Source organism: Hakea prostrata, chromosome 3 (genome assembly GCF_041222555.1).
Source record: "Hakea prostrata isolate BN-2017 chromosome 3, UWA_Hpros_2, whole genome shotgun sequence".
NCBI classification, from domain to species: domain Eukaryota; kingdom Viridiplantae; phylum Streptophyta; class Magnoliopsida; order Proteales; family Proteaceae; genus Hakea; species Hakea prostrata.
Window position 1 is genome coordinate 56136203 of NC_142602.1, and position 72089 is coordinate 56208291.

The 72089-nt window shown below is 40.6% G+C and overlaps 2 protein-coding genes across 3 annotated transcripts; both read right to left on the reverse strand.

The window, feature by feature from the left end:
* Positions 1–1916: 1916 nt before the first annotated feature.
* On the reverse strand, positions 1917–18832 carry LOC149022567 (uncharacterized). Its single transcript, XM_089150614.1, has 11 exons — positions 18655–18832; positions 18124–18431; positions 16967–17044; positions 16302–16867; positions 14811–15449; positions 14533–14687; positions 6658–6869; positions 6435–6568; positions 6004–6350; positions 5540–5643; positions 1917–2457 (listed from the first exon to the last, which is right to left on the reverse strand). The coding sequence occupies exons 2-11, from the start codon at positions 18410–18412 to the stop codon at positions 2381–2383; spliced, it is 2601 nt and encodes an 866-aa protein (XP_089006740.1). The 5' UTR covers positions 18413–18431; positions 18655–18832; the 3' UTR covers positions 1917–2380.
* A 16847-nt stretch (positions 18833–35679) lies between these two features.
* Positions 35680–56681, reverse strand: LOC149022568 (uncharacterized). Of its 2 annotated transcripts, none has more exons than XM_089150615.1 (10): positions 56491–56681; positions 54147–55784; positions 53911–54048; positions 40973–41044; positions 39622–39663; positions 39419–39508; positions 37891–37998; positions 37643–37744; positions 37465–37544; positions 35680–37375 (listed from the first exon to the last, which is right to left on the reverse strand). In XM_089150615.1, the coding sequence occupies exons 2-10, from the start codon at positions 55563–55565 to the stop codon at positions 36616–36618; spliced, it is 2811 nt and encodes a 936-aa protein (XP_089006741.1). In that variant the 5' UTR covers positions 55566–55784; positions 56491–56681; the 3' UTR covers positions 35680–36615. The 2 variants fall into 2 exon arrangements, with proteins under 2 accessions (XP_089006741.1, XP_089006743.1); XM_089150617.1 differs by lacking the exon at positions 56491–56681 and adding an exon at positions 56059–56390.
* Positions 56682–72089: the final 15408 nt, after the last annotated feature.

A 72089-nucleotide genomic window follows, 5' to 3' on the forward strand; every position in this document is an offset into this window, starting at 1 on the left:
TTGATTTTGGAGATACCTTTAGCCCACTTGTTAAACATTACTATAAGAGTGGTCTTGTCTATTGCTCTTGCTAACAATTGGCCTATTCGACAATTGGATGTTTCTAATGCTTTTCTACATGGGGATCTAGTTGAAGATGTTTATATGGAACAACCTTTGGGTTTTGTGGATTCATCAAAACTAAGTTAAGTGTGTCATCTTTGAAAATCTCTTTATGGGTTGAAACAAGCTCCTCGAGCTTGGTATCATAAGCTCTCTTCATTTTTTATCTCTCAAGGATTTGTTGGTTCCAAAATAGATAGTTCACTATTCTTGTATCATTCATCATCAGTTACATTTTACTTCCTTATATATGTTGATGATATTCTTGTCACTGGGAACAATTTTGGGGCTATTAGTTCCCTCTTGAAGGCCTTGTCAACTGCATTTGCCATTAAAAATTTGGGTAATTTGCATTATTTTCTTGGGATGGAAGCCAAGCGAACTTCTGATTAGGGGTGTAACCGGACCGGATTCGGATCGGATAGTGGTATATCCATATTCGCATCCTATTATATTCGGACGGATTCGGATAATATCCTATCGGTTTTCGGACGAATTCTGACGGATTCGAATGATAATCAGATAGTTATTATCTTAAGTAAATTCTTCTAAATGGGCATTAATATTTATTGAATATAAGTTTTTGACTTCCTATTTACATCTTTACCTTTTTATTTGTGAGGAATAGGTTTGAAATTTAAGAATTTAACAACTTTGGTAGCTATTTTAATAAAAAATTTAGAAAAATAATCACATATCATAAGTAAAATTTTAAAAATAAGAATAATAAATCAAAATAAGTAACTTAATCGGATAATTTTATCGGACGGATAATAATCGGTAAGAAAGGGGTATACCATATCCGCATCCTATTAATAATCGGACGGATTCGGATACCCCTAAACGGATGCGGATGCGAATTCGGAAGCGGATTTCGGTTATCCATTTACACCCCTACTTCTGATGGATTGTTTCTCACTCAACAAAAATATATCACTAATTTGTTATCTCAAACAAAAATGACTGAGGCTAAGGCAGTTTCCACTCCAATGGCTTCGGGTACTTCATTATCTCTTGAGCTTGGGACAGCTCTTTCTGATGGGATAGAATAGCAAAAGATTGTTGGTGCTTTACAATATCATTCTAATACCCGTCTTGATATAGGATTTGATGTTAATTGTGTTGCACAATTTATGCATCCACCCACTAATGTTCACTGGAGTATAGTTAAGAGAATTTTGCGTTATCTTCGTGGAACTTTTACTATGGAAATTTTTTATTCTAGCAAATCTTCTATGATGATCAGTGCTTATTCTATGCAGACTGGGCAGGTTGTTCTAATGATAGGCGTTCTACCACTGGCTATTGTGTATTTCTTGGTAATCACTTAGTCTCATGGAGTTCCCGAAAACAACATACAGTTTCTCGATCTTCTACAAAGGCTGAATATAGAGCAATAGCTACAATTTCCATTGAATTGGTTTGGCTTTGCTCTTTGCCTTTGCTTGGTGAGTTGCATGTTTTTCTTCCTTCAGCACCTCAGATTTGGTGTGACAATATAGGTGCCACTTACCTGACAGCCAATCCAATCTTCCATGTTCGTACTAAACATGTGGAGATTGATTTTCATTTTGTTCATGATTTCGTTGCCTCTCATCAGTTAATTGTGTGTTACTTATCTCCTACAGATCAGCTAGCTGATCTTCTTACTAAGACTCTTCCACTAGCACGTTTTCTGCTACTTCGTGACAAGCTTTCGGTTGAGGATCCGTTACGCTTGAGGGGGCGTGTTAGGGACTCTTAGTCATTACTTTTCATCATAAGAGTACTTTAGGTAATACATTGTATTTTCTCTTTATATAGTACCTGTATTTCCTCATTAATCAATACGAGTAAGAATTATAACAGATCCCTTGAAGACCAAAGTAGCTATAGAAACATGCAGGTTATATTTGAAAGATGAATACCAAAAGAATAAACATAAAGGACGACAACAAAATCTATGTTCACTCTACATGGTGTTGTACATCCTAAGCCTCACTTCTCTAGGAAGGGTAATATGTTAGAAAACTGCCACAAAGACTAACTAAAAATAAATGAAAAATGCACCAGCCAACTCGCTGTGAACACTTCAACTATTTCCCGAAGCTCAAATCGTACTTCATGAGGAATTCAAAATTCCAATTCGCACCATATTCCTGGTGACAAAACAGTAGTCACATACCTCAATGCTGCCCAATGTCATGACAGAAGCAATGCACCACCGTGTCACCCTGATCAGTAGGCACTGTGAGTTCCTTGTCACATATAAGTCATGAATAACCTGGAAAAATAACAATCAATTCTGCAGGAACCCGGTTGCTATGCTGGAAGTTGCATTTATCATCAGGGAATGCTCTGGTATGTAAGACAAACCTGTTATGCCAGCATGTTTTCTAATTAGATACTCTCTCTTCATCAGTAGCCACTAGAAAAACGTAAATACAAATGTTTTGAAGAGCTACTTCCTTTTCTGTATAACATACTAGAATTAAACCTCATCAGCATCAGACAACATAAAATTCCAGTTTCCACCCAGAAGTTAACATCAATCATAATACATATATTAGTGGCAACTATAATCAATATCTTTTTTCTCCCACTGTATTAGATAAGTAGTGGTGATCAACCTTTGTTGAACTCTTTTTATATTAACCAGAACAAATGCAATGAAGAGGAAATGAAAGTATAATTTGCAGAATCCCTAAAACAATTTCATCTATAATTTTCTTAAATAACATTTTTGATGTAACAAGATAAACATCACCCAGTAGAATGAGATGGTTCCCAAAGATGCCAAAACATAGGCTTTTTTCATGAACAAGAACCTCCAATAACAATATACTCCATTAACCAGGCAACCACCAACCTCTAAAATACAACACAATGATTAAGTCGACTTGCCCACATAATCATGATTGTGATCTCTAAAAACCCAAACTATCCAAGAAGCTGGATTTCCATACTATTCATGCCTGGTGAAGTTCAATTGTATTGTTGTAACGTCAAAAGGGAGCTCCAAGATGATCAAATTCAAAATCAAAGTTCACTCTAGAAGCCCAAAAAATGGAACTTGAAAAATGAAAAACCAACAGCTATTAGGGCATTAGGAAATATAAGTTGAGGTTTTAAGCTCCACCCCCAGAACCAGGATAAAAAATCAACAAATCCCAAAAACAACCACCATCACCTGGTAAAAACAACCTAAATTTTTTTTTTTTTTTGGTCTTTGGGGGGGGGGGGGGCATTTCCTCTACTAGTTTTCACGTTCATTTTATAAATGTGACAAGAGCTCAGCATCTTCTCTTTCACAAACACTGACTCCCAAAAAACTTAATCAAGCTTTGACAAATCCTGGACATAGCCAATTACATGGTGAGAATGATCCGAACCAAAGAGCTAGCCACTCTATCTAGTTAAGATATGTGTACAGTACCGCACAGGTATAACAGTCAAACCCTACAACATTTTGTTTGGTTTTGATGTGTTTAGTTTTCAACATGTAATTTGGTTTAAGTCTTTTATTACTGCAAGGACTGAAGAATCTTCTGGTCATCGGAGAAATGTGATTAGCCTATAAAAAAAAAAATAAAATAAAAATAAAAAGAAGATGACTTCTCTTTGAGATATCAAGTGGAATTAGATTGGTGTCACATGAAGGGGTCAAGGTGGTACTCCTTCAATTGTGAGTCCGTGACCTTGGTGCGACTCTGATGCTTGGGCAACTAGTGGGACTCCAGGCTGCCACTGTCTTCATATACATCTAATATAATTCTATCTTCATTATTTTTACACTTATTCTCCTCCAGAAATGATCTTGGCTTGCTTACTCTCAGTTTTCTGACATCTTTCCTAAAAACTTCTTCTCCTATAGTTATTGTTAAGACGTGCATCACAAGTTGGGGTTTGCCCCTACTGTGATTACTTCTTTGCAATGTTTCCTACCGTAGGATGGATTCTCTTGTTTCCTAGTTATCAACTTTCTACTTTCTTTCCTTGGCTGACGAGGAATTAGTTTCCTTTTCTAACATAATTTTCTATTGACTTCATTACAAATAAGCCAAGGGGAGAAGACACCACTCTCATGGCTCCTGTTATTCAGAGGCAGCTGTCCCCTCTTTCTGAAGAAAGTGTTAACAGTGGAAAGATCATAAACTATAGAGAAATCTAAAACTGATATGCTCTCTTCTTTCTTTTTTCCAAATCCACAGCTCCATGTACACCTGCAAATCATTCAGAACCTTTCCCCATATGCCCATTCAAGTACGATGATATTTTCTCCTTGACCAAAGCTGTGCACCATCCACATGTCGCATAAACTGGCTTTACTACTTTCATGATTTCATCCAATCCTAGTTAGGGTATGTAGGCACTAATTATATTACTCACTTTCTCCAACAAGTTTGATGGCTATAATCCCATCTCCAATTCTTTTAACATGCACAAAATCACCTTTCAGCTCCTCGTCTACCGCTATACCTACTCCACCTTTCTCCTTAATGCCAAAGGCTTGAAGTCAGCCAACAGCCTACCCTTCCATCTATTAAATATAGGGAATATTAATAATTGTTATCCTCATACCATCTATCAACTCCTTAATCTCCCATTAAATATCCAATGTTCCAAGTAGTAAATCTAACCAAGCTTTTAGACTAGGTTCATGGCATCTACATTGCCACTGTGCATGTACTCTTGTCTACAGGACACCATATTCAGGACACAAAGCTGCACATCAAAAACAGGGAGTGCCCTAGAACAAGATTGATAAGCCATGAAAGAGTAGTCAGATCTCAAGAAAAAATAAAGACGAAAGAGTCTATGCAATGGATGATTGGCTGAGAACAGTAAGTTGGTGCCAGCTGCCTACCCAAAGAACAGGAAATAGATATAGAAGATTTGATAGTATAGAAACAAGAGTACACTTAAAGCATTGAATAGAAAATCAAACTTAGATAAGAAAATCATGTGCAAAGATGTCAGTGATTCAGAATAAGGTTCAACTGAAAACCATGGGAACAACGTCCAATTACATGGTCCAACAAAAATATAGAGAAGCCAAGACTACGAAAAAAACAGGCTAAAATAAGCAGCAAAGTATGCAGAAAGTAAATTAATATGAAGAATTCTACAAAAGAAGTCAAATTCAGAAAATGAGTCAAGCTAGCTACAATTAAAATTCTCCAAGAGAAGCTAATGGAACTTTATTATTGCAAAACTATAAAAACAGGTAAATCCAATCACTCGAAGAGATCTTAAATATAAATTTTGATACCATGGTAAACAGAAAGGCTCATAGGGCAATGATATGTTTGCTAACATTATTGCAGAGAGAGTAAGCATAGATTACGATGAATAGTTAAATATTTTACATAAAGAGCATGTATTTTCAGAATAGCCCAGACTGGTTGAAGGCATATACAAAATCAAATAAAAAATCCCGGAAAAAAGATGTAGATACCTTTCTCTTTGACATCAATCTGCAGAGTATCAAGTGTAACTAGTCCATCTGTCAATGGAAGCAGCTCCAGCTTGACAGTTGCAGTTGACTGAGAAGGGACACATCTGCTGGGGACAGGAAGGAATTAGAGTTCTAAAATGTCTTCATCAAAAAAAGCACAACAAAAACAAAAAAACAAAAAAACAAAAAAAACAAAAAAAAAAAAAAAAAAAAAAAAAAAAAAAAAAAGAAAAGAAAGAAAGAAAGAAGAAGAAGAAGACGAAGGAACAAAATGATAAAGAAACATGGCCTGATCCCAACTAAATGGGGTCAGCTACATGGGTCCGAATAAAGCAGCATCAGAATACTACACTCTAAACAGGAAAAGAAAAGAAAAAAGTGAATTAAGAGATGGGAAGAGAGGGCTGTGGAACACGATGAGGAAAAGAAGAAAAGAAAAAAAATAGTAACAGCAGAAAAATTACCCTAAGGGAACCCTGCTCTGCAACCATAAATGCGTACAACCCAACCCACTGCTTGGAATGACATCAGATATGCTCTGCTCGTCAAAAGAAACAGATCTTCCACCAGTACCACTACTATCTTTTTTATTCTCAGATAAAACAGAAGTTGGGCTCAGCCTCTGCACCACAGCACCCTGTCTATCACCCGCTAGCCTTCTTCCCTCAGAAGAACACACAAAAGGACTCATTGGGCTTGATGGTGCAGAATTTAAGGAGACCAAAGTAGGGGGTGAATTAAATGATGCTGGGGCAAGAACTGTCAATGTTAGATCCTCTGAAGTCAAATTTGAAGCCTGAAGAGTCAACACCTGAAATTTTGCAAGTATTGTGCTTCTTAAATAATGCCACACTTACTCTAAGCTAGAGAAGGAACAAAGAAACAATGTTGTAACCTGAAACGGCAACTGATTAACCCTTCTATTAAGTCCACATCTTTTTTCTGATATTTTAGAAACAACAGAGACAATGATATCCCTTGTTAAACGAGGTCGCCAACTGGTGGGCTTCTTGAAAAATAGCCTTGATTCTATGACAACCGGAAACAGCACAATGTAAAAGCCAAATCAATGAAAATTCATTCATGTAATCATGTCAGTGATGGAGCGCCAAAAATACCAGTGTAGTTGCATCGACAAGACACCAAAACTTCATATTGATCAGCACTTGAGTAAATTCTTCTTCCCTCAACAACCGTGGAGGGTAAATGCATATTTGACATTACACTTCCAGCCTGCATGGGTGATGGCCGGAAAAAATTTTCACCTTCTACTTTCCTGTTCTTCCACATAGGTACTGGTTTGAGAATAAATGAATGTTCTTCTCCTCTCCTGAATGGTTAAAAATTAGAGTATGTTGGTGTGAATAGAAAAAACGTCTCTTATTATCAATAAAAACAAAATCTTGAAAGCATCCTCCTGAATGCATATCCATTGTGGACTCAAGAAAAGCATTTAAATTTTTCCATATGCACATTGGATGGAACTGAAATTTTTTGAACCGATATACCCATGCTACCTGGCTCACAGTCAAGTTAACTCCCAAAAGCAGTGAAACAAGCGACAAAACAAAGTTTTGAATATCCACTGGGAAAAGGATCCTTCCTAGACCCTGCAGTGGCAGGATCATCATACACTGGTATGCCCTTTTGTAAATCCAGTGGAAAAGTGGAAAAGTTGAAAAACATAAACCACAGAAAATATATATAGCAAAAGTCCACACAAGATATCATTAGTTATTTGGGTATTAAACTAAAAGACTTTTTCTATATCCTATAGAGCACACCATTAATCACATATTTTCAAAAATTATTCACAAATAACATGCAAACTTGCAACTGTGCTGAGGATCGCACAGCTTCCTCAGATTGAACAAGAAGCATCACACCTCAGAGTTGCAGAAGACAAAGATGCATGCTTTTCAAGTAAACCAAACTATTCAGCCTTCTCTGATATGTTTCTAAAAGCACACTGAAGGAATGCCCCTCCATTGCAAAAGCTAAACCAAATACACTAAATGGAATCCTTGCCATACGACCAATGCTACATGAAAGCTTGATTATTGAGCCTTAGGAGGATTGAGGGCCAATACCAATATCTCAAATAAGAAACAGCCAATTAGCCTGCTTTAAGGTTAGGTTTCAATTTAACGAAAATTAGAAAACTTGAGTTTAGGGCTAGCTTTTGTGGACAAAGCTGGGTCAACTGGTGGGGAAGCTGTGGGGTGCTGGGCATCAAGCCAAAGAGCCCTGATTTGTTGCTGGACTTGCATCATTAAGAATTTTAGAATGTCTTTATGTATGTAATACACCACGAATTAATTGGGGTCATTATAGTTATAAATACAAGTTCTTCTAAGAGACCAAGAGTTCCAGTATTGTTGAGCAATGCGTACAGAATTGGTTCCAAGACCTGATTTTTTTCTCTTGTTCTTCCCATGAAGATCAATCTCATCTCCCCCCCCCTCTTTTCCATCTATCTAATTTATTCCTGAAACAATACAAATGATTCTCCTTCCCCTCCCATTCAATTGATCTGATTTCTTCATCAATTTTATTAAATAGAGAAATTTATGTGTGGGTCCACCTTAGTGGGAAACCTTACAATTAGGTATAGGGGTCTCTAACACAATGAGTAACCACTAGTTGAATTCAAATGTTAAAAGTCAAAGGACCAAAATGCCTCCTTAAGAGTTAATAAATGTAATTTACAAAAATACCCCATACCTTATTCTTCAAAACCACATAAATGGGTGAAGGGATTCCCCCTTCCGCCATCTTCTTCCTTCACCTTGCCGGAAATCACCTACCATCGCCCCCACACCTGCACCCCACCAAAAACCACCCACCACCAATACAATAATAAAATAAATACATAAATAAAATGAACGCCATTGCGCCACCATCCCGGTACACTTTCACCTCCCAACCTTCCACAATACCTCTGAATGAATCAAAGGGGGAAGGTTTGGGGAGGCGGTAGAGGTCTCCGGAGACCGGCCTTAGATTTGGGCAGAGCCCATCGTCAAACCCAGTATTCCAGAAGACATGCTCGGATTCATTATATTAGTGTCCATTAGTGACCAAAATTTAACCCAAACCACCATAAATAAAAAGTTGGTGTGGTGTTTGTTTTCTGATATTCATACCTGCAATTGTCTTTTAATTTCTTAACAGGAAAACCAAGACCACGATTAGCGCATCTTTTTACATTCATAAACACAAACCCAATTTCTGCGAGGTTCTTTTTCGCCTTTATTTTTCTGGTTTTGTTTGGTTTTAGGAACTGTGATGCTACCATCTACTACAAGAGAGAATAGAAGGTCAACTGACCAGGTTTAACAAGAAGCAGAAAAGAAAATTTGCAGGTTTTGATTTGATTAGGTTTTAGATGAGTGATTAGGGGACCTCTGTTTACTTCTGCACTATTCTTTCTAGTGATTGTCCTTCTAACGCACATGTATCTTCAAGTAATGTGTAAGAGCCAACGGATTTGAGAACCCAAAAAAAACCTGATAAGCCCCTTGTTATTCAGGTATACAGATGCAAGGTTAAATAGGGGAAAGCAGTATCACTTACAGCAGGGACAAGAGAGAACATAGCACCACTTGCATCTAAGGCAGGGGATGGGACAGGTGGCAATTCCCTATTGGATAGCAACCACGGGCCTGCTGTGGCCAAGAGCTGCAGAGCAGACATTCCAGCTGGCAGAAGGAGATTGGATAGGAGAGTGGGAGTTGGTTAGAGTTTGTTACGTTGGTGAGGGAAGTATGAAAAGGGAGGGGGAGGAGCAAGGGAAGGGGGGAGGAGAAAATAGGAGAAGCAAGCAGAGCTTGCGGGGGAGAGGGAAACCTCTCAAGTGGAGTAGTGAGTCTGTGATGTTATTATTTGCAGATTTAGTTGTTTAGTTTCTTATTCCAAGAACTGAATATCAGTGAATAGAGATAGAGTTATATCTATTCTTATTGATGATCAGAACTTTGCAATGAAATGAATATTATTTCGTTGTTATCTTCTTGTTTTGGAGTTTGTGGATATCAGTAGATGTTGTATTGATTGTTGAGTTGGGAAAGTTAAGACTGAGAATCAGGGGGTCTTATCATCTTGGTATCAAAGCATTAACGGTCCCAGGGAGTTGAGATGACATTGTCGCTGTTTCCAGGAAAAGCACAAGCGCATGTATGGTTGATGGAAGTTGAGCTCTTCTGTTGGCAACATCAGATTGAGCAAGAACATTGGCTCGCAATAGCTCTTGATCATTTGGAAGATGATGCACTAGATTGGGTCTACCGGAGAGGCTGGTCGAAACTAGATTGGGCGAGCTTCACGGAGGCCTTAAGAATGGATTTCGGAGATGGGAATGATAAGAAATCCATCTCAGCTTCGGACAACCATAGTGTGGTGGTTGAGACAAGCGTAGCCAAAGTCGATTCAAAAGTGCACGTTGAACAAGGGCATGGATTAGCTGTAAACAAGGCCGAAAGAAAGCAAATATCGGAGGGCGGAGTGCTGCCGGCGACGGAAGTTGCACTTCACTGAACGTGGAAAGAAAGAGAAAGAGAGGATCAAGTGAGGGTACTTACCAGACTAGAGTGGTAGTGTGGTATCCTGCTGTTAAATCTCGAGAAGCGGTGAAGTGAAGAAGCAGAGGGATCAAAAGACGCCAAAGGCCATCGCTGGAAACTAGCAGGCAGCGGCAAGAGGTGTTGTTCACAGGAAAGGAAGAAGAAGATGGAGATTTAAGGTTTTTGGGTTCAGTTCGGTTCAACCCAAACCGGTTTATGGGTTTGGTTCACACAGAAAGAGCCAAAATCCTTATCCATTCGGCCCAACCCAGGTATGCAAAGGAACAAACTTAGGCCCAAAGAAAACGCTGTTCAAAGATTGGGCTGTCAGTTTCCCCAAGAAACCCCTTGGGCCCAACCCATTCCATTAGTCCCCAGCCCATTTTATTTCATTAACCCAATACCCAACCCATATTCCTTCATCCACACTTTTAAGTGCTGGGCCTAACCCATTTAAATGACCCACCTTGGGCCCATCCTATCTTATTAACCCCAAGCCCATCTCATTTCATTAACACATATTTCTTAACCCACTCAACAGAATTATTTTAGGCCCATTCCATTCTTATTTCCCAAATCCCAATCCATTCCATCCAACCCACGCCCAACCCAATTCTCTTCACCCATGGATTTAAGTATTTGGACCTTACCCCTTTTAACCATCTCTCATGGGCCTGGCTCATTTTATTTACCCAAAACCCATTCATTTTCAGTATCACTATGGACCTAAATAATCTCAACCAACCAACGAACCAAAACCAAACCAGTCCGAACCAAACACCTACCAAACCAGGGTCTGACCGAACCATAAGAGGGAAAGTCATCATCTTCAACCTCACAACATCGAGGCAGAGAGTAGGCGGTGAGACTGAAGTTGCAGTGTTTGAGGGGGTGCTTGGTTTCGTTGCCAGCACCAAAAGCAAAGTGATCACGTTTGGGCAACAGCAACACCAGAGACCGACGGCAGTGGCGGAGAAGGCCTTTCTCAGCCCGACGATGCTGGCCTTGTTCCTCAGAGTCAACGATGACGCCAATCGTGCGAGTGCCATCACCAGAGACGAGGGTTACTGTGATGATGGCCACGAGTATAAAGGTTGGGTGTAGGATAGGCACACCAAACTTATTCAATCACCCTGTCAAAACACAAAGGAGCTCAGTGTCCCGAGAAGTTTTGGAGATCTTGAAAAGCTACAACAGCCAAAGTGGGATTTGGTTCTGGTTACAATATCAAAACCTCAATCAGACAAGCTATCTTTGAGTGCCCTTTTCTCGGTGATGATATCAAGAATTGTGATGGTGTAGTTCTCTGCACGTTGGCTAGTGCTAGTATCATAGACATCAATGCTCTTCGCACTTCCTTGCATACCTTCGGTCAGTCTACAGGATGTAGTGGGGAAATCATTATTTCTGGGACTTGCGAAGCTACTTTGGAGCCAAATCTTATATCAACAACAATTGTAGTTTTAGGCTGTGATGGACCAGAGGTTTCTCCAGAAAATAGTTTTCTGTCCAGATTAGCTCTGCATTTCCCATTCATTTTTTCTCTATGGGATAGAGACCACCCAAAAGCAAGTAAGTCCTCACAATTATTTTCACCATATGCTAAGAATATGTCCAATTCAGAAATTGCTGAACATTCAAGTGAAGAAATTCATGCTTAGTCTGAAGAACTTGACACTGTATCAAGCGACAAATATGATGAAATTTCTACTTCCAGAGGAGCTGCTCTGGAAATGGAGCATATTATTAGCTGGAATGTTGGACCAGGATTCTACATTGCAGAAGAATGGGCCAAAGAAAGGGCTGCTATCTCCACAACTCCCACATTTCATGGCTTAAGTGTATACAACCTTCTAGTTGGGGTGAGACCCTCAGAACAATCTATATACATTCCCCAGTTTGTTAACACTACAAAACCCTCAGAGCTGACGACATTGGATGTTGTTAATGGTGAGACACTGGGCTTTTTAGAGTTGCCTTTTTGGGGTGCTTTGAAAGACGTAGGTTTCCAAGCAGTAGCAGTTATTCGCAATGCTGCCTCTACATATCTAAAGGGAAAAAAATGCTGCATCTACATAACTCCTGGATTTGACGTTATTTCCCATAAACATTCCGTCGAATCCTCTCCATCTCAAGTGCGAAAGAACGCATGCAAGTTGTGTGCAGAAATAGCAAAGGCAATGCCCACGGTCGAGGCAACGAAGGATTCGATGCCTCTCACTCAATCGATTCTTTTTCCCGCAGACCAACATGTTGTGATAGCTATGCTGACAGGACCGATTATCGGTGATCCTCAGGCAGTTGCTGTGAGGCTAACGGAGCTGACAGAAGGGCCTGCATTTCATTGCTTCCTCAGGTCTGCAGAACATGGCTGCTATTGGGTGAAAGTCCTTCATACATATATGGATGCTCAACTCCTTACAGCAGGTGTTGTGATTGCTCTTCTCTATATGGACTGTTTCAAACTCTTTACATTTGGGATCGGTAAGCTGCCAAAGAGGGCTTGCCAAGCTGCTGAACTAGCGTGGTTATGTGGCAAGTATGTGAAGATCAAGTTTCAAATTTTCCCCCACCTTGAGGACAAGCTAAAACTTAAGGGGGGAAGTGTTGATAAGCCCCTTGTTATTCAGGTATACAGACGCAAGGTTAAACTGGGAAAACAGTATCACTTATAGCAGGGACAAGAGAGAACATAACACCATTCGCATCTGAGGCAGGGGATGGAACAGGATGGCAATTCCCTATTGGACAGCAACCACGAGCCTGCTGTGGCCAAGAGCTGCAGAGCAGACCTTCCAGCTGGTGGAGGAGATTGGATAGGAAGTGGGAATCGGTATTGGACAGCAAGGGGAGAGGGGAACCTCTCAGGTGGAGTAGTGAGTCTGTGATGTTATTATTTGCAGATTTAGTTGTTTAGTTTCTTATTCCAAGAACTGAATATCAGTGAATAGAAGATAGAGTTATATCTATTCTTATTGATGATCAGAACTTTGCAATGAAATGAATATTATTCTGTTGCTATCTTCTTGTTTTGGAGTTTGTGGATATCAGTAGATGCTGTATTGATTGTTGAGTTGGGAAAGTTAAGACTGAGAATCAGGGGGTCTTATCAAAACCCAATTGGAACTGCTGGAAAATTTTCATATACCAGCTAAGTGGAGGTTCATGGCTACATGTCTCTCCACCACCACTGCCCCTGCCATAAGTTTCCAGCAATCAGGTGATGGTGGGTGATTTCCAGCAGGACGAAGGAAGAAGATGGTCAAAGGGGGAGTCCCTTCACCCACCTATATGGTTTTTAAGAATAGGATATGGGGGTATTTTTGTAAATTACTTTTTTTTTTGGTCAACGCAAATTATATTTATTAACTGTTAAGGGAGCAATTTGGTCACTTTAACTTTTAAAATTTGAATTCAACTAATAGTTACTCATGATGTTAGAGACCCCCATGGTTTTCCACTAAGAGGACCCAACATGTAATTTAGGCTTGACTAAGAGGAGCCACACATAAATTTCTCTATTAAATATTCAACTCCCCCACCCCGAATCCAAAAAAAAAATGATCGTCAAGCCTGCTTGCATCTTAAATCCATATCAGAATTTTCAGATTGCATTACATGCAACCCAAGGTAACTAAATGGCGACTTTATAGAATAGCAGCAACTACTGAATGTACCTTACATGCGCAAGAAAATTAGATAAGAGGAGATGAGGATGTTGAGATGCACGAGTGCAAATAACAAAGAGAAAAACTAAAAGAATGCCCAAGAGTAGCACCAGTAAGTGATACTCAGAGGAAAGGTCAAAGTGGATGATGCATGTGCATAGGAAGTGAAAGATTCTTCAACAAGGAATGACATGGTGCAAACCTGAGGCATTTAATATTTTTTCAGAAGAGGGATAAAAAAAAAGACCTTAGCATGCATGCCAAAATAGGGTTAAACTTAATGGAGTTTCAAGGTGGCGAGAATTCACAAGTAAAGCTTAGTGAGTTGAAAGTTTTTGAATATAGACATAAAAAGGAGTAAAAAGGGAAACATCCCAGTCTCAGCAAGAGAGATCTTGACTAAGACTTCAGGTCTAGTTTTGTTTCTTTTCTGTTTTATGCTAATTCTTTAATTCAAACTCCTACATTTATGTTAAGATTTGGAGAGGTACTTATTAATTGAGGCCTCCCTTTAGCTGAAACGCTTGTCTTGGTTTTCTTTTCTTCTCCTTCCTCTATGTCTCTGGTTTTATTCATTATTTACCAGCCATATGCCTCAGAAATACAAATAAGGTAAACCACAATTTCATGGTTTATGATCAACATCAACCTCCGGTATTAACTAACAACAAAGTTATACTCAGAACTCCATCACAAAAAGTAGTTTTAGTATTGTGATGTGTGTCTGTACATGTGAAGCGTGGTACTTGGAACAGAAACAAACCTGAGGGCAACATTTGGCAAACTATGGTCACTTCCAGCCTCAATGCAAGAAATTGGTAAGGAAACAGGGGTTCCGCCCTTAGGAGCCTCCTGAAAAACAATCGATATAGCATCTAGAAATATCACAATATCTGGGGTATGCACCGGAGAAACATTCTGCAAAACAAAATGGTTCATCATTGTTAGCAGTAAAGATAGTAAGTTAGGGGGGAAAAAAGGCAGTAAAAAAGACAAGATAACAACAGCATTGTCTAGTTACTATTGGAATCTGATGCAAACCTTTATCTGGATACAGATGAGGTCCTCTGTATTGCAGTCAGCAGAAAAAGAATGGATTTCTAGTGGCTGAATAATTTCAATTTTTCTTCTCCACCTTCTGCCTGGTATGTAGATGCCCTCTAAGCCACAATGAACAGAAAACCTTTCTGGTTCCAGTGATACACCACGAAAAGATAATAGCCCTTCAGTTCCAGCTTCTTGAGTCTTCCTATGCTTCTGTGGTGAAAAACGGTCCAAGTCTTCTAATTCATAGGTTTGTTTAGGACTGGAAGAAGCAACTGGAGGGAGTGGTGCAGCACTACTTCGAGGAATCGATGACATAGAATAACTTCGGAAGTTACCAAAAGAAAATAGTTGGGAGCCAGATGAAGCAGACAGGGTGGTGGATCTATAAGATGTGCTACCAATGCCAGAAGTATTACTCAAAGGAGGGGATAGTGGACGAACTTGAGGAGGAAGACTACGGTCAAGAGGAAGCAACCACTTAAGAAGCTCCCCCCAGGGATCCTCCTGACTTGTGTAAACCAAGCTGTCCCCATTATCAGAAGCTAGATTTTGTTCATGATGTTTCTCAAATTGAAGAATCTCAAGTGTGGGGTTTTTCAAAAAATCAACTCCAACATGAACTCCTAGAAGCACCTGCATCCTTACAAACACGAAATGGGATAAGTCTCAGTAGTGATCCTATTCACTAGTTCCTCTCAACTGTGGCACTTTCAGGTCAGAAAAAACATAAAACGAAGTGTGACCAACAGCATAAAAGCTGCATAACAATTTCACCAAGCTCTATTTTATAAAAGAAGAAAAAAACCATCAGAGGATAGATCTTAGGTGTTCAAACCCCTCTTTATCATTATTGTTTCACAGCCTCAACAGTAAATTGCTTATCAATGGCTTCTCCATTTACCATAATATCAAGTAAAGTGGTAAAGTCTTCTAAATTTATCCCTTATAATTTTTTCTTTTCACTTCAAAATGCATAAATATATGCAAATCGAAACCAACATAAATAAGACAATGATCATTCAGATTAAAATCAGACAACCAGTAAGTATGATATAGCAAAATAATGAGAGAGAAAAACAAGAGGCAGTATAATCAAGTTCAAGCAATGAAGACCTAAAACCTTTCAGAAGCATCCTGTTCTACAAACAATGTCAACACAGTGCACAATACTGATATACAACATAAATATGCATAATGAATATCATGTCTGGGTAACATATTTCAAAATGTCGTAACAACTGAGAAATTTTACTTAGTCAAAATCATATACAACTTTTTGGTCCATGATGGCACTTTCAAGGCCACATCATTATCATTATATTTAAAGTCCGACCTAAAAATGATGACCTCGCAAAGTTCTTTAGATCAATTACAATGGAAGGAAGAATGTCAAATCTGATGCCAAAGTTTTGCACACACTTGCCACGCATAGAAAGAAAGATCAAATCTACATACAAACACAACTAGACAAGCCTCAGAAAATACCGCTATGTCTCCATTAGAAAGAGAGCAGCAGCTAATGGTATCTCTAGCCAAGCCACCAGCCGTACTAGCATCAAAGGTTCCTCTATCAATAACTGCATTTAAATGAGTATCCTTTTCTAAAGTCTTTCCCATTGCAGCATCAGTTGTACTCAACTTCCCTCCTGCTGTTTCAGAAGATTGTGACACACTTCTTTTAGACCAAAGTGGTTCATCTGTCTCTGCAATCCTAACAAAAAAGTGGGAGTTTTTAAACTTTTCCAATAATTTTTCAGTTTGTCTTTTGTGGTTTTCCTTTCTAAGAAGACATTCACTTGCAGAAATGTCCCCTTGCAGATTACTCTTCTCTGTAGTTAATACAGTCTCAGAATTCTGCTCTGAATTTTGAGTAGAACTGACTTCAACACGGCTTCCACCGACAGAGTCAAACTCAGTTCCTCTATTTTCCTCCGGCCACTTAGCATGGTTAGTATCATTTTTATACATTGCTGCAGCCATCGTGAATGGCGTCATAAGTTCTGTGTCCACCTTATCAGTTGATAAGCATGCTAATATATGAACATGTTCACCTATACATGAAAATAGAATTCAGGCCCCAAGTAAAAACATCGTAGGTACCATCAAATCCTATAACAGTCCAGAAAAATACTCAACAAAGATAAAGCTACCAGGAAAAACAAAGGAGCGGTCAAAAGAGCAAAGTGAATGGATATCTGATGCATCAGTCCAATTACCAGGAAGTTCCTCTGCAAGCAAATTCGAAGCATTAGAATACTAAAGCAATCAAATATATACAGGAAAATTTTTGTTGTAATTAAGCTTGGTGAAAATAAATGTTATAGCTATGCTTTTTGGCCTTTTAGTATAACACAAGTTTTTCCAATGACAATAAAATGCGGTCATTCCACATGTTAACTGGTTTAACCATGCAAAACAATGGCATATCTGGACAGTGAATATAATATTACAAATTGATAACAGTTCAATGAATTCAGGTTCTCTGGATAGAGGGGTAAGACTACATACATTTGACCCTCCCCACGCCATGCAAAAAGGAGGAGCCTTGTGCCTTGGCTATGGCCATTTTTAAATAAAGAATAGAAAAGAAAGAAATGATCATATTACATATCTAGAATAGTCAACATATTCAGTCTGGTCCAAGGAATTTCAATAAAACAGCATTCAGATCTGATGGTCAAGCACATTTTATCACATCAATATCATGATAATGAGAAAACATACTCTGTCCAGGGGCAAAATGACCCACATGTGCTCCCATTGTTCCCCATGCCACTCCCAGACAGAGTACATGTTCCCCATGATTATAGCAATATTATACCCCCTAGTTCTTGAGCACACCTTCTCAAAAGGGGGAGAGGGAATACCAATCACCCAAAAGGAATCAAACACGAAAAGAATTAGAGCTTATTCATTGTACTGATGGGGGGAAATATGCTTCTGGGTTACTAGAGCGTCTTCAATAAAATCACTCAGTTGTTGCCTCTTTTTGACCAACCATAAAGCAAATTGCAAGTCCATTAATTGACTGTGACTGAAATTACATCATGTCCAAATTTTGCGTGCTAATTATGCATGCGCTGTGACCAATTTGAAAAAGGAAAGCATTTTCAAGTTCTTGCTTTGAATTGTACAAAGCTCTTATGTTCAGAGTAAATGGGCAAGTTTTACTCGATTAAGTAAGAATGATAACCCAAAAATGCTAATTAAAGTCAAGACTTCTAGAAGAGTCTGAGTTTGATGCACACATAAAAACAGGTTACACAAATAAATTGGTTAAGACAAGTGAAATGATAAAGGGAAATACCGTATGGAATGGAAATCCATCCTTCCTCTTTGGTTACATCCCAGTAATTTTCAACGATAGGAAGCCGATACATGGTCTTCCGACTCGAAATGCTACAGCTTTCACCAGAAATTCGATCCCTCTCTGCATCACCATCTTCACTTGAGGAGGGAGTTGAATACGGATCTTCAGAAGTAAGGCCCTCCAAAGATGTTAAGGTCTTTGATGCAGAATATGATAACGTGGGGGGATGTTGAACAGCCGGTTGGTCAGGAACTGAAGCCTGAGTTGTTCGATAGAGAAAATTCATCGTCCCACGAAAGTTTTATCTGCGAAGATATATAGGAGAATCTTTATCATTTCATATCGATCTAGCAGAGTAGAAAGCATTGGAGAACCTTTGAGCCTCACAAAGCATATTGGATAGATGTTTTGATCTACATAAAACGGGAAACCCTACAAAAGCTTCTGGAGCATGTAAGGTACTATGAATTATACTGGTTGAACATTACAATCGGAAGAGCAGGAAGATTAGCAGATCAGTTAAGATACCTTTGGAACTAGAGTGAGGATTTCAGGTCAATTTCGCCATCTGAAGCATGAAAAGTTTTGAAAAGAAGATAGATTTAAGATGGTTAGAAATTCAGCATTGATCGATCTAGTGATTCGTTTGCCGTTATTTTCCTTTCGGTATGGAGGGAACGAGTCAGTTGAGGGTGTGTTTCCGTTTCCGTTGTCTCACTGTGTTTGTTCCATTTTGTGTTTTTCAATTTAGGAAAAAGAACGCGCCACTCGCACTTGCAGTCCCTACACTAGCGTCCAAATACCACATGAAATGACCGGTGCACCCCTGCTCGTTTCGATTTTTCTACGAGGGCTTATCGCTTACTTTTACCCGCCTTTTAACTAGGGGTGTAAATGGATAACTGAAATTCGCATCTGCATCTATTTAGGGCCATTCGAATCCGTCCGATTATTAATAGGATGCGGATATGGTATATCCCTTTTTTACCGATTATTATCCGTCAGATAAAATTATTTAGATTATTATCCGATTAAGTTACTTATTTAGATTTATTATTCTTATTTTATAAATTTTACCTATGATATGTGACCATTTTTCTAGATTTCCTACTAAAATAGCTACCAAAGTTATTAAATTCTTAAATTTCAAACCTAGCTTTCACAAATAAAAAGGTAAAGATGTAAACAGGTAGTCGAAAATTTGTATTCAATCTATATTCATGTCCATTTAGAAGAATCTACTTAAGAAAATAACTATCCGTTATCATTTGAATCCGACAAAATCCGTCCAAATATAATAGGATGCGGATATGGATATACCACTATCCAATCCGAATCCGGTCCGTTTACACCCCTGCTTTTAACCGATGGAGATGTTTTCAAGCAATACCAATGTCAATATCGTTGAGTCCAGTCCACATCTATGGAGAGAATATATTTCAACCTACTTGATTAGATTTATAACATGTGCATAATTTTAAAACAAAATACTGATTTTTCAAAAAATTTAAAAAATATAGAGATTCAAATCTTCTCTCCCTCACTCAAAAGAGAATTTTGTTAGTAGATTGAATACGTATCATGAATCCAACCATGTTGACCGCTAAAATTTCCTCTTCATGTTGGTGGAGCCAAAAAAAAAAAAAAAAAAAAAAAAAAAAAAAAAAAAAAAAGTTAATGCAGGATTGGTAGAGTGGTAAGATCCAAACTTCTCGTGGAGAGTCATGGGTTCGACCCATGCAGACGACAAAGCTCCCCTTGAGAATGTAATTGAGGTGCGTGCAAGCTGGCCCGAATGAACCTCAGATACCCAAAAAAAAAAAAGAGAGAAAAAAAAAAAAATCTTCTACAGTTCTACCCAAAAAAATGCTGGATATTTCCCGGACCTTAATACTCAATTCTAGCCCGAAGAAATTGTGGCAACAAGGCCTAAATGCATAGATTTAGGAACAAAGATTATAACACCACAACATTATATTTGTAATACTATTTTTTTTAATGTATTTAATGTTTTCTTTTCAACAAAAAGAAAAAATTATGCTGGATATTTCAGTCTACTGCTCTATTAGGTATGAGAGGGGTATGAGAATGGAGTGCTTGACTTGTTTCCAGGGGTTCTATGGCTAGCTATTCAACCACTGATGGGTGCCGCCAGTAGCTCATTCTCGTGGGACTGATAGAATGGAAATGCTACAAGAAGCTGGTGGGGAGGGGAGCTAACTTTTTCCACTTGGATGAGGGAGCGTTACTTTTTTTTTTTTTGAAGAAGTAGCTGATAATATTAATAAAAGAAGAGACTATACATGAGATTACAGACATTAATAAGTTTTGCCATAGGGCGTCACTATAAACAAGCTCAACCAACCTAGGCGGAAGAAGGTTACAATCAAAGACCACCTCCCCCGGCATGGAAAGAAATCCAGCCAAAAAATCAGCACAAGTATTGACCTCCCGAAAATTATGCTTGAATAAACACCCTTGAAATTGCATCGCCATCCCTCTGATGTCTTCCACAATGTCTATCGCCTTCCACGAAACTGAGGACTTCCTCAACACCATCGCCACTGCTGTGGCAGAGTCTGAACAGATAATCACACGGGAAATGTGAAGCTGAATAGCTTGAAGAAGCCCCTTTCTGATAGCCAGTAGCTCCATCAGAAGAATATTGCCCTCCACCAAGCAATCGGAAATAGCAAAAATACATCGACCTTGCGAATCTCTGCCTATAGTACCATAGCCGCCCATCTCATTCTTCACGGAACCATCACAACAAATTGATGTCCACCCAAGAGGCCGCTTCTTCCAAAACAATGCAAGAGTCTTTTTAAAAGTAAAACTAACCTTGATTTTCCATCGATGGAAGACGCTTCTAGAGATGGCATCGTCAAGAATCGACCGTTGTGAAAAAGAGACTTTTTTTTCTGGTATCGGCAACCACTTGATGCAGCACTTTCTTAGGACATACAGTGGTTCCATTGAATATCCTCAAGTTTTTCTCTTCCCAAACCCGATAAATCAAAGCACTCAAGCTGAACTTCCGAACCTGCTGTATGAGAGAACTCCCTTTGAATTTGGAAATTATCCAATTGCGCTCCTCCTGCCAGGAAATCCGTCCATGAAATCTGAGACCATTTAGAGTAAGGAAATCACGCCACAGGTGCATCGTATGTGGGCATTTAAAGAATAAATGGTCATGGCTTTCTTCATGAATACCACAAAAAGAGCACGAAGAATCAATGACACCACCCCATGCAACCATGCGGTTTTTGGTGGTTAATCTCTCAAGGAAGGCCAGCCAGGTGATACAAGCAAACCTAGGTTGAGTTGAGGAAAACCAAACTGTGAAACCCAGCCCTAACCTTGACCCGGAAACCCTGTTGTTTGTAGGTCCGACAACCCGAAGTAAAGCAAGGAGTCAGCTTTGGGCCATTTCAGTAGAAGACTTGGTGGCTGGCTTGGAATCCATGAGTGTTGATGTCAGTGTTCCATTTATGGAAACTGCACCCTGATGAAGATGGAATTAGTGGATGGACTTGGAGTCTCTCTGTCATGGTTCGAAAGCATTTCTACCTACTAGGTAAGTCCTCTTGGTGTGTGTGCAAAACCCCTTTATGTTTGGATTTGATCTGAGCCTTCAATTCCCTATTTTGGATTTGTTGTTCTGATTGGTTGACTCATTGGTCGACTGGACCAGTCGACCAATGGGATCTGATTTTGCTAATTAGGTCTTTGCTTGCTCTATTTAAGTCCAATCTCAAGTTTACTTCGTATTTTCTGCCTCCAAACTCTTTAGAACGTACTAGAGCCCTCTGCAAGTCATCTCCCTTGCATCATTGATGATCATCTTGACAGATCTTCGTCAAAACTCGTGCTTTTACACAAAAAGGTATGTGATCATCCTCTTCTGTGTTTCATCTTTGATTCTTCGTTATTTTTTTTTCCTTTTCTGATTGAGGACAGTAGTAGTGATGTTGTATCTCTGTTGCAACTATCATTATACTCATTCCCTCTCTTTCCTAAGGATCTAAAGCTTGGTGGATGATCTTCATCAAGATCATCACTTGCTTTTGAAGGAAAGCTTGTATTCATTCACTTTCCTTATTTAGATTCATGTTCTTCAGTCTTAGATCTAATTTTCTTGAAGATCTATGCATGCTTTTCATGATTTCTTTATCACAATCAGTTATCCATCATCCTATTGTTCTTGTCCATGATTTTTACTATGAATTCTTCAAGAACCATGATTGATCTAATTATGGTAACTTTTTGTTTCCTAATTTGTAACTTGGAAGACTTGATTTGATTAGTGTTTTGGAGTCCTCTATATACTATTATACTGCCATTGTAGTTTACCCCTTGTTTAGTACCCTTTTGAACCACCAAATTCGGTTTCATATTCTAGAAACTCTGATTTTTGAAGGCCACTATCTCTGTTGGTCGACTCATTGGTCGACTGAGATAGTAGACCAAGTCAATCGACCAATGAGTACAGCAACCTCATATTTGGTTTGTTTTGGATGTTTTGGTATCTTTCCTTCTAGGTATCTTTCCTAATATACTGTATATACTTGTTTAGGACTTTCTTCTCAAGTTTAGTCAAGGTCTTACTTGATTCCCTAAGATTCCTTTGCGAGTTATATAAGGTAAGGATGGTTATTTCCTTAACTACATAGATTGCATTAGCTAGTTTCTATATTTGAATCTTGTTAGTTTATTCCCTTAATTAGATGCTTACACTGGTATATATTACTGATGCAATTACTTGATTACAGTAGCATTACTTGTTATTACTAAATTGATTCATGTATGATTTACTTACCAATTATATGCAAGTTGTATGTTATTATTGATTTCTTTCCATATAAGAAGTTACCATATATGTGATGTTATGGATTTATATTTGTGAATGATTAAGTATGGTTTGGAAAGGGGAGGTGTCCTTTTGACACTTCTGTCCTTGGACAACTACGGGAATATTATGGGATGTTTCCGGAGATGCCCTTTGGACACCTTCCTAAACTATTGGATGACATATTTAGGATTGTCTAGTAGTGTTTGGCTAGGATGTCCCGTTATGTTAGACCCTAATCGGAGGGGTATTGAGACCGAACGACCCGTGGTAGCAATGGGGATTCATGGGCGCTCAAGACCGGTAACCAACCCGTGAGAGGATATTGTGGGGACCATTTATCAGGAGGGTTGCATATGGATAGACTTGGGCTCATGGGCGCTCAAGACCGGTAACCAACCCGTGAGGGGACGTGAGAGCTTCTCGTTTACCATATGTGGATGACCTATAGGATTGATGAGTCCGTAATCAGGGACTATGAGGACTCTAGTGTGAAGGATACCGGAAAAGATCGCCATGGGCGAGGAATGGACGTATCTGGATCTGACTTGATGTAACTAAGTAGGAGACTTGCATTTGGCTAGGCTTTGACCCTAACATGCGCCAATACTTAGACCAATGGTGATGTGAGAGAGTGGTGACTTAACCCCCAGCCATGGAATGTCCCGAGGGATGCCGGACCCACTACCAAAAGGCGTTGTGTGATGAGACCTTCCTAAAGAAGTATGGTGCTAAGACTTAAAGCATGTTTGCCAATAGAGACCAGCATACATAGAGTTAGAATCATATTGCATCATGTGTTTCATATCATATAGCATTTTACTTTGCTTTGAAATCCTGCCATTTATGTTGTTATGGATTAACTATCTTACTGAGTTTCTTTGAAACTCATTCCTTTTGTACAATGTATTGTTAGATTTCTCTACAGGTTCTGAGTATCATGACTGCTCATATGAAGAAGCGCAAGGAGAAGAGGAATATCTCCAAGAAGGTGATTGCGGTTACGACAATTACACTGAAGATTCCGCGGGTGGTTATGCTGCATACGATGCTTAGTCCGACCATAGAGTGGAAGCGCCCTTGCGCCATTTTTGAGATTTATACTTATAGAGATGTCGGCTATAAGATTGAGAACAATTTAGTTACTTATTGTACCTGCTATTGGGATTAGTTTTCATTCCTTTTCCTTTTCTTTTAGTACTACTTTTCGCTGGTTGTAGAGGGGGATTCCGCCTCACTTTACTTATTGATTTAGACAGTTTGATTGTCTTTCGTACTCTAATTATATATGATTTATTATTTCCTTATTTGGATCTTTTGTTTATCTTTTGCACGTTGATTATTTATGTTCATGATTATGTTATTGTCTATGTGGGAGGTTGATTACCTCGATACTTGATCTTCGGGGCTGTGGATCACACACTCGGGTATGTCAGGTAGGGTATCGGCTGGGTGGATGTGACAGAGACAATGTTGTTCCAAGTAACTTTCTCACCATGTCGCCGAATGGCTTCATACGCACTGCTAAGGGAGAACACACCATCAGAGGAAGGCAGCCAAATAGGAGTGTCAATAGCGAGGCGAGGGTAAACCTTGCAAGACACATCTCCGGCCATCTGTTGGCAATGTCTAAGTCATTTCTATTATTACTCCAAGATGCATCCCCACCCCTCAACAAAGCCACCCGATCAAGCTTGTTCCTCCCAAGGGCTGTAACCAAGAGGATACCATTGGTGGCAATGGGGCCACCGTGCAACCATGGATCCACCCAAAGAAGAGTGTCATTCCCATCTTTAATCATATACAAAATACAAGAACTAGTAACAGATCGGGCTTTAAGAATGATTTTGAAAGTCACCGAGCAGTGGGGAGGTTCCTTCAAAGACCAAATAGAATCTTCTTTGAGCCATCTCTTATAAATATATCGAACCCAACAAGTCTCCCTTTTAGTTGATAAGGACCAAATATGCCTAGCCATAGCAGCAAGATTCCGGTCATCCAACTTCCTAACACCGAGGCCGCCCTCCTCAACAGGTTTACATATCGCAAGCCAAGAGACTTTGTAAGAACCTGAGTCAGACCCCCCTCTCCAAAGGAACTTCACCATCATACTCTCAAGATGATTGAGGACCAAGGCTAGGATTTTTATGGCATTAATCTAGTAACCTACAACCCCCATGAGGACAGACTTTATAAGGGTGAGTTTTCCAGCATAGGATAAACATTGATTCTTCCAAGCTGAGAGGCGACGATCAACTTTATTTAAAAGAGGAGAGAAATCATCGACAGTCAAGGCTTTAGAAGAAATCGGGATCCCAAGATATGTGACCGGGAGAGCTCCAAGAGAGAAACCACCTTTTGCTCATAAACATTCACCATCTCTGGAGAGACATTGGCAAAGAATATGTTAGATTTTGCATTGTTTATAGTCATATCAAATTGAGAAGAGAACTCCCTAAAAAGCTTGCCCAAAGTATCTGCATTCTTGATAGAGGCTTCACCAGAAACAAACAAGTCATCTGTGAAACAAATCGAGGTGATCTCTGGCTCTTCACAAAGAAGGTGATAGTCAAGAAGTCTATTCTTCGCCGCCACACCAAGAGAATCTGTGAAGATTTGAAGAACCATATTGAACAACATAGGTGACATTAGGCAGCCCTGTCTAAGCCCTCTGTTAGCATAGAAGCGATTAGACTGAGTGCCATTTAGGAAGATCACATAGCTTGGGTTTGCCACACACTTGACCACCCAATGGATGAAGGTGGCCGGGAAATTCAGTTTGCTAAGTCAGGAAAAAAGAAAACTCCATTGCACGAAGTCAAAAGCTTTCCTTAAGTCAATCTTTGCAGAAAAACGAGGCTATCCCCTTGGAATATGGTAGTCCCGAAGAATCTCTTGGCACAGGAGGATATTATCAATGGTTTGTCTGCCCTCCATGAAGGCCACTTGATTTTATCCCCACCACCTTAGGAAGGACCTGATTCAAGCGATTAGCTAGTAACTTAGCAATGAAACGGTAAATAAAGTTACTAACCGCAATTGGGCGAAAATCACTAAGTAGATTGAGCATCGCCTTTAGGAATCAGAGTGAGCTTAGACAACTTGAGTTCATCAGGCATCCTAAAGGTGGCAAAGAAATCCATGATAGCATGACAAACAGACTCTCCTGTCACCTCCCAGGATCTCTTGAAAAAGGTTGCATTGAAACCATCCGTGCCTGGAGAAGAATCTTTATCGGCACTAAAAATCACCCCCTTGATCTCTTCGATAGTGAAGGCACGAGTGAGGAAGGCACCTTCCACGGAGGAGATAGATCTGTCAATGGGGAGATCCAAATTTGTACAAACCACTTATGACGAGCCATTGTAGGCTTGTTCGAAGTGAGTAACAGCTTCATGACGAATTTGCTCTTCATCAGTAATCCAATCACCAGAAGAAGACTGAATGGTGGAGACCAATTCCTAGATCTTCTAGCCTTAACTGATCGATGGAAGAATTTAGTGTTACCGTCACCATCTTGGAGCCAGTGAGCGCGAGCTTTTTGTCAAGCTTCAGACTCATTAGCATGGAGAAGGAATTTGAGGTGGTCCGCCTCTCTCTGCTCTCTTTGGTGAAGATCTGAATTATCCTGGATCATCTTGGATGAGAGACTATATAGCATTTAAGGAGAATTTGATGCAAGAGATTTGGGAGTCTATGTAAGAAAACTTGGCTTTGCTCCAATGTTTAAGCTCAATCTTAAGAAGCCGAAGCCTCGCCAAGAGTGCAAAAAGAGGAGAGCCATCCACCTGAAGAGACCACACTCTGCGGACCAAAGGGAGGAAATCTTCATGGTCAGCCCAAAAAGAGCATAAATAAAATTGTTTACCTCGAATGGCAGGGCGGGAACCCAAATGGATAAGCATGGGGCAATGATCAGAAGCTCCTCGATTTTGAAACACTGCATGAGAATTAGCAAAAGAGTCTAACCACTGATGGTTAACAAGAACATGGTCAATTTTGGACATATGTCTACCCTCTCCGCTGCCATAATTACTCCAAGTGAATTGATGGCCACTCCATCGAAGCTCCATGAAATCACAATTAGTGATACACCTCCGCATGGGATTGTATCTTCTTCTATTAATTGCAACATCAGATTGTCGCTCCCTTGGATCCTTGATGGCATTGAAATCACCAAGAAGAGTCCATAGGAGGTTGACAAAGGTACGAAGGTGGCGAAGGTCATTCCAAAGCATCTCCCTGTGATGCTCAGAATTGGAATCATAGATAAAAGTAGCAGCTACTTTATCATTCGAACAACAAATATGTATTTTCGTATGCATGAGTTGATCTGTCACATGAAGGAGATGGGTATCCACCAAGTCCGGGTCCCAAACGATCCAGAGTCTTCCAAAATCACAAGCAAAGTAATTACCAATACAACGCCACTTATTGGAGAACTGGCGCGAAGCAAAAGAAAAATTCTTGGCCTTGACGTGAGTCTCCATCAACCTAAACACCGCAATTTTATTAGAAGTAGCCCAGTCAAGAACTGCTCTCTTCTTCCCGGGGTCATTGAGACCTCAGACATTCCACCCTGCAATTATTATCATTTATTAAGGACGGGATTGGGATGAGGCTTGGCAGCTTTAGCAGGACTCCTATCTCTTTCTCTATTATTCCCATCATTAAATTCCCCATGTGAAGAATTATCTTCTGAAGGATCCAAGTTCTGCAAGACTGAAAAACGGTTAACCACACCGGATGCTCGACTAGAGTTGGTTAGCCCTCCCCTCCCAAACATACGCTGACCGCGTTTCCAAAAGAGCTAAGTTTCCTTAAAGGCAAGGATTCACTAGTTGAGGAACCTTTAATAGATTTTGAATCCAAAGCTGTCAATCTTTGACTTACCTTGCTTGGATTTCCATTATTAGAATACTCCACATTTGATTCTCCAACATAAAAGGGGTTTTGTCCAAAATTTCCCCCCCCCCCCCCCGCGCTGCCACATAAGAGAGGTTTTTCTTTTTAAAAGGGGGGGGGGAACCCCCCCCCCCCCCCCCCCCGGAGGTGGGGTGGTGCTGTCTTCTTTATATGTTAGTGATGAACCGAACGGTTTTGGTTCGTATGGTCAGGCCTTATTATATTAGGGCTGGGGTTTGGCTGACGAGTTATGCAACTCATTTCGATTCGGTTTGCTCTCGCACGGGTTCTGAAGCTTCTTGAGGTTTTGTTCATGGCGCGCTCGGTCACCCGATCTATGGTTCTAGTTGATTGTTGGTGATGGAAAGAGAGGGCTTCTGATCGCAAGAGCAAGGCGATCCTTCGATGATCTTTTGAGGACTAGAGATTGTGTATATCAGGTTATATGTTCCTTGCTGTTCTTCTTCTTTAAACTGTAATCTCCCATACTATAGTGGATTGGATTCATACTCGAGTCCCGGAGAGTAGGCTATGCCGAACCCGTATCATGTGCTTGTCTTCTCGTTATTCCAATTACCCTTGTATGATCGGTCCGAAGCAATTAGGGCATGAGGAATTTTGATTTCACGATCACGATTGGCATTGAGCCATCTCGGCCATGGTCCCCGCTCGTTTAGGTATTGTGAAAACAATTAAATCCTAAATTTGAAGATTGTCTATACGGTTAAGGTTGTCTCAGGTTATTCCTTAATTTCTTTATTTTCTTTCGCTGCTAATATCTCTGTTATATGAATGATGATTTTGTTTTTATAGTTTCCATTCAATTTCTGTCATAAGTATTAATCGTATGAAATTGATTTTCATCTCATATGATATGTATGTGTTATGACTATGATTCGGGTCCTATAAATCTCTCGTTAGATTTTGTCATATAACCGTGGTATGCTCGTTAGCGATTATAACCTCGTTGGGTGACAACGAGTATAGGTAGATGATTCGATATGATTATGGTTTTAATTAATCTCATTTAATCTTGAATTTCTCATTATACTATATGTCGTCTAACTTTCTCGTGTTAGTATTGATCTAATACTTGGTATGTATTGATCTGTGGTGTTAACATCTGATTATTAGGCTGTTTTTTTTATAACTTGTATAAACTGAGATTATGTTTTTTTTGTGATTAATTAATATTGATTATTTAACACTTTGTTAGAATAATCTTCATTTTTCAGAATTGATTAATCAGTATTGTGAATTGGATTCTTATATACTGATTAGTGTTTTGTACCGGGTTCAAAGTGGAGCCAAGAAAGGGTTTAAGTCTACCAGGGAGGATACACCTCCCAGTGTGGTTAGTGTTATAACCACAGGCTCTAGTAGAGCTGTAGGACTAGGGAGGGACCCTAGTTACCTAAGTTTGGATACTCCTATGGGGGGTTCCATGGTAGATATTGAGAAGTTCGATGGCACTGGGGACTTTGGGATTTGGAAGAGGAAGGTTCGAGCCTTAATGGCTCAACGAAGCTCCTAAGATCAATTGATGACCCGGATGCTTTCTTTGAAAGTATTGATCCAGCCTTGAGGACTGAAGTGATGGAGAATGCAATTGGTTGCATGCTCTGGAACATCACAGATGGGGTCATCAGGTGTCTTGATGATGAAGACAACAATCCTATAAAAGTTTGGAACAAGCTTGAGCAGATATACCAGAAAAAGAATCTAGGTAACAAAATTTATTTGAAGGAGAGGTTGTATGGGTTTAAGATGGACCCTACAACTACCCTTGACAAGAACCTAGATATATTTAAGAAGCTTATTCAAGACTTAGCCAATACAGGGGAAAAGACTAAATTGGAAAATCAGGACTTGTCTATTATCCTATTGAATTCATTACATAATGATTACCTTGTTGTGAAGAACTCAATCAAATATGCATGTCAAAACATTTCCCTAGAACATTTGATTGATGCCTTAAAGAATAGGGAGTCTGAACTATTGGCTTCTGGTAAGACTAAGGGCAAGTGGGGAAAACCTGTTTGTAAAGGGCAAGGGCTCTTACAAACAAGGGAGACCAAAAGGAAAGGGAAAAGTAATTGAAAGCCATGAGTCTAACAATAAGAATAATAATGGGAACAACAAGTCTGATACAAACCTCAAGAGATGCTTCTTTTGCAAGAAAGTAGGACATTTTAAGAAAAACTGTTTTGCTTATAAGAGAAAAATGAAGGAATTGGAGAATACCCATTCTGATATGCCTGGACCCAAGAATGGTCAAGCCAATGTCTATGAAGACATCAGTGAGGTGCTTACCATTTCTGAGGTTAGTAGGCAAGAAGGATGGATTTTAGATTCAGGTTGTACATATCACATGTGTCCACACTTACACTGGTTTACACACTTGTCTGAGTTGAATAATGCCAAAGTTATGATGGGTAATGATGATTTATGTGATGTAGTTGGTATTGGTTCCGTTGAATTGTTAAATCACAATAAATCTGTTTTTACCTTACATGATGTTAGATACATACCCGACTTAAAGAGAAACTTGATTTCAATTAGTAGCCTTGACAAGCGGGTTTGTAACTTGTATCTCTCGGGGGTAGTCTTTCGTATCTAAGGGATCTCATGTATGTTTAAAGGGCATTTCTCACTGGTTTGTATGTTTTTGATGGTAGTACATTCCTTAATAATATCTCCAATACTTGTTGTCTGTCAAGTGAGTCAAATATCACTAGTGTGTGGCATGCTAGGCTAGGACACATAAGCAATAAAGGAATGCAAGCTCTAAGTAAACAAGGCCTGTTTGGCAAGGATGTCATTGATAACTTAGAGTTTTGTGAGTCATGTGTCTTAGGTAAGCAAGACCGGTTAAGCTTTGAGCCGGGTCTCACTTATCTGGGATATATTAGAATATGTACATGCTGATTTGTGGGGACCGCTAGTCTTGTCTTATGGTAGAAACTCTTATTTCTTATCCCTTGTTGATGACTACTCTAGGAAAGTGTGGATCTTCTTATTGAAGACCAAGGATGAAACTCTTGAAAAGTTCAAATATTGGGTTGCTTTGGTAGAAAACTTGAGTGAAAGGAAAGTCAAAACATTAAGGACTGACAACGGATTAGAATTTGTTAATGAAATGTTTAATGGATTTTGTAATGATAAAGGGATTCAAAGGCATAGGATGATAAATACACCCCTCAAAAAATGGTATTGCTGAAAGAATGAATAGGACAATTTTAAACAAGACTAGATGTATGCTCACGGTCAGGGGGTACCTAAGGGTTTCGGGTGAAGTATACAACAACTGCTCACCTAATCAATAGGAGTCCCTCGTACCTTAGGGTTTAAAACCCCGAGGAAATGTGGTGGGGTAAACCTCCCAGCCTTAGTTACCTCGGTATTTGGGTGTGAATCCTTTGCTCATCGAGTATTGGAAAATTAGAACCCAGGAGTAAAAAGAGCATCTTTCTAGGTTATCCCGAGGGGGTGAAAGGATACAAGCATGGGATAGGACCGTGCCCGGTGTTAAGACCTTTATTAGTAGGGATGTTCTCTTTAGGGAGAGTGTGTTCCCTTGTCTTTCCATTGACAATACCAACTTGAATCCACTTGATCAAAGAATGACAGACTTACTCAATTTGATTTAGGGCAGGCTGATGTTTTCTTAAGTCCCGCTCGACTCTTGATTCTAGTATACCAAAAGTACCCTTGACTTCCCCCAACCTAGCTCGTAACAAAGAGTCCGAGGTTGTAGTTCCGAGATTGAGAGTGGGCCATTGCCCTCTCCCGAGTCTTCCACCGGTGAGGTGGAAGAAGTTCCCGATCCAAGTAGTTACCAATTGGCCAGGGATAGAGTTAGGAGAATGATTAGGCCACCTAAAAGGTTTGTAGCCAACTTTGCACATGAGACCGATATTCGCCTCGATATTGGGTTAGAAGAACCTAGTTCCTATGAAGAAGCTTTGGGTTCCAAAGATAAAGATTTATGGGTTCAAGCCATTAATGATGAATTAGATTCATTAAATAAGAACCAGGTTTGGGAATTAGTTCAAGCCCAAGGATCAAAGGTTATTACCTTGTAAGTGGATATTTAAAATCAAAGATGATGGAATTGATAATTCCAAAAGATATAAGGCCGACTTGTTGCAAAAGGTTTTGTTCAAAGAGAAGGGGTGGATTATGATGAAATTTCTCTCCGGTTGCCAAGTATAAGACTATAAGGTTGTTGTTGTCCCTTGTTGCTCGAACAAAATGACAATAGAGCAATTGGACGTGAAAACCGCCTTTCTTCATGGCAATTTAGAAGAAAGGATATATATGCAACTACCTTTAGGCATCTCGGCAGCTGGAGATGAATCACAAGCTTGCTTGTTGAAGAAATCTCTCTATGGACTTAAACAGCTCCTAGGCAATGGAATAAACGTTTGATTCATTTGTGTTGAGTGTAGGGTTTAAGAAAAGTGTTTATAACAGTTGCCTATATTTCTCATTTCAGATCTGTTGTGTTATATCTTATACTTTATGTTGATGATATATTGATTGCTTGTGTTGATTCTAGTCTTATTCAAGATGTTAAGAACAAGCTGAAATCTGAATTTGAGATGAAGGAACTTGGGACAGCCAAGAAAATTTTAGGGATTGAGATTCATAGGGATAAGGGGGAGGATACTATGTTCATTGGTCGAGGTTATATTTATTGAAAGTGCTTGAGAAGTTTAACATGCTTGATTGTAAACATGTAAATGTTCCTTTAGCTTCACATTTTAAACTCTCAAATGATCATTGTCCTAAGAATAATTTTGAAAAAGATGAAATGTCAAAGATCCCTTATTCTAGTCTTTAGGTTCTCTTATGTATCTTATGATATGTACTAGACCCGATATTGCTCATGTCGTTAGTGTATTGAGTAGGTTTATGTCTAACCCCGGTAAAGAACATTGGCTTGCTCTTAAGTGGCTTTAAGGTATTTGAAAGGTACTGCTCATAAAGGTTTAGTGTTCAAGTCCACACCGGTGATCTTATTCTTGAAGGATATACTCGACTCAGATTATGCTAGTAATGTAGATAACAGGAAATCATTATCTCTATTCTTCGTATCCGAATTGCATCAGCTGGAAGGTGCAACAACAGCCTATAGTTGCTCGTCCACTACGAGGCCGAGCTTGTTGCCGCATCCGAATGTGTTAAAGAAAGTATATGGTTGAATGGTTTGTTATGTGAACTTGGTATTTTGAAGATTAAACCGTTGTCTTTGTTGATAACCGAGTGCTATCTTCTATGTAAGAATCCGTTTATCATGATAGAACCAAACATATAGACATTAAATACTTCTTTCTCGGGATAAAATAACCGATGGTTCACTTTTAGTTGAAAAGGTAAGTCATCGAGCATAATCCCGCAGACCGTGGTACTAAGTCATTGCCTCTTTCTAAATTTTTACATTGTCTTGATTTGTTGGGAATTGGTGATGTTGCTTTTAGTACATATGTTCGTAAGTTTTGAGTTGTATATTACTTGTTTAGATTGTGGTGTGTGCTTGTGGTTATTTGTTTGTTTATCGGTTTTGCATTTGTTGCGAGGGAGATGCCCAAATTTTATAACTCTACGTATCTCGGCGGGATATATGCCGTGTGTGCATGTGTGCTCTCATTGTTGTATGAGTAATGAGTTATGAGTTATGAGTTATGTTTAGGGTTTTCCTACCGTGCGATTGCATGGTATATCCGCATGGAGTCATTAGTGTTGCATGGTTAGTGTGTTAGGTATTTTGCATATTTATTTGTTTGTACTATGTTCTTTGTCTGTGTGTGCAGGTATACGTGGATGATGACGGTCGATCCAATTCACTATAGTTAGTCTTTGGGGGACAGATTAAGGGGAGAATGTTGGGGTAATCCGGTAACTTGTATATGTTAGTGATGAACCAACGGTTTTGGTTCGTATGGTTCGAGCCTATTATATTAGGGCTGGGGTTTGGCTCGCACGAGTTATGCAACTCATTTTCGACCGGTTTGCCCCACGGGTTCGAAGCCTGAGGTTTTGTTCATGGCCGCCTTCGGTCACCCGATCTATGGTTCTAGTTGATTGTTGGTGATGGAAAGAGAGGGCTTCGATCGCAAGAGCAAGGCGATCCTCGATGATCTTTGAGGACCGAGATTGTGATATCAGGTTATATGTTCCTGCCGTCTCTTCTTAAACGAATCCCCATATCTATAGTGGATTGATTCATACTCGAGTCCCGAGAGTAGGCTATGCCGAACTCCTTATCATGTGCTTGTCTTCTCTGTTATTCCAATTTACCCTTGTATGATCGGTCCGAAGCAATTAGGGCATGAGGAATTTTGATTTCACGATCACACCAAAGGATCTGCAAGATTTATCTCATTTTCCTTTCTAGTATTACCATTGTAATCCCCCTCACCATGCATGGTAATAATGCCTCTTGCATCATGAGTTGTCATTTCCAAAAGGGAATCATTGACAATATTTAAATTTGAATCAGCATTCAAATTGGAATATTCCATTACCAAACCAGTGTCTTGTAAGTTTGGATTTGCAATATCAATATCCCCTTGAATAAATGCAATTTCCATATCCGTGAGAGTGACTTGAGCACTTTCCTTATGGGCAGCAATGATGGTGTCTCGGCTTCCTAATGCAAGAGAACTGGTGAGTCGAGCGCGACTTGACTCGGTCCTTGTTGAGTCTAGCACATTCGATGCCGGCCGCTTTCCTCGAAACCCAGCACTTGCCTTTGGTCTCACCGATGCCGAAGCTGCCACCTAAGGTTGCCTCACTGTTGACATCCCAACAGAATTGGTGTTAGCAAGGCACCTATCTGTTGAGTGACCAAATACTTGACATGTTGAGCAAGTATGGGGAGCCCAATCATATGTAATATTTTGTCTAAAACATATACCATCCTCTAGTTCTCACCTTTATGGACAATGGCAACCCTCTTTTAGCATTCACTAAAATGCAAACTCGAGTGAATGCAACACGTTCTTTGGTTGAATTTTTCCGATCAACACAAATAGGTGTGCCAATTATGCTGGCTATTCTCCCTAATGCATGTGACTCCCAGAGATGAAAGGGTAACCCATAAAACCTGACCCACAGAGGCAATTCGAACTCTGCCTTCTTGTTGATATCAATTTCAGGCGACCAAGGACACAGGATGAAGGGTTTAGATCCCAACGTCCAAGGCCCTTCATCCATGATAAGTTGGCTTGAAGGTTTATCAGGGAAGACAAAAACGAAGTTGCCATTCCCAGTTGCATAAACTTCTACAAGTCCTACGTGCCGCCATTTCTCTTCCACATATTTTTGCATCACAGTGTAGGGTATCTTTGCACCAAAAACATACCCCACCAATGCGGATTCCCATCTTCTTATACCCCTTGCATAGTCCTCTTCACAACAAAGAGCAACCAGTTCTCCGTCTTCAACAGTAGGTTCAAAGAAAGGAAAAGTTGTAGCCCCTTCAGCATGAACAAGGCTAGCCCAGGAGTGAGCCTGGTTTTCATCCCTTCACCCATTGGTGTTGCCCCGAGTCGGAGGCTGTCGAGATTGTCTTGGGGCCACTGGAGATCCACCACGTTCTAGGCCCTACAAGTGCTCTCAGCTTACTGATCCACCACGTTCTTTAAGTTTTTGTGTAAGATCTCTTTTGAACATGTTAAACTCTGAGGAAGCGTTACTTGAAAACTGACCTCTCTTGCATTGAACCAGAGTTTGTGGATGTTGTTGAAGTTGCAAATCGTATGCACGGATTTGTATACTCAGCCAACAATTCCGAAACAGGATTTGTACTTGAGCAAACAGAACTTTTCCGAGAGCAAGAATTAAGGCTATCAATGAGCATGCCTTCCCATCTATACTCTGTTAAATTGTAAACATAATGGAGAATACAACTGCACTTGCGCGCACAAGTCCAGTAAACAAAAATGAACTCCAATGGTGCTCTGCAGGTGGGTATTCACCTAAATGAAGGCTTACTCTATCAATTATGGATATTAACCTTGATATCCAACTCGTTACCTCAGAAAAGCGAGTTGGGATGAAAAAGATATTCAAGATATTTTCATGATCTCACACAGAAATCTGAGATATTACTGAAATTTCATGAAGATCTAAATAAGCTATACCTAAGAATTAGCCAAACTAATTATGATATTCTCAATACATTCGAGATAAGAAAACCGGGTCAAGTAGGGATAAACCAGAGTTTCAAATCCCAACTCACCTCACCTTCATAGGTGAAATTTCTCATTAGTTCTGTGTCTCCAATCACCAAAAGCATTCATAACCAACAAGAATGCAAAATTAAGGCCGAGATAACATCGCCCATGTAACCAGAATGTTTAACTTACCCTGGTATTGAAGTTAATAATGAAACAGGGAAAATATACGATTCTAAGCTGGTGATACCATACAAGAAATAAGATCTGGTGATGCATCAAACCTCCAGACCATTGATCATCTCACAGTATCAATTATCAAAAAAGACACTGAGCCCAACCATTTCCATTCTGGCTTCCACTACCAACTCTAGAATTTCAATTAGCCTCCATCCTGAATCGAACTATATTCAAAACCCACAAGCATCTTTATCAATTTCTCTGTTAAAACCTCCAAAAAGAATCACTGGAACATGATTTCTCAATTTCTTGCATGGTGAATGGGTGAATTTACCATACATCTTATAATCCCCCAGTGTAACTTACCCAGAATCAATTCAAGAACCTCATTATATATAGATCATGAGAAATATAACCCACCGCCACAACCTGATCACCGTAAATTCGTCCATGAAGACAATGAGCTGCCATGCAGGAGGCTTCGGTTCTTAGATACTCAACAAGAACACAGCCCTCTTCAAAGACATCACTGAAATCACTTTCCTTCTGTTGACCATCACTTTTTTCCACAGTTCCATACTCCACGGCAACAGCATCATTCAATAAGATAGCTGATTCTTGCAACTTGTCATCAGTGTGTCCCCCAGGTCTCAGTTCTTCTTCAGCCATCAGATTGTTTACTGGACCAGATCCATCAGCCTGACTGCTAGCATTCTTGTCATTGTACTCAGACTCACTATTTACAGTATCCAGCTGGTCAAGAGCTTCTTGGGGATCCACACCAGTACTTAGCTGACAGGTTAGGTCAACAATACCCATATTACCATTAGTTTGAACTAGTTCACTTGATTCTTCCTTTATGGTATCAGACACAGGTTTATCTTCACTAGTGCAGTTATTTTCTGTGTTTTCAACATCTTCTTGGAGTTCTTGATCATTATTCTGAGGGTTCACTGTGCTATCAACTCCAGAACTAACCGCAAAATCTCCCTCCATGAATTCAGTACTGTAGACACCATCATCACGCACTGGGCATTGAGAGGCCCCCTTCATATCATCAGCTTCAACAGTGACTTCAACCTCTTTGGATGTGCTGCTCCTGACAATATTAACAGACTTGACAGTACCAAACCTGCATGATTGTGTTGTGGTTATAACATATATTCCAATAAAACTAGGAACATTAAGTGACTCGAAATCAAACAGAGTTTCTTAGTGGACCTGGCACACTCCAACCGAATATCTTCCAAGATCTCTTCCAGCTCAAGTCCAGATAGAGAAGAAAGGTCCTCAGGCTTGAAATGTACCCCAATTTTACAATATTATTTAAAGCTACATGAGGGTGAAAAAGAGAAGGGAAGGGGGGGGGGTAAGATGAAGGTGCAATTGAATGCCATACCACATTGTTAAGCTTAAGCACCTTTGTAGGCTTCTCAAGAAGTGCTTTTCCATGCTCAGGAATCCCGTAAAATGGTGGCCTCTCAGTATATTCATCATTTTCCTGGCATAAGTTCCATTGCTAATGATTTCAGAAGATAAATGACCAATTAAACAGGATATACCCAAGTAGACACCATCATAGTTCATAGAGCATAGATGCTTTATCTGAGACTTCTTTGCAGGAGACAGATCGGGAGGGTTTCATACCTCTTTGGGTGCACAAGGAAAAGCTTGAACAGCAGTTAGAACTTGTCCTCCCAATTTCATCCCATTGAGTCCAGCACATGCCTCAAGGGTGACTGAGTGATCAGCATACTGAAAAAATATATATTTTTTAAATTGTAAATAGTTCACAAGCTCATAATGGGAAAATGTGATTGACTTTTAAGGTAGCCAAAATAAAAGGCTAACACTATTTATAGCCAAATTATATACATATGACTAACACAAGCAATGCATGTCTTCTCTTTCCCACAATCTGAACGACTTTCAATAATTAATGCTAATTAATGAGGCATAAGTCCTAAAACCAGGCTTAGGTCAAAATGACAAACACGCAAGGATGCAGTAGCCTCAATCAATTACAGATTCTTGGGAGAACCAGAACTCGTCCATTTGGTGGTTCTAGAAACTCTCAATAAAATTACTGTGTTATGTGAACCAGGATTTAGTGTTTACTTGTTTGAATGTTGCCCTAGAACCAAGCTCACTCCCAGATTCTCTTCTTTGAGAATCAGCAGTCTTCTAGGGCTGTAATTACCTTCGATATAGGGTTCTTGAAACAATAGATAGAAGCTAGGGTCATATTAGGGTTAGAATAGGTTTTGGCCAGGCTGATAATCACCTTTTCAACCATGCACTGCATCTATCCCCTTCTCAACACACAGTGCATCTATTCCCTTTTCAATGATGCACTACATCTATATCCATTTCCCCTTTTTCATTATGGATACTATAACTGTAGTCCATAAATTATATTCCTGCCACTGCTCAACAAGGTTTTGAAAATTGGTTTTAGATTGTTCAGCTTATTAATCCATCTGAATTGTCAGATAAACTGTAGCACTTCTCACCCTAGCTCTGGACCTTTAAAACCTTAATCGGACACATAATCCACAGCCATTCAGGATAAAAAGGAGCCTGTAAACTAATGCGTGCATTTTAGCTAATATATCAACTAAAAATAGAGAAAAAAGGAAGCATACACTTTAATAATGAAATATTAAGAAAAAATGTAGAGATGTTGATTTGATGTCAGATACCAGCAGCTGATTATGTTAGTGAAAGAAAGGGATGGTGTTTCAACAAATTCTTATAAGATTGCTATCAAAATCCTACTTTCAGTGGAAGTAAAGGTGTCAGCTAGTTCAGCTTGGTCACCGCAACCTGGGATTGAAATCCATCTTCACTTAAGGAGCTGGGGGTTAGGTAAGGAGAGTGCTAGGTGGGAGCTTATCTGCCAAAAAAAACCCACTACCACATGAAATAGTATCAGATTATCAATCAAAAGATTAAATATAGAGACCAAAAACTTCAGTGATTATGTTTACAACACATGCAATGACTCAAAGAAGAACAAGAGGGATGTCAAGTAGTCAAGCCCAATAAAATAAACCTATTCCAATTAGAAAGAAGCTTTTCTAACTAATCAAGAATATAATTGTAAGTTGACAGCAACCAAATATAACGAACATGAGATGAGAACAAATCAGAACAAGAAGTTCAGTGGTCATACCTCCAGGAAAGCAACTGCTTCATTCAGATCCTTATCAACCTGAAAGCGATATGCCTTCAAATGTCCGAAAGCACTTGCAATCTCCATGAACTGGAAAACAGAACATAGAGGTATCAGACTTACAGAGTGTAAAGGTTGAGTATCGGTGGTGTTGAAGGTAATTTTATTTTTTCAGAAATGACTAAACTTCCAGACCAACTCACCATATCAGATGAAAGTGCCCTTGAAATCCCACCAACAAAGATCTAACAAAGAAAAGAACATGTTAGCAAAGCAACATAGCCAAAAACACAGAAGAAATGACACATGCACAACAAACTGATTTTACATGATTCACCCAAAGTCTACTTCACAGCTCAGCTATGAGGTGGTTTCATCATGAAGATGATGAACGGTACAAAATATATCCCTAAATTTGTTCTACCATCTGAGACAGATAAGTGATCTATTTATAACAAAACAGAAGAAGAGAAAAAAAACACCTAAAACCTAAACCATGAAAACAAAGAAAATGCCCCTGACAAAATCTTGATAGTAGGGGTCCCACAATATGTCATTTCAAAGATCTCAGGAAGACCTACACAACTCATTGCTCACCTCTGGTCTTCACTTTAGTTTTTTCATACAGATGCTTAAGGCCCCGAAATGGCCACGAACATTCTAGTTTAGTAGAAATTTGGGCTTCACCAATTATAAACAGACCAAACATCAAGTATTACTTAGAATGACAAAACATGAAGTCAATATCAGAATAAGCTGAAAATAGGAAAGAAAATGGAACAAACTAACAAATCCCAACTAGCTAATAAGGTTTTTGAGTTCATCCATTTAGCGATGGTTGATACAGCATAAAATTAAAATGCTTCACCATAGATGCCAAGGAGTAGTTTTGGTACAGTAGGTTACGTATACAAGGAGTCCAGTTCACAAGATCCAGTGCTCTTTTTTTTCAGGAACTACATATATTAATATTAAGGGATTAAAAGCGGAATCATCATGAGCTCAATATCCCCACAGATGTACCTAAAGTGAACCAATGTACGAGGCTCTAAACCCTAGCAGGTTATGGGAGGGTCAAATGTACACGGTCCTTGTTCCGAAAGAGGCTGCTTGTCTGGGAAAAGAACAGCATCAAAAGGTCTCCAGCAAGAAAACACACATGTTCTTCACAACTAACGTTAGTAAACACAGCCTGGAATTAAGTTCCTAACTCAAATAAATATCCCTAACAATTAAGGATATCAGATTTACTTTAAAACAATCGCCATGGGCACACAAAGCAACTTTTTGACTCAAGAGAATAAAAATTGCAGTCAACTATAAACAAAAGTACAATAAGGATTGTCATACAACAAAAATTCCTACAAATTATATTTCTGATAATAACTGAGGAAGTTATTATGGAGTAACAAGTAGGTCCACATAAAACTTAAGAAATGTTTGACATAACACGAAAACTGAATAAAAAACCTAATGGACAAGGTGTGGATGATCGAAACAAGATGCCAAGAACATGGAACTCAAAAAAGGGCATCCATAAAGATTAGTTTATACCTTATGCGCTGAGTCACTAACAGTGTCAGATATTGCATCAGCTAAGGCCACTGGTTTCTCTGCAGCAGCAGTCTGCATGAAAATAGCAACTGTCTGAATACCTGCTACATGAATGTTAACCACAATGTACCTCAGAAAGGACTAGAAGAAAGTACTAGTTGAACCAAAATAGCCTCTCTGACCAAATGAAAGACAGAAGTTGGTAAAAGAAGAAGATGAACCTCATTTGATGGAAAATAAAACAAAAGTTGACAAGAAGTGTTGATTGTTGAAACACAAGAAGCAAACCAAAGTTTATGCGAAATAATTTTGAAGATGAACCAAGGGTATCATTAGGTGGGTCTGTGTACCCTCCCATTAAGTAATATACAAAAACAATCACAAACAAACCTGACGGTTGCAATGCAGAAAACGTATTGATCTTTTCTAATAAGAATATAATGGCAGAAATATTTAAGAGAGAAAATATGCAACAAACATTCCAATAAGACCACCAAAAATGAAATATACCGCATAGGGGGGTAGAGCCAGCCCAATACATACGGAGAGAAGACCCAAAAGAACTTAGCAGCCTTTCAACCACACTGGAGGAACTCCTCCGAAAAAAATACTAGTATTTGTCTCAGTCCAAAGGTCAAAAGACCACTCAGACAAGAGCAACAAAGGATACAAAGGATATAGCCTTGGGAAACATGGCTGCCCCATTTGCAGTCATCATCAATAAACTTCCTCAGGGAACCACAACCATTAAGATTAAAAGCAATAAACTCAACATGATAACGTACACACATTTCTTAAAGTAATGCTAGACACAGGATTTTCATAGTTTACTCAACAGCCTGCTGCCCTCTCTGAATTCAGAATCGAGTCATCAGCTCATTTAAAAACCCAAGAGTTGCACTAGCATTTCCATACAAAAGCAAGTAATGCAAGAGTCGACCTTAAACTGGGAAACCAACAGGAGATCAGTTGCAAGTTTGCAACCACAATCAATATAAATAATGAAGAAAAAAATATAATATCCAGACTTCTTTTTCCTCTTTTTTCTTTAGATATGAAAGAAAAAAGGATAAGAAGAAGGAAGAGGGTAGGAATATGTGCTATCTCAGCCCTAGTTCTCTCACCCATAGCTGTCTCAGCTGTTGAACATGGATTTTACTCCATGAATGAGGCTACGTGGCCACAAATTCAGTGTCTCCACAACTAATCTTCTATTACAATGAAATTGCCAATTTATAGTTTGGTTAAAGTTTTACAATAAATAGAAACTTCCTAAACTGAAAATAGAAACTGTTAACCTAGTACCTAGTGACAATAGAATCTTAAAAAAAATAGAAACTATAGAAGCCAAAATATGCTTCTAAAATCCCCCAATAATAAAATTGCCATGCAACCTGATTTTAGGCCCCACAAATCTTCTAAGAATAATTCCACTTAAATATGTGGCTGTGACACTGTTCATGTGAACATTAACATGCACAGTGTTTGGCCTTTCTAGAAGACTAGCTGGCTGAATGGGCTAGCTTGAGCTGGCCTGGCCTAATACTGGTCCATTTGGTCCTAGATTCAAGGTCGCCTGTCCAGCTTTTAATTCAACATCAACAAGACAATAGGCAATCAAGAGATGAGTACCTTCTTTCTTATTTTTAAAACTCATGTGTAACCTTGGAGATATCGCTCTCAAGGGCAATCTCACCCTCCCCCCCCCCCCCCCCAAAAAAAAAAAAAAAACTGAGACATTGTAAATCTGGAGGGCTCAACTCGAGGGTCCATCTCAAGGGGTTTTAAAGGTCAAGTTGGGCTGAAACTTAGTATTTAACCTATTTTATTTTAAGCCTTCCAAATACATGGGTGGCCTTAGATTTGTGAAAAACATAACCCCGGTGTATGAGTTTCAAGTCGACCCTAAGTTTGAATCTAAGATGTTGCAGGAATGAACATTTAATGTTATAAAACATAAAATATAGAACCATTAATTGATATAAATGAAAACCAAATGATAAGATACATCAAATAATTTAAATTGTCTAGAACTTCCAACCATACGAGTACAATACAACATCATCATTCTTGACTCTCGAGAATACAATTGTACAACCATCATAAGTTCATAAAGCATAACTTCATAACAGAAGAAGGTAAGATAAAATCAATTAAGCCTTAGCTCCACCAGCACCAAGACTACGACATGCAAGTCCTCTACCGGCAGTTCTACGTCATTCAGCTAACTCAATGAGGTGGTCAAGAACATCATCACTAAGAAAATTAGGGACAGCAGAACACCCAGGTGTATCCCTATAGTTTCCAACCAACTGTTGCTTGAACATAGTATTTGGAAAATCAAATTTGGGGGAAAATTTAACCTTGCTTGATTGATGTTGTTTTGTTAATGTAGATGTGCTAAAGAGCCCGTAGGAGTGTTGCAGATGAAGATCTGGCGAGACTCAAGTGGAAAATCCAGCCAAAGCCACCCTTAAAGTGTGTTGTCGAGATAGGAGGCAAGTGGAGTGAGAGAGTTGAGACAAGATTCTTGACTTGAGTGAGAGAGAGTAAAAAGAAGCCTTGGTTTCGACCGAGATCTCCTACCACAGGTGTAGCCAAATCCTTAAGAGGCTGACCCTCACAATCATTTCTTTGTAGTACAAGGTAATTTTTTGTGTAACACATTCAATCAATAAATTCATTTTAGAGTCTCACATACAAGAAGAAGATATGCTCCATTGTGCACAGCCTCAGGACTAAACTTGATGCATTCATTATCTAGTGAAAGCAAGATTGCATATTCTATTAAGTAGATTAATTGATCCCCCAAAATACATTACCATTGTTTTCCAAGCAAGATAAATTCTCATTTGGACCAAACCATTGATTTTATTTTAACTTCTATCCCTCACAAATTCACCCTTCACCATCTCTTCTAACCTCGATATTTCCAACAAAATTATGAAATGTGAATTTATACAAGGCCTAGCATCATGGTTCAAGATCTTGTTCTCAAGGTACATCTTGCCAACTAAAAAAGGGAGTTGGCTAAGAACCTTGGCAAAATCTCACTGAATTGGTGGGATTTCTCCCCCAACTTGGGATTGAAACTTGCTGCCAGCCTATCTCAGCTCTTCTGAACACAATAGTGACCTCCGCGAGTGAGTGAAAGGTGCGGCAAGAGAGCGAGTTTGACTCGCGAACGATCAGCAAGTGAAGGACCAATCCTTTTGCACCAATTCTGCTGTGAGACTGGTACTTGGCGGTTCACGAGCAACATATAGACTAAGGTTGCCCATTACTCCCTCGCCCCTTTTTGAAGGCCCACCGCTCTCCTTCCTCTCCCGGTGCCACTTATTAGTAAATGGTGGAGGAATATATAGCCCTCCAAAAACGGAACACCCAGCTTCGCAGAGCAGCTCTCTCCCCAACCCTATGCAGCTTGTCCAAAGAAGTGCAATCAGGCTGGTTCTTTGCTGTATAAGGACATCACTGAGGGGGAGTCAACTGAGGTCGGGCAAAGGAGGAAAGGTAAAGAAGTCTTTCCGAGGCCATGGAGCTAGACCAGTGAGGGGTCATCTCAGCTGCTTGATGGGATTAATTCTGCCAAACCCAGGTCCCAGATGAGCCTCCACCCCCGTACACCTTCCGGTGCAGCTTAAAAGTAAATGGTTAAATTTCTTTTTCCCCTTCAAGTTTACCTACTACACAGAGTGAATATCATGGTGGGAGATCTCGATGGAGGTCGAGAGCAGAGAGTTGGGATATCTCGCTCGAGGTCTCACCATATCTCGCCCTAGATCTTGCTAGAACTATCAATTTTCATCTTTTTTTTTTGTGAATTTCGGCTGGATTTTCACTTGCAACTACTCTTAGCACATCTACAACATCAAAGGAAGATCAATCATTCTCTATTTGTCTTATGAACTTATGATTTAATGACTTATATAGAACTTCTAATGGTTGTATAATTTTATTATTCTATTCTTGAAATTTGAGATTGTGATACTCATATGGATGGAATTTTGATAAGATTTAGGTTATTTGATGCATTTGATACACTTGTTTTTCATTTATATGCCTTAAAAATTCTATATTAATGTTGTATAACCTTGCATTCTTTAATCCTACAACATTTCGGTTTCACACTATGGGTAGACTTAGAAATCATACTTAGGGTTGTTTTCTGACAAATCCATGGTCACCAATGTGTTCAAAAGGCCTTAAATACGCTAAATACCAAGTTTCAACCCAAAGGGACCCTAAAACCCACCGAGATGGACCACCAAGTTGACGCAAAAAAATTTGTATATCTCAACCGAGATCTCACTCGAGATCTCACTCGAGAGCGAGATCTTCTACCATGGTGAATATAATCTCCACCAGACATACATAAGGCAAAGATAAACGATAGAACGTGAAATACTATTACTACATATATATATATATATATATATATATATATATATATATATATATGTAAATGTAGTTCCACTTTAAGTGGGAAACAACTACAATGAAGTGAAACCTTAAGATGACCTATTGTACACATCATACTCATACATTCATGCTCAAAGTTCAAAATTCAACAAGTCTAATACATTACACATATTCATGGTTCAAATGATAATCCAATATTAAGTTACAGCTTGAGAGTTGAAACTTGAGACTTGAGAACCTATCTACTAGGCACATCGTCTCACCTCGTCTTGCTAAATGCCAAAGGTGATATATCTCACTAAATCTCAGCGAGATCTCCAGAATTCTCTTACCATGCCTAACATTTGATTTTCATTTTATGATTGCAAATATGAACATCAAAAGCAACAGTAGAAATATTTTTCTTTTATTTACCACTACAAATACTTTAGTCAAGTCTTAACTCTACATGAACAGCACATCTTGATCCTACTAACACTCAAAACAGACCGTAAACTGAAATTGCCATGGCCTGGATCCTATGGAAGATTAATTAAAGAGTTTTTACACACCCTTCAAAAAGAGGCCCTGCACATTTTCATGGTCTGTCAATAAACCTTCTATGCCCTTCTTATACCCTTATTCCTTCTATCTCCTTCTAATGACCAGATTAGAAGCCGTCCACAGTAATGCCCAACAGTGATGATCCTTCCATCGCCTCCTTGATTTTTCTCATTTTATCTTCTCGATTCCTATTTCTTCTCGGATCGATAATTAGTTGTTTCGTCTCTGCATCCATAGAACCCATAGCTACACATACCACACGCTTACTTTTCTTCATCTTCTTGCACACTCAGAAACCTTACCGAATCACCAACCCGAGATCACAAGCCTACCATGTAAACAGCAAGGTGGATCAACCACAACTAACACTCAAAACAGACCGTAAATCGCAGCAAATCACAGCTGTTCTGTTTCACTTTTACCAAGTGATACCAACACCTAGCAATCATGTACTCATATGTAGCAGAGAAGAGACAAAAAGACACTTACCTCATAGATTATGGGATTCAACAAACTGCTTGATTATTTATTGTCATAATCCAGAGTCCAGCTCCGTATGGGAAAGTTGAATTGGCCAAAATTTATAAAGTTGATTCGCATCTGCTTCCTACCTGGGGTTTGGAATTAGACTCTCAAAGGAAGGTATGGTCATTTTAAACTTTTAACTTGAATATTGACAGCCTTCACTTAATACTCTTTAACCGTGTCAGTTTTAGAGGACCTAATGTAAAAAGAGCTTTTCTGAAAGGGTGCACGTGCTGGGCCTGTTCTCTGCCTTCTTTTTCTTTTTGGGGTTGTTTTTTTTTTTTTTTTTTTTGGGGGGGGGGGGGGGGGGGGTTGTATTAAGAAGCTCTAATTGCAATGGCCAACTCAAGTTAGCAACAGAAACATATAATAACTGAAAAGGAAACTAACAACGGTCTATGGATGTCAGAAAATTGATAGAATTCTCTGAGCAAACTATAGACACTCAACCATGGCAGGAATTGATTCGGTCAATAGATAATACAGACTATATAATAAAGGAAGCCAACAATAAGAAGGGAAACAGCACAATGTTTCTTCTATGGAGGAAAAAGAGTAACATTAAAAGAATGCCATGTGTGAATGCAGCCAGATGAAAAGATTCAAAATTCCACTCATTAAAGAGGGGGGGGGGGAAGTAGATCAAAAATGAAAATCTAGTACATGATACAGGTAATGGCAACAATTCCAATAGGAATGCATTTCATACCATCTCACAAAGCTCCATAACATTTCAAATCAAAATGTAAACAATTTAGGAAAGAAAAAAAACGACTCTCTAAGTACTCAGATTGGTGAATTTCAATGATTCAAAGAAAGTAGCAATCACATCAAAATTGCCACTACACCTGGAAGTGGTTCCTCTAGAAGTCCTCAGCTTGAACACCATCCTGAAGGTGAATTATGACACACCCAACATAAATACCCTATGTAAGAGAGATTTTAACATGATGGTCAGACAACATCTCATCTAAGGAGACAGATATATCATGTCTTAAACAAACACATCAAACTAAATTAACAGTTATGATTGGAGATTGGACATGAATCTGCATTTCCAGGGGCAAGGATTATCTAGCAACAAATGACATTTTTCGAGGACAATTATGCCCATCAAATGGAACCCAAAAGAAACAAGTTTCCTGTTTTATCCTTAACCACATGTAACAATTACAGTTTCAAGGCAGCTCAAAATTAACTAGATATGAAGGCTCAAGGTTGGGGAGCATTGAGTGTTGGAAATATAACAGTAGCTCCGCCTCTTTAATGTTGTTGCCTCTTCTGGAATTAACATTTTGAAGAATCTATATAAAGCTACAATACTAAAAATCACTTCATGGCACTTCTCTTTTTTTCCCTGAAGCAGCTATTGTTTCATATATATCCAATTTCAAATGATGAGAAAAGTGAATAAGACATTAACAGCAGAAGGAGAAGGCTCCAGCCAACCCCAAAAGTTTATTCATGGGAACCAGTGGATTTTCCTAACCACCATGGTTGTCAAAGCTTCCACCTAGGTGCGCCTTGGCAGCCGCCTAGGCCCATCTTTGGGTCAAAGCGACTGGCTGTTGCCCTGTCGCCTTGGTTTTCATTGCCCTCTATTTCCTTGACTTGCCTTGTCTCCTTGAAAACCATGCTAACCACACTGGTTTTTTACCCAGTTTGAGAGAAAATCATTAACTAGGTTTCACTGAAATTCCAGAACTATCATCAAATCAATTCAAAATACAATAACATAAAACAGGAAAGAAACTAGTTACTTGGTCCTCCCAGAACCTCTTCCAATTACTTCTCAACCTTTTCCTCCAGCGCCTTTTTCTTCAAGGTTTTCCCAATAAAACGAAATTATTACCAAAATTTTATATTAAAAAAATGAGGTTCTAAAGCTCCAACAAAAAATTCACTTTGATGATATCATTCTCTCCTCTTTGGACCGAGGCTAAGAAAGTAAGTCATCATGATTCCCAGCTCATACAGGGAAGAGAATTCATGTTCATTTTAATAGGCCTTGCCCAATGCCTCTGTACAAGGTTAACTATTTTGCTTTGCCATGGACTCTGTTAAGTGGGTCCACTGCACAAACAGCTGCATATTGTATGTGAGTATTACAACATGTGTGCACCCATATAGATATAGCAGGTCAAAGAAGGGTAGAAATGATGCATAAGCTACCAAGTTGATTCTATACCTGGATTACTTAAAACTATACCCGGATTACTTAAAACTACCCAGAAAAAAAATTGAAGAACACCATTTCCTTCAATTAAGTGACCATTAAATAGATGGATAGTATAAGTTCTCTTAATGTAGCCTTAGCGGGCCAGTTCTTCCAAGCTCTCAAAATAGAACCAGCACAAGGTGTAGGTTGACAAAAAAAGAGGGGATCTGGATTAGGGTTTAAGGATGGGAGGAGGACTGTCACTTGGACTGAATCTAGTATCCTCTATAGGGCAAACATTGGTAGAAATTCCTTCTTCATTCCACTTAGTTTAAAACCTTTTGATACCAAAGTTGCTATCCACGATTCTAACTTGGTATTAATCCCTATGTGTCTCATGTATCAAAACAATATCAACAAAAAGCATACACCAAGGAACCCTAGTAGGGCTGATCAGATGCATACTATCATGATTCTAGATCTACCTTTATTTTTTAGTTGATTATGTCATGGTCAAGATTTTAAAGAGTCTTAGTTCATCTAGTAGTCCTAGTTGGAATCTATTCTCAAGAAGATTCTTCTAGATAATTGTATTTTATTTTCTTATTTTTTGTGGTCCTTAGTTGTTGAGTTGCTAATTAGTTATTGAGTTGTTAATTAGTTGTTGAGTTGTAAAGGGATTCCCAATCCAAATTGGATTCCCTAAATAGAGTCCAAGTTTATTAAGTAGTTAAGAGTCCAAGCTAGTTAGTTAGTTTGAGTCCAGGTGTCATTCCTTCTTTGTAAATCTCTATTTAAAGGCCCCCACACCTCATGTAAAATTCAGACTGGAATGGTAAGATTGAGCATTGAAGGAATTGGAGTCGCGGGTTCCAAGAAGGATCCCCACGGCAGAGTGCAAGTTATTTGCTGCAATTGTCATCTTCTTCAATCTCTCTCCTGCAGCAGCCTTGTGACAACAGCCTAGAGTGTACCAGTCCACTTGATCAACTAGTAAGTGAACCCCATACCCTTCCCCTACTCTCATTGCGCCCCTAACCCTTGTGCAAACAACCCCCCCCCACCACGGGCAGCGTGACCCCCCCCCCAAAAAAAAAAAAAGAAAAAAAAAACTTGCGCAACCATCCCAGCCCTCTCTTTTGCCCTTGTGGCAGCAACACCTCCCCCTTCTTCCCTACACCCGTAGGCCTTCCCAACCCATCCCCTTCCTCTTTCCCCTTTCTTTTGCTTTCTTGATCTCACAGCAGCTTGGGGAAAGAAAAAAAAAAAGAAAAGAGAAAAGAAAAAAAGAAGAGAGAGAGAGAGAGAGAGAGAGAGAGAAAAGAAGAACTGAAAGAAAGATCAAGGTGAAGAATGAGGATTCAAGAATTCAAGAATCATCCAAGAGTAACCCAAGACCTAACCGTAACTCCCTCTCTCTTTCCCCCTAACCGCAAGCCTCTCAAACTCTTCCCATTTAAGCTTGTTAAACCCTAACCTTCCCCACCCTTTCCCTTAATTGTTTTCCCCACCCCCATCCTACCTAGGGTGTCACTGGATATCTCAAAACCATAAACCTTATCAAAACCCCTTCCCAACTAGGTTTTTTAAAACCCTAGCTTTTCCTAGTCCTCCCCATCACCAAATTACAACGTTCCCCAGCCCATCCAAATTTTGTAAACTTAAAATTTGCCCACTTTCTTCACCAAAACCATTTTGGGTATAATTAAAACCCTAACTCCCTAGGACCACAATCCTATCCCATCTTGTTGAGACCCTAAACTTCTTCATCCATCCCATAGCCATCTTGTCCCAATTTCCTTCCCCATGGGTTGCCAAAGTATGAAATAAACTTTCAAGGGATTAATTATTTGTTAGCTGGTTCACTTTGAGAGCTTCATGAAGCCTAGCCCAGAACCTCGGTTATATCATTAATACTTCAAATCCTAAACCCCTAAGCCTGGCCAAACCTACCCTAACCCTAGCACCTATAGAATCTATCAAACCCCCCCCCCCAACTGAAGGGTATTCCAGCCCTAGAAGACTGCTGATTCTCAGGAAGATGATCCTAGAGTGAGCCTAGATCTAGGGCATTATATCAATTAGCTAAACCCTACAGCCTGGTTCACATCACCCTCCTTCTACATCTCTTATTCTACAACTCTTCTGTCTTCCTTCGGTTCTCTGTTATTTCTAGTTATTTTAATTTTAGTTCTGTTAGAAGTCTCAAGACAGAATACTACCTAGCTACTAAGTTTGTAATCTTATTCAACACTCAACTCAACTAACAATCATGTGTGTGATGTAACCAAGAAGGCCCATTCGGAAGGTCGAAAGAAGGCCAAAAACTAGCCTCCTTCCTGTGGTCATACAAGGTGGCAAAAACCTAGCGAGGGGCAAAATAGTCATTTTATCAGCCCTTTTGAGCCCCAACAGACCCAATTAAATCCAGTATTTTGTGAGGAGTCTAGCTCTACTTTTTGTTTTAAGCTTGAGTTCTTGGTTATCAAGATGTGGCAGACACCTTGTCCCAGTAGGAGTCCAGCTGGGATCCTATTCTCAAGTTGGATTCCTTCTTAAGGTAGGAAGATTTAATTTTTAAACATTTACTTGTTTAGGAGTTCTTTTCACGTTGTTTGAGTTGAGTCTTAGTGTCAAAAGGAATTCAAGTCCAAATAGAGTTTTTCCTGTTGAGTCCTAGTCCAAGTAGACTCCTTATTTTGTTGAATCCTATTCTAATTTCCTTCATTGTAAAAGGCTATAAATATTACCCTACACACATGTAACAAGGCAGATTATGATTATTGAATAACGAATGCATTGAAGAAAGACATTGGAGTCGTGGTTTCTTAGGAGGAAGCCCACGGCCTTCGAGTTCTGAAGTTTCTGCAATTCCAGCTTTCTCCCTTCCTCTTAAAGCTTGTGGCAGCCATTGAAGACCTTCAGTTTGGCAGTTGTCTACAATAGTCCCTGCCATCATCAATTGCATCCCCAAACCCCCACCCTAATCCCCTCTCCCCTCCCTTATGCAAACACCCCTCCCCCCTCTCTCTTCCTTGCGACAATAGCAGTGCCATCCCCAACACCAAAACCCTAGATTCCCCTACCCTTTCATCCCATCCCCCTCCCTTTTGAATTGCATAGCTCCCCTCCTCTCTACAGTCCTCTAACATCCAGCCCATATCCTCCACTAGATTCCCAAAAACCAGCACTTCATCTTCAACCTCCAAACCCAAAAAACTCTAAAACCATTCAAACACTCATATCTCCCAAACCACCCCTCCAAACCCTATAAAACCTTTTAGGATTACCTTCTTCTCCCTCTCAACCTTTGATCCCAACCCTAACCCTAGCCGCCGCCACCACCAGCCTTTTGTTCTAGAGTCCTAAAAAAGTTGGAAACCCAAAATTTGCCTAGGAATTAATCTGAATTTTCAAATCTGTTAATAACAGATACAATTCCCTCATTCTCCCACATTTTTACAGCCTGGTCAAACCATAATACCCCCCCCCCCCCCCACAATCATTCCCCACTTAGCCCTAGACCCCCTAACCCTAGATCCAAGGTTTGGAAGTCAAACTCCCTTAGCCAAAGGATATATTAAGAAGTGACAGAGAATTGACCTAGAACAGCAGGGTTAAACCCTAACTTATTGCTGGTTCTCTAGCAGAGGATCCTGAAGACTGGCTCCTGACTTGGGGGGTTACATCCGTGTGCCAACTTTACACCAAAATCTACCGTTATAACATAATACCTAAAATGCAAAAGCATAAACCTATAATAAAACTATCCAAATTTCCACCCATTGGTCTGGCACAAGCACCTAATCCCAAGCTTGTGTATATGCCTCCAAATGGAACTAATGCCCAATGCAATTGTAGCTATAGTGTTAACAGACCACTTGATTGGCTGGTGCCTTTCAGGACTCACGCCCATAATGCTGGAATTTTGGTCTTCAGGCTGCAGATGTTTTCTAATGTATCGGCTTCTTGGTGAACATAGCCAAGTAGGCTAGGAGCATTACATAACAATCTACCTAGCTTCCCCACCCAAAAAAATTTTTATCTATCAGTCCAACTAAATTGTAAAGTCCACCATGTATTGTAACTTATTTCATAGTATAACTATTCTCAGCCATCTAATTCCTTTATTTTCCAACAAGGTGCCAAGTCACTCATTTTTCTGAAATCAAAACTTAATTGGCCATGTAGCTAACTCTAATAAGGATGAAAATCACCAAATGAAAAAAGGATAAAACAGACTACACTTCCACAAAATCAAAGTACCAATGGGACTGCCATATAGCAGGAAAATTCCACCGACATATCCAGCAGTAGAGTTGATTATGATCCACAGTTAAGGAACTGATTACTTGTACATTGACTCAGAATAGCTTCTAAAGCTCACAAACACCATGATCCCGACCCTTTTCTGTGCAGATCATCATTGGCTTGTATCAGAATACATTAACACTTCAATAATCATATATTCACCCAGGAGCAAAATGAAGAAAAACTAGACTTCTATTGAATTAAACATTTGTTTTATAAAGAAAAGCTTCAAAAAGATAAAAGCAACAGCTACAGAAATGTATACCCAGTAAATATTGTAAAAAACAATTGGTTGATCAATTTTTCATGCATGAAAGATAACAATCATAAGATTCAGTTGGCTAAGTCACAGCTTTTTATTTTATTTTATTTTTTAGCATGCCGGTCACTGGATCAGTGATAGATGTAGTTAAAAGAAGTGCATCTGCCATAACATTAGCAAAATGGCAGAAGTGCAGAAACCATTCTGACAAGTCCAAAGAACTGCCAATTCAAACTCATTTGGAATTGGAGAAAGCACAAAATGAACTGATGCCTTTGTAAATTGCAAGCCCAAAATGAGAGCATGGTAATGCTTGTAGCACATTTTACCTAGAAGAGATATGCAATAGGGGGACCAAAAGGGAAATTTTTAAAAAGCAAGGAGACAAGTGAACCTGAACTTGGAAAGTGGAAAATGGCAGCATTCCAAAATAAAAAACCAAGGTCAACAGGACAGGATCAAAGTGAGCAACTCATGGGAAACTTAAAAAGGAACCCAGCAAATGTATGAAGCACTTCAGCAACATCCATGTGAAAGCAAGGAACCAAGTTGAATGAAGGATCCCAGTTGCATCAGAAATCTTGGGACATTAAATATCATTCAACTACACAAGAACCGTATCTCATAAAGAAAGCTCAAAGAACTATATCAAGAAAGCATAAATTAAAGCAAGGATAATAGAAAAATCAGTCAGAAAAAGTAGCAAAGCAATCTTACTGCTGGTTCAACGAAATCGTTGGGGCGCCTGATTTTAAGAATTGAACCAGAGAAGGATCTACCATCAAAAGAAACAGCTAATGTAGCATCCTCTGGAGTAAGAAATTCCACAACTGCTTGTCTCTTCTCCTTGTTTACCTGCGGTTCATGGGAAGGACAATAATGGGCAACCAAAAACTCCCAGTGCAAATTCCATACATGAAAATTATTTTATATCTTGTATTTATATAACTTACCACACAACTGATGCATGGCTTCACTCCTTGGTAATGATTAACACCCCTTGACAACAAGTAATCATTAAGACACTCCATTACGTCCATATCAGAAGATGAATCTGGTAAATTTTCCAAATATAGCCTTCTCATCGGACGGGTTGCTTGTGTGAGTTCAAAGGAGTCAACAGGCATATTGTTTACCATTGACAAGGAATTTTGAGCTGCTCCAGACAATGGCTTTGCCATAATCAATGTGACTGGAGAAGTGCTAGGCAACTTTTGTGAATTTGATAAGATAGCCTGGGGTGATGGTTGGAAGTTAGTCAATAGTGAAGCAGAAGAGATGATGTCCATTCCAGCAGGCACACGATCCCACCCAACATTTTTTCTATCTGGAGAACGAGAGGTTGGGGAAGGAGTTTTGACAGCAGCCTCAGTTTTTCTCTTACGTGGTGAATAGCCGCCAATCCCACTTGAATACCCACCTTGACGTCGATAGTGACTACTTGAATATCCTCCATTACTTGACGTTCTATACCTATCAACTTCATAATCATGCCTTGCCGACCTATCTTTGAAGGAATGAGATGATCCCTCCCCACGATCTTGACCGTGATAAGATGAACGTTTGCCTGCTCTCGGGGAGACCGAGGGAGACCTCTGGTCTCTATCCCCACCCAATTCCCGACTTCTTGACCTTCTCCTTTTCAGCCTTGCTTTATCATAATGGGATTGAGATGAGTCCTTCCAGCTCCTTCTTTCCAAGGATTCTGAATTGTGCCATTTGCCTGAATCACGTTTCTTCCCATCACTTCTTTTAATGTCTGATATACTTTTCTCATCATCTATGTTACCATGTTTTCTTTTGGTTTCTCTTTCAGATTTTCCTCTATCTCTATCTACATTTTTTTCCTTCACCACTCCCACTTTGGGAAGCTTCCTTTCAGATTTATCTTCAAAATCATCCTTCGATCGGTCAGCATTTTTGTTTCTGCGATGACTCCTTATTTCATTATTGTCTGATTTAGCTCTACTAGTTGGATCTTTGTCAGATTTCACCTTCATATCGGCTTCTATCTCACGTTTTTCTTTACGTTTACTTCTAACAACATTGTCTGATGCATCTTCTTTCTTTCTAGAAGCTTGTCTATCCTCTGAATTGTGCTTTCTGACAACAACATCAATATTCTTGCTTTGTTTGTAACCTCTATCAGATTCAGAATGGTCAACAAGACTTTCAACATTGCTTTTCCCCAATTTCCTTAGTTCTCCAGCTCCATTTTCAGCATCCACAGCCAGCTTTTTTCTTTCCCTACTAAGCATTATTTCCTCAAGGCTTAACGGTCTCGTCCGTGCAGCAGTCCCTTCCTCAGAGTGATCCCTGGAAAGCTCATTGCCAGTGACATGTTTTTCTCTGTGTCGCCTAATCTTACTCATCTTCTCTAGCAAACAAAGCTTACAACAACAATTTCCAATGCCTGACAACAATATGGAGAGCACCCAACAAGCTTACCCGCTGAAGATATGCCTCAGGTAATCAGTTGAATTGCTTCTAGCACAGCGACGTTGTAAAACATGCACTCTTATGAGAAACAACAAAATGAAAGTGGCAAGCTATTAGCCCAAACTGCTTCAATGTGCCCTGATTTACAATCCCTACAGGTACAGAAAACATGCTACAAGGTTCAATATAAGTGGAGATAAATACCAAGCTAGAAAAAAAGAAGAAGAAGATGCTGATAAAGACTAATTTGCAACAAACCATGACAGCCCATGCTTTCAATCTAGGATAACATGGAATGAATTAAAAGGTGGGTCTAAAAAACAAGCAACTCAGTGTTCAGAAGTAAATATCATTTAAATGGACATACAAACCTTCAAGATTTGTAGTTACAAGGAAGATAAAGTTAATATAGATGATATACGTAACCTATAATAATGTCGCGAACATGTCTGCTCCCTATTATGTGGAGAATCAAGAACAAAACAAGGTCCACCAACCACAGCTACCTTTTACTACTTGCAGTAGTCGTTTTGGATCAAGCACACAAAAATTATGCAAATTGGAAATAAATTTCGCAAGTTATGCCCAGCATCCAACCACTGTGGGCAAGACAGCTGATCTATTGCTTGAGGTTCAGAAATTTTCTTAAGCTTTCAAGGACAAGGAACAGATAAATACAAGCATTAAATGTTATTTTATTAATAATCAATAAAAACAATAGAAGAAGATCCAACCATGGTACTGCTTCTTCAGATAAGAAACATAAAACATACTTCTGAACTGTTTTTCAACCTAAACGCCATCGTTGAGGAAATTAATCGATAAGTCGAAATGTATGGAAATGCAGAATTAACTGACCTCAGTCAAATTCAAGTCTGAACTCTGAAGTGCTCACGGGGCTAAACAGATGACAGCGAGGTTGTGTCGCTGGAACTTGGAATTGAATTAGGGCTACGAGAAGGAGAAGATTTTGGAAAATAAATTTAAGTCGGACTGGCGAGATTCTCTTCAACTTTCACATTTGATGTTTAAAGAGGTTTCCCGGATGGACCGGACGTCTCTTGCGCCCATTGCAAATTCTTAACCAGAGTTACTTATTTTGGGTTCGAATAATTGAGAACCATTCGAATAGGGAATTATTCTGATTAACTCCATCAATTAATTTGAATTCGAGAATTATTTGTTTATTGAAGAAATAAGGAAAAAAAATCTAAGTCAATAAAAAATAGAAAAAAGACCTGACCTTATAACTACAAATACATGAAGGCCCTCGTGAAAAATATAAAATAATATATATATATATATAAAGAGTGGGATCCATCACAAGTACCCAATGCCCCCCCTCCCCCAAGCTCCATATTACCAGCTTTTTTTTTTCTAATAATTTTCATTTTCAAATAAAAAATCAGACCAATTTGTTTTTGGAAAAACCAACGACCAAAATGTGTTTGGCCAATCCAGTCGTTTGCCGTTCTCAATAAACAAATTGATTTGATTTTTTATTTGAAAATGAAAAATTAATGCAAAAAAAGATTCCCATAACTGGATTGTCGTTCTCAATAAACAAATTGATTTGCTCAGTCCTTGGAAGGCCCCTGGTCCTGATGGATTTCAAGCAGCGTTCTATCAACGGACTTGGGCTACAACTGGTGGTTCGGTCTGCAAAATAGTCAAAGAAGCCTTTCTAGGTAATTTGGAAGGTAAACTCAATGCCACTTTCATTGTTTTAATTCCTAAAGTGGAAACACCTGAGAAAATTACGCAATTTCGGCCAATATCTCTCTGCAATGTCAGTCTTAAGATTCTGACTAAGTTGATTACTAATAGACTAAAGGAATTCATGCCCAGTTTAGTAGCTCCTAACCAAGTGAGTTTTGTTCCTGGACGGCATATCCAAGAAAATATCATCATAGCCCAAGAGCTTTTTCATACTATGCGTGTAAAATGCAGCAAAAGCAGTTATATGGCCATTAAAATTGACCTTGAGAAGGCTTATGATCGCCTTCAGTGGAATTTCATTGCAGAAACCCTTTCTCTTGCAGGTGTTCCTAACAAGCTCATTGACGTTATCATGTTGTGTGTTACTTCTACACAATTCAGTATTCTATGGAATGGTGAGGAGACAGAGCCGTTCTACCCTTCCAGAGGAATCCGACAAGGAGACCCCCTGTCACCTTATCTTTTTGTCTTATGTATGGAGCGATTGACACATTGCATTCAGGATGCTACTCAAGAAGAAGGTTGGAAGCCAATAAAAGTACGTAGAGGCGGCATTGGGATAACACATCTAATGTTTGCAGATGACCTAGTTCTATTTTCTGAAGCTTCGTTGGATTAGCTCTTAATTGTTAAAAATTGCTTAAAGAAGTTCTGTGAGGCTTCGGGAAGTAAAGTTAGCAACGAGAAATCACACATCTATTTCTCTGCAAATTTGGAGAAGCATAAAGCTCTTGAAATTGCCAAGGCAAGTGGGTTTATAGTGACCACAGACATTGGTAGATACCTTGGTGTTCCCATCTGGAACGGGCGTATTAAAAAGGCTGATTATAAATATTTGGTAAGTAAGGTCAAGACCAGGCTTGCAGGATGGAAAGCTTCTTCCCTTTCCCTCGTTGGTCGTATTGTTTTGGCTAAATCAGTCATTATGTCTGATATGGAGAGTTTATGATCAGACCGGGTTCATACCTGGTCCGACCCTCGACCCCGGTCGAGACGGAGAAAACCGAATCGCTCCCGAGCGAACCGGATCCAGAAGATGGCTTGCTGAAGAAGAAAGATTATTCGGCTGCAAGCGTGCCCTAATCTTACTTATGGATTAGGGTAATCACCCTGATGACAGCAGACTCAAACTGACGGCTGCGGATAATCATCATCAAAGGGATAACTATCACATAACCTAACGGTTATCTCAGGAGTCCTCTACTAGCCCGAACTAGTAGAAGTCTATCGCTCAACGGATCTTATTGATAAGATCCAACGACTACTCGAAGAAGGCTCGAGTGCATCCAACGAAGGAGATTCGAAGGTACACTCTATATAAACCTCACTACTATACAAGGTGAGGGACGGATCAATCGATCAAGGAGAATACTATCTAAGACTCAGGTTCAGATACATACTGATAGACCTAAACTATCAGCGTCCCGCTATCTAGATCACCTTTCCCGTTTCTTCATTCATTAGCTCTGTGCTTCTAGCGAGAGCCGTTTGTGATTAAGTTCATCAATCGACTTAGCCTTCGGAGGTGGACTCCCGACCCAGCCGGTCGGGCCACATCCGACGCTTTCGTTTTGCAGGACATCACGTGGAGATCCAAGGGCCGAGCAGATTTTGGACGCATCATTTGGCGCCGTCTGTGGGAAAGACTTGAAAAAGCCATGGTGACTAGATCAGCAGCCGCAGCCGCACAACGCAATTCCGGTGTTCGAGATACCGGGGTGAATAATCCAGATATTCCCCAGGAAAGCCAAAATCCTATCGAAGTGGATAAAGGCCAGGGAGGACGTAATCTTCCTCCTGATACAATCCAAGATCAATTGGATCAGGTAAAGATTCAACTCTTGGAGGTGAGCCAAGCACTCCGCTTGCTCACCAAACGAGTGGTTTTACCACAAGAACACGATCAACACGATTCGAGGAGACGTGCATTGCCACGTGACCAAAGAATGGCTGAAGACCGGAATGTTGATCGGAATTTCCGTGAAGGGGACCGAGGACTTGAAGGATTGATGATCAACCAAGGCGAGGCGATCGGTTCGACAGACCGCAAGAGAGTACAACTGATTCAAATACAAGGTTGGATACTGGGGTAAGAACTCACTCACCCACTGAGAGAAGAACCGTTCGTGGTGATCGAGCAGTTCGTGACAAGAGAAACGTTCGTGAAGGACGGGCTGTTCGTGATGATCGAGTAGCACGTGATGATTGTGTTAATCGAGGTCGTGATCGTATTGCTGAAGATCACCCGACCCAGATTGGTCAAGAATTGGCCAACATCAATGAGAAGTTAGGGCAATTGGCTAAGGGAAGAATAAGCGAGGATATTTACTCGGTCATTCGGAAGACTCCTTTTCTTTGAGCCAATTGCGGGATATCGTTTTCCCCATAATTTCCGTTTGCCTACCTTCTCAACATTCGATGGCTCCGGAGATCCAACAGCTCACATCGGCTATTACCAACGAGACCATGGCGATTTCGAGTAATTCGATGAAATTTTATGCGGGTTTTAGGTTCATCTCTAAGCGGAGCGGCACAAAAGTGGTTTTCTAACCTCCCCTCGGGAAGGATCGTAAACTTTGACGAATTGGCACGCCAATTCATAGGGCGATTCCCAGAGTGGGATACGGGTCAAGAAAACGGAAGAAACCTTGTTTTCTTGTCAAACGGGGAAAGAACGAATCTATCGAGAGAGTTTCGAAAAGATTCAACAAAGTGACGATGGAGATAGAAAACTTGGATGAACAGTAGCCGGAACCGCTCTATTCACGGGACTCACAAATCGGAAACTCCTGGAGTTATTACTACGGGATATACCCACGACTTATGCTTGAGTTGGTACAAAGGTGCCGAAGCGGGCTGAAGTCATGGAGATTCTAGATGCGCGCCAAGGAGATAATAAAGTCTCCAATAAGGAACAAAAGGCTCCTGAGCGAAGCGAGAAGCCAAAGAAGAATGTTCGTGATCGGGTTGGAAGATCCCAACCTTGGCGCCAAAGATCCCCCGGTAGAAGTGAGTACACTCCATTGAATGCTCCTCGGGCCGATATTTTGAATATCCTCAAAAGAAAAAATATTTTGAAGTGGCCGCCTAAAATTATTTTGAAACCGGAGAGAGCGGCAGGATCGGGAAAAGTATTGCCGATTCCACAAGGACTATGGTCATTACACTAATGACTGTCGTCATCGAAGCGAGATATTAAGAGATTGATATCTCGGGGACATCTGTCCGGTTTTGTTAGCGAGGAGAAGGGAGGAGCCACGCGGGCCACGTGCGGCTGCCCCTAAAAGGAATCGTTCGGTTAGTTCAGAACGATCGAGGGAGGCCCCGAAGTCCAAAAAAGGCAAGGAGGTGATTGAAGCTGCTACTCGATCACCGATCCTTACCATCTTCGGGGGTCCAGAGCCCAAATCATTCCGGAGTTTAAAAACCAAATCCAAATTTGTTGGAGCCGGAGAGGCGCAGAAGCGGAAGAAGCTGAATGGTGAAGATTCTATCACCTTTAGCGAGGAAGACGAGAGAGATGTTTGTTTACCTCATGATGATGCTATAGTCATCAAGGTAGAGATTGCACGGCGGGAAGTGCATAGAGTATTGATTGATACAGGGTCTGCAGCTGACCTAATTTCTTACAAAGTGTATCAAAAATTGAAGGCGGATCAAGACTTGATGAAACCTTCATCTACACACCTATATGGCTTTGCAGGGTCATCTGCAGTAGCGGAAGGATCGGTTCAGTTGGATCTTTCCATTGGAAGTTTTCCCAAAGAAACAACTGTCCGAATCAATTTTCTGGTGGTTCGAGAACTACCAGCCTATAATATGATTCTCAGGCGACCATCTTTATCTAAGATAGGTGCTATTGTTTCGACAAAGCACCTGAAGATAAAATTCCCGGACTGATATGGGAATCGGTCAAGTCTCCTCGACCCGGAAGATCTCTCGGCGGTGTTATGTTGCCTATTTAAAAGACAAGGAGGGTCCGAAGAAGGTTCTTGCCCTCCCCATAGAAGTTCGAGATGATCGGGAAGAGACGAGAGATGCAAAGGCCCGAACCAGTGGAGAAAGCTGGAGCAAATCCAGGTGTGTACCGAGGATGCGAAAAAGATTACTTATGTCGGGTCCGAGCAGTGGAAGAGTTTAAAGATGAATTGAAGTTATTTCTTCAACGAGAATAAGGATGTATTCGCATGGTCTGCTGAGGACATGCCGGGGATCGATCGGGCCATTGCAGAGCACAAACTCTGGATAGACCCTAAAGCGAAACCAGTCATACAGAAAAGAAGAAATTTTTCTATTGAAAAGTATGAAGCCGTTTGGAACGAAGTTGAAAAACTTAAGAATTCTGGTTTCATAGAACCAATCAAGTGCCCAACTTGGTTGGCCAACGTGGTGATGGTGAAAAAGGCGAATGGGAAGTGGAGGATGTGTACGAGACTACACGGATCTAAACAAAGCTTGCCCAAAAGATTGCTACCCGTTGCCTCGGATTGACCTCTTGATAGATGCTCTGCGGGGTATGAAACTTTAAGTTTCATGGATGCCTACTCGGGGTATAATCGGATCCTTATGAATAAGGAGGATGAGAAGTATACGGCTTTTATGACTGATCGTGAAAGCTATTATTACAAGGTCATGCCTTTTGGCCCGAAGAATGTAGGAGCAACATATCGAGAGGGCCGTCAACAAGATTTTCAAAGAGCTGATAGGAAAGAACGTTGAAGCATATGTTGACGACATGCTTTGGTGAAAAGCTTTACAAAAGCAAATCACATTGCAGATTTGGTCGAGGTTTTCTCGATTGAGGAAACATCAAATGAAGTTGAACCCCGAAAAATGTGCCTTTGGAGTCTCCTCGGGCAAATTCTTGGGTTTCATGGTATCACGAGAGGGAATTGAGGCAAATCCTGCCAAAATACAAGCTCGATTGATATGGAGGCTCCCAAAACCGTTCGGGATGTACAATGTTTGACGGGGAGAGTTGCTTGCCTTAAATCGATTTATCTCCAAGTCCGGAGAGAAATGTTTGCCTTTCTTCAAGGCACTTAAAGACCTGAAGAGGCGATAAGGAAGCAAAGTGGACTGAAGAGTGCTAGAAAGCTTTCGAGGAATTAAAAGAAGCACTTGGACAACCACCGATCCTGTCCGGGGCCGAGAGAAGGGGAAATATTACAGCTATATCTAGCGACATCCCTTTCCGCGGTCGGTGCGGTACTTGTTCGGGAGAAAGATAAGAAACGAGTGGCCTGATTTACTATGTAAGCCACGTGTTACTAGATGCGGAGACGAGATATTCGCAGATTGAGAAGCGAGGCTCGGCTCTCATGATGGCCGCCAGGAAGCTAAGGCCATATTTTCAGGCTCATCCAATTGAGGTATTTACAACTTTTCCTCTTAGTAAAGTTCTTAACAAACCTGATTTGTTTGGAAGGATGGTATCCTGGTCGGTTGAGCTAAGTGAGTTCCAAGTGAGCTTTAAGCCCAGGACTGCAATCAAGGTTCAGGCATTAGCCGACTTTGTAGTAGAAACTACTGCACCGGTGGAACCCACCATTGAGGATCCCATTATACCAACCACTTGGGAGGTATATGTCGATGGTTCGAGTAATAAGGATGGAGCAGGCGCGGGAATTTTATTAAAAAGTCCAGCATGATTTATTATTCGATATGCTTTGAGATTCGCATTTGATGCAAGTAATAATGAAGCGGAATATGAGGCCCTGATAGCAGGACTTCAGTTGTCAAAGGCATTAGCTATTGCAGATGTTACTATTTATAGTGATTCTCAGCTTATAGTCAACCAAGTCCAGGGGGAGTATGGCATTAAAGAACCACGCTTGCAAAAATATCGGGAGATAGTGCAGGCATTTCAGAACCAATTCCGGAATTTGAAGATATCTCGGATTTCGAGGAATGAAAATTCGATGGTGAGATGAGCTATCCCGACTAACCAATGCCAAGGAAAAGAATCTAGACCCTTCGGTCTACATTGAAGAGGTAACTTTTCCAAGTTATCATGAGAAAGAAATTTCTTATATTGAAGCGAACGTTCTTTGGATGGATCCAATAATCGAATATCCGAGAGATGACAAGTTACCTGAGGATCCAGTAGAAGCAAGGTTGATCAAGATTCGATCAGCTAGATTTGTCATTCAGAATGGGAGACTATACAAAAGATCTTATGCTGGACCCCTTATGAGATGTATAGGCCCCTTAGGAGCAAAATCAGCTTTGGCTGAGGTTCATGAAGGAATTTGTGGCGCTCACATGGGTGGCAGAGCCCTGGCCCACAAAATTCTAAGACTGGGGTTATATTGGCCTAAGATCCAAGAAGCTGCTATGGACTACGTTCGTCGATGTAGTAACTTGTCAAATTCATGCTACGATGTCGAAGCGCCCGGCGAAATTATGACTTCAATTCTAAATCCTATTCCCTTTGCAATGTGGGGAATTGATATCATGGGCAAATTCACCAAGGCATCGGGCGGACGGGAATATCTGATAGTAGCAATTGATTACTTCACAAAATGGGTAGAAGCCGATTAGTGGCGACAATTCTTGAGAAAAAGTGGAGAAATTTGTGCTTGAATCAATCATATATCGCTTTGGGATTCCAAAGATAATTGTCCTTGACCATGGTACTTAGTTCGATTGTCCACAATTTGAACAATTTCGTGGAACATATATGATCGAGCATCGTATGTCCTCGGTGGCATACCCCCAAAGCAATGGCCAGGTAGAGGTTACTAACCGAACGCTCTTTGGAAGGAATAAAGAGAAGACTCGAAGGCGACAAAGCTTCTTGGGTCGAAGAACTACATAATGTACTGTGGGCTTATAGAACTACGATTCGAACACCTACGGGAGAAACTCCATTCAGGTTGGCATATGGATCTGAAGCATTGGCACCTGTGGAGATAATGGCGGGGACGTTACGGGATCGTGAGTTCGAGGAAAAAGCAAATGAACAAGGACTGCTTGATAGTCTTGATTTGTTGGACGAAGTTCGGGCAAAGGCAATAGCACGAACTCAACATTATCAAAGAAGGATAGCGTCTCATTATAATACTCGAGTGAAGAATCGTCGGTACTTAGCCGGAGATTTGGTGTTGAGAAACACCCTAGCTTCCGACCCGCGTCACCAAAGAAAGTTAGACCCTTCCTGGGAAGGACCTTATATGGTTGTGAAACCGGTCGGTTCAGGAGCTTACAAACTGAAGAACATTGATTCCCAGAAAGAATTGGATCGTTCGTGGAATGCTAGGCATCTCAAAAAGTTTTATCCTTGAAGATGATTTCAATTTTGTTCGTGATGTAATCATTTTCAACTCAATCAATGCAATATCATACACCACATTCAAGAACAAGATCCAACTATAAGGCATCGGATGAAAATTCGTGTGGGTCCTTCAACACTTCAACACTTATGGAAAATCTTTCGAACTTTCTTAAGTCAGGGCATCGGATGAAAATCCGAGTGAGTTCCTTTTGCAAGGCGTCGGTTTAATATCCGAGTGAGTTCCTTCGAGACTTATTGAATTTTTGAATTATCCTTAAGTATAAGGCATCGGTTTAAAACCCGAGTGAGTTCCTTCTCAGACTTATTGTATTTCTCCGGAAATCCTTAAGTATAAGGCATCGGTTTAAAACCCGAGTGAGTTCCTTCTCGGACTTATTGTATTTCTCCGGAAATCCTTAAGTATAAGGCATTGTTTCCGGTGACAACTAAGACCTAATGCAACGGCGATTCAAGTGGCTAGCAAAGTTCAAGATAAAGTAATTTCTTATTTCTTCAGAAGATCCAAAGAGGCTAGTATCAAAACAATTACAAGAGCTGAATACAATCTTTGATCAAAGAAGAAAGTCATTACAGGTGACTGTTAACAAGTTATACAAGATCGACGCGACTTTGCTAGAACAAACATATGAGTCAACCATTAGTGAGGAGTCAAGAAGAAGGAGAGAAGAAATGAGGATTACAAAAATATTTCGATATTTAGAAAAATCCTCCGCAATTTCATACTCTTTGCCCAGCTTGTCCAGGAGAAGAATGGTCCTCGACCAAACTCGCATTCGGCACAAGCTCGTCATAATTGACTTCTTCCAGTGGAGAATAAACAGGAGAATCCTCCAGATATTGCATAATATCCGGATCGGAAGGTGGAGGATCAATCTTATCTTTGGTCCGATCGGGAGGAGGAATACCCGGTCGGTAAATACTTCGGGATGGCAAACAAGACCTTGTAGGGAGTCGTATCAAAATGAGGATCTTTCCTTAATATTGATTCCCATACTTCGTTCTCACCATCCCGGACGCCTTGCAAGTTATAAGCATTCAGCATATCAACAAAAGGCTTCTTGTGTAAATACTTGAAGACGCGAGCTCTGCGAACATCATTTGGAAGGGATTCGGGCAAAGGAACGACAGCTTGCCTTTTGGGTAATGTTTGAGATCCTTTAGCTCCCGACTTTCCAACTGTCCGCTCCGATCGCCGGATCTTCTCCCTGGCATCATCCAAATCTGACCGAAGACGACCAATCATCGAATTCTTTTCTCCTGCCACCTCCCAAGCTAGATTCCGAAGGCGAGCAATCTCAACATCTTTAGCTTCGAGAGATTCCCCGAAGCCTAGAAACTTCATTGCTCAACCCTCTGAGTCTAGTGCTTGCTTCCACTTGGTTGTGGAAGTTACAAGCAAGACTCCTGCAAACAACTTTCGAGTTAGCGAGGAGCGAGAAAAGTAATTTTTCAAAATCGAGAGGATAATGAAGAAAGACTTACATCACTAGTGACTTCGTAAAGACTTCATCGGAAGTTTGGAAAGAAATGCGCTCTCGAAGTCATTCGAGCAGCGGTACACCATTCCAACGCTCTGTCAAACTCGTTTGACACTAATTCGAGCGAAGGATGAGAAGGATGAACTACACCAAGCAAAGGCTGAGCTTCATCACTTGTCACCCGACGGCGCTTCCCTGGTGGCAAAATCCTCCAACTCGGAAGGAGAGGAGGAGGATGCCAAACAAGCACTAGAGTGAGAAATAGGAGCAGCACCTGCTTTGGGACCACACCTTCATCGGACGCCAACATAGTTGCCTCGGATGCCCGAAGAGTCTCCTTCGGGGGTGCACCGACAGAGCTCACCAACGAGCTCACCAGCGGGATTGCCGGCAGCACCATCGGCAACGGAGTGATCAAGATCTTCCTGGGAAAGACGAGCGGTCACTTCGGGCAAAGGAGGCGTAGGGACGGCATCAACGAAGCTGCGGGAATCGACTTGAAGATTCACCGCCAGCGATCGCCTTACGCTTGGAGGATTCACTAGCTGAAACCACCGCACCTGGCCCCAATCACCACCGACGGAACGCTATTCTTACAAGATTTAGCTCGATAAAATGCGGGTTGATCTTGGGAGCCACTATACAAAAAAAAAAAAAAAAAAAAAAAAAACAGCCGTATCGATATAGAAATAAACGACAACAATGGGGAAACCCTAGTTTTCTAAAGCATCGACGAGCACCAACAAACTAAACCCCAAGTATAACTACTGTGTAGTTTACTTCGGGGGAAGGGGGAAAAGAGATGAGAAATCAAAAAACTCACTTGTTCGAAATGGATAGAGTCATGTCGTTGGAGTACGAGGAATACGGAGGGCGGTGAAGGACGAAAGGTTGCTTTGGCACTTTAGCAAATCTATCTTGCGAAGTCGGGATAGATGGAGAGTACCCACGAAGGCTTTAATTAGCCTCAGGTATAAGACGACGGTTGAAGGCTAAGGACAACCGACGACCCAGATCGAAACGACGCTTTGAAATCCGCAAAAAGCAAGATCAACGATCGAAGGGATGCCACATGGAAACATGTGGAAGCGAGCACCTGATGCGAGAGAAACCTCCAATCGTCGTCGCTTGCCATTAAAATAATGGATGTATTTCCGATTCATTGGAAACGGTGAATGGTATACAAAAGCAGGAAAACGTTTGAACTTCGCAGAAGGGAAACGTGCGGACTTTGCAATAAATGAAGTAGTGGGGAAGATTAATGCATCTTCCCGAAACGCATCTTCACAATTTTTCTACAAGATCATTATTCGACGAGGAATGAAGAGTTAAGTGATAAGTTTTATCATTAATACTTTGATATTCAAGGCAATACTTCGGCAAGAGACGGGGAAATTTTGAGGCCAACATGAATAAAGAAATGTCTATTCATTAAATTGAGGGTACATCTTTACAAAGGAACAACACCCTAAGCCTTTTCTTCATTGTTGCCCGAGGGACCCTGATCGGGATGACTTTTCTCAGGACCATGAGAAGAGCCTTCCTCAAGAGTGGCATCGGCTGAACCCTCTACAGCAACAACTTGAGACTCGGCTTGTGATTTCTCCTCTGGAAGTGCCGGCTCGTCATCTAGATATGCCTCATATTGAGGGTCAGCTGGAAAAGGATCATCTACTCCCCGGGCCCCGGTCGGGAGATCCATACCAACTTTCCCGAAGACCTCCGGGTGGCATACCTCACGAAAAGGAGCAGTGTCGAAGTCAGGGATCGTTCCAAGGATCTGCTCCCAAACGTCGTTCTGCCCCATGCGATAAGCTTGAAGGTTGTAGAGACCTAGCAACTCGGAGAAAGGTACGCTATCCAGGTATTTCCGGATGCACTCCTTCCGAAGGTTTGGCTTTATATGCTCAGGCTTGCTAGGGATTGCCAACTTCAGATGTTCTTCGAGCTCCCTACTCTTGATTTCAAGGCTGTCACCAAACAACGTGGCAGCTGCCTTTTGCTTCCCGGCCTCGCGCTCGGCAGCGAGAGACACGAATTCTCGAAGCTTCAAGAGCTTCCTTGAGGGTGATCACTTCTTCCTCATGCTTTTCTGCGCAGCTCCACGATAGCTGCGGTCAGCTGGTCTATTTCGGAATTGGCCTTGGCCAATTTCTCTTCACAAGTTTGCAGCAAGGAGCTGGTGCGACCAACACGGCTCAATGCTTCCATGTGTTGATAAAAGCTCAACACAACATTCCTGTGAAGACAGAAGATATTAGAAGAAGTCATAAGAAATTATGAAAACATAAGCAAGCAAGAAGACCGTTACCTTGTAGATTGACTAACAAGGGAGGTGTCATCCAGGGCTTCAAACTCCCCGGCGATCGAAGGAGCAAGACCGAGAGAGCTCCACTCTGCAGCTTTCTCGGGATCCCGAGTGACCCTGTCGGTCATCTTTAGGGTCCACTCGGGGAGGAAGACTTCCTCACCATCCGTCGAAGCTTTGGATTTTTTATTGGAGGGAGCATCAATTGTGCCATGCCTTCTCTTGGTTCGAACGGAGGAGGAGACAGTAGCCCTCTCCACCATTGGTTTCTTCCCTTTACCCGAAGCATCAGTTATAGGCCTGATATTTCTGATACCCCTGTAAGAGGGGTTGGGAGAGGGAAGAGAAGCCTCTTGATCTGCAGATCAAGACCACGGGCGATCGTTGCTCGGCTGTCACAACGGCCCTAGCGGCCTTCACCCGCAGGCTTTCGGGGTTCGTTCGGGGAGGCACTCGCAAAGAAGAAGGACAAGAATCAGAATTCAAGACATATCACTTCAGTCAAATCAAAGGATGATGGTTAGAAGCTCACAATGAGCCAAGCCCCAGTACTGAAGGATGGAGTTATACTCCATTTCATATCCATGTATCTCTTGATACCACGGAATGGATTTGATCTTCCTGATGGCCGCCTCGTCTTCTTTGGATAAGGGAAAGCCCCGGTTACTTTCGGACGAAGAAGTAAACCTCCTCCAGGTGGTCGGGAAGTTAAGATCTGATGGAGGCGCTCGACAGAAAAAGTATCGTTCGCGCCATCTTTTGTGGTTAGAAGGGCAAGTTCCTTTGATAAGGATGCTGCCCCTCCAATCAAGTTCAGCCTTATTGCGTTTGGAAAGAAAGACCCATCCGGGAGGATGGGAGATAGAAAGAACATGAAAATGTACAAAAAGAGACAGAGATGGCGTGATGCCAAGCTCAAAACACAAACCCAAGAAGCCGACGATGAGACGCCAGCTATTGGGGAGGAGCATTCCGGGACAAATGTTCCAGTGATTCAAAACTGCGGAAAATAAAGGATTAAAAAGGGAAAGCGAACCCCGCTTTCCAGGTGCATCTATGTACGGAGAAAATTCACCCGAAAGGGATGAATCAACCCTCTCATCGGGGTGGGGAGCCCTAACCCGATATGAGGAAGGAAGGTCAAAATCTTGGACAGCGGAAAGAAGGGTTTCTCCATTATAAATGGAAGGAACAGAGCAGTGCCCACCATTGGACCCGGAGGTTTGAGGTTGCCTAGAGGAATCAACGATCTTGGAAGATCCAGACTCGACAAGGACGGGGAGAAGTTTCGGTTTTTCTTTCAAAACCTTTTGAGAAACTTCAGCGAACTCCTGCCAGGAGGACGGTTAGGGTTTTGTTATCACTATCCGACTGTTCGGGAGCAGGAGAAGCAAAAGCATCATCACTGCTATCACCAACATGGGGTACTAAAGAAGCCCTATCGTCCGCCATTACTCGTTTCGATAAACTACAAAAAGAAAAGACCAGTAAACTTACCGATTCGGTGAGACGGAAGCTTGAGAGCGAGGAAGGCGCGAAGCGACGACAAAGGTTCAAATTCCAGACGGGAAGAATGAAACCTACGAAGACAACGAACCGCTTTTAAAACTCCCGCACGAGTGTTCGGGAATCTGAACGATCGAGATTGATTCAAAATCGACGATCAAGATTCGAAGACGTTTTGAAAGTTTGAACTCACGAATCCGAAATAGGCGTTCGGAAACCGTCGCTTGGATGACGTGAGCCATGACAGATCAACTGCAACGAAGACATGTGGCCTTACACTCACAACGCTCGAGGAAAAGTGACCACCGCATTAAATGTGATATGACATTTAATGAAGCACGCAGAGATCATCACCCTGACGACGAACCCGATTAAAAACCAAGCCCTCGGGATCGACCGAACGCTTGGTGCGGGGGCTCGTGATATGGAGAGTTTATGATCGGACCGGGTTCATACCTGGTCCGACCCTCGACCCGGTCGAGACGGAGAAAAACCGAATCGCTCCCAAGCGAACCGGATCCGGAAGATGGCTTGCTGAAGAAGAAAGATTATTCGGCTGCAAGCGTGCCCTAATCTTACTTATGGATTAGGGTAATCACCCTGATGACAGCAGACTCAAACTGACGGCTGCGGATAATCATCATCAAAGGGATAACTATCGCATAACCTAACGGTTATCTCAGGAGTCCTCTACTAGCCCGAATAGTAGAAGTCTATCGCTCAACGGATCTTATTGATAAGATCCAACGACTACTCGAAGAAGGCTCAAGTGCATCCAACGAAGGAGATTCGAAGGTACACTCTATATAAACCTCACTACTATACAAGGTGAGGGACGGATCAATCGATCAAGGAGAATACTATCTGAGACTCAGGTTCAGATACATACTGATAGACCTAAACTATCAGCGTCCTGCTATCTAGATCACCTTTCCCGTTTCTTCATTCATTAGCTCTGTGCTTCTAGCAGAGCCGTTTGTGATTAAGTTCATCAACTGACTTAGCCTTCGGAGGTGGACTCCCGACCCCAGCGGTCGGGCCACATCTGACGCTTTCGTTTTGCAGGACATCACGTGGAGATCCAAGGGCTGAGCAGATTTTGGACGCATCAATGTCTTCTCCTTACTACACCATGCAAAGCACTGCAGTTCCTAAAGGGGTGTTGGATGATATAGAGCGAGAAACCCGTTCATTCATTTGGGATGATACCCCTCAAAAAAGGAAGGCCCACCTAGTAAACTGGGGCTGCATTTGTTCTCCAAAAAGTGAAGGTGGTTTGGGGTTCAGAAGGCTGGATCTAATGAATAGAGCTTTTCTGTGTAAATTAGCCTGGGGCTACTTTCGACAAGATTCTCTATGGGCTACTTTGTTAAAGGATAAATATGGGTCACGCCGTCGATCATTTCCTTTCAAAACTACTAACACTGACTCCCCTCTTTGGAGAGCTCTCTGCAAGGAGGCAATTAATATGCGTTCCCTTTGTCACACTTCTATTGGGAACGGCAAAAATACAATGTTTTGGTGGAATGTTTGGTTGGGTAAGGATGAACCTCTGGAGTCATTGGTGGAGAAACCACTTCCTCAGCATATGCTATGGGATAAAGTAAGTGATTATTTTTATGAGAATGAAGCTACTTGGTCAAATATAATTGAAGAATACCTTCCAAGTAACATTAGGGGGCAAATTGAAGTTTGTACATTCCCCAGTTCAGCAGCAGGCAATGATAGGGTGTTGTGGTCCTTGTCTAAAACGGGTCAATTCTCTGTTAGCTCTGCCTACGAGGCACTAGCAGCGAAAGGTTTGAGTAGATTGAGTATTTGGATGGATGCTACCTATTGGGAGACTTTATGGAAATTAAAAGTTCCCAATCGAATTTGTTCATTCATGTGGCTAGCTTCGAAGGATAGACTTCTTACTAATGATCGTATGAGGAAAATGCAGCTGATGGACAATAGTAGATGCCGTATTTGCCCTAGGGATGAGGAAGATAATATCCACGTCTTTCGTAATTGCATGTTTGCTCAAGGTATTTGGAATCAGTTGGTGCCACAGAGACACCATGCATGGTTCTATGGGTGCAAAAGAGAAGAATGGTTCGCAGAGAATATATGTGGGAAAGCAGCTAAATGGAAGCACGACTGGGCAGCA

What these genes read in the sequence shown, in the direction of transcription:
- LOC149022567 (XM_089150614.1), bottom strand. Translation starts at nt 18,412, where the DNA reads ATGAATTTTCTCTATCGAACAACTCAGGCTTCAGTTCCTGACCAACCG. An exon ending in CCGCTCCTTTGTTTTTCCTG is followed by an intron (nt 16,868 to 16,966) that starts GTAGCTTTATCT and finishes TTTCATGTATAG; the next exon opens with GTGAACATGTTCATATATTA. An exon ending in TCATCTGTATCCAGATAAAG is followed by an intron (nt 14,688 to 14,810) that starts GTTTGCATCAGA and finishes TTTGTTTTGCAG; the next exon opens with AATGTTTCTCCGGTGCATAC.
- LOC149022568 (XM_089150615.1), bottom strand. Translation starts at nt 55,565, where the DNA reads ATGAGTAAGATTAGGCGACACAGAGAAAAACATGTCACTGGCAATGAG. An exon ending in AGCCATGCATCAGTTGTGTG is followed by an intron (nt 54,049 to 54,146) that starts GTAAGTTATATA and finishes CATGAACCGCAG; the next exon opens with GTAAACAAGGAGAAGAGACA. An exon ending in ATTCGGTTGGAGTGTGCCAG is followed by an intron (nt 37,376 to 37,464) that starts GTCCACTAAGAA and finishes ACAATCATGCAG; the next exon opens with GTTTGGTACTGTCAAGTCTG.